The sequence below is a fragment of the Pygocentrus nattereri genome, chromosome 4 (genome assembly GCF_015220715.1).
Source record: "Pygocentrus nattereri isolate fPygNat1 chromosome 4, fPygNat1.pri, whole genome shotgun sequence".
NCBI classification, from domain to species: domain Eukaryota; kingdom Metazoa; phylum Chordata; class Actinopteri; order Characiformes; family Serrasalmidae; genus Pygocentrus; species Pygocentrus nattereri.
The window spans coordinates 34,906,577-34,969,099 of record NC_051214.1 but is presented as its reverse complement, the minus strand read 5'-3'; the positions used below and the strand labels follow the sequence as shown (position 1 = coordinate 34,969,099).

At 39.0% G+C, this 62,523-nt stretch overlaps 6 protein-coding genes and 1 long non-coding RNA gene across 14 annotated transcripts; 4 read left to right on the top strand and 3 right to left on the bottom strand.

The window, feature by feature from the left end:
* Positions 1 to 4,729: 4,729 nt before the first annotated feature.
* Positions 4,730 to 11,459, top strand: LOC108411528 (N-alpha-acetyltransferase 30-like). The gene is made up of 4 exons (XM_017683153.2): positions 4,730 to 5,707; positions 7,489 to 7,612; positions 8,167 to 8,222; positions 8,587 to 11,459. The coding sequence occupies exons 1-4, from the start codon at positions 4,931 to 4,933 to the stop codon at positions 8,722 to 8,724; spliced, it is 1,095 nt and encodes a 364-aa protein (XP_017538642.1). The 5' UTR covers positions 4,730 to 4,930; the 3' UTR covers positions 8,725 to 11,459.
* Positions 11,460 to 12,454: 995 nt separating this feature from the next.
* Positions 12,455 to 22,008, bottom strand: armh4 (armadillo like helical domain containing 4). 3 transcript variants are annotated; one of them, XM_017683166.2, is made up of 9 exons: positions 21,874 to 22,008; positions 21,550 to 21,671; positions 19,754 to 20,852; positions 16,454 to 16,831; positions 15,422 to 15,562; positions 14,837 to 14,995; positions 14,469 to 14,500; positions 14,260 to 14,394; positions 12,455 to 13,913 (listed from the first exon to the last, which is right to left on the bottom strand). In XM_017683166.2, the coding sequence occupies exons 3-9, from the start codon at positions 20,757 to 20,759 to the stop codon at positions 13,842 to 13,844; spliced, it is 1,923 nt and encodes a 640-aa protein (XP_017538655.1). In that variant the 5' UTR covers positions 20,760 to 20,852; positions 21,550 to 21,671; positions 21,874 to 22,008; the 3' UTR covers positions 12,455 to 13,841. The 3 variants fall into 3 exon arrangements, with proteins under 3 accessions (XP_017538655.1, XP_017538665.1, XP_037393329.1); XM_017683176.2 differs by having other exon boundaries at positions 15,422 to 15,508; positions 21,550 to 21,978; XM_037537432.1 differs by having other exon boundaries at positions 21,550 to 21,974.
* Positions 22,009 to 22,293: 285 nt separating this feature from the next.
* Positions 22,294 to 29,314, top strand: actr10 (actin related protein 10). Its single transcript, XM_017683188.2, has 13 exons — positions 22,294 to 22,487; positions 24,593 to 24,665; positions 24,749 to 24,831; positions 24,978 to 25,086; positions 25,199 to 25,306; positions 25,812 to 25,879; positions 26,322 to 26,401; positions 26,934 to 26,969; positions 27,077 to 27,156; positions 27,250 to 27,323; positions 28,073 to 28,154; positions 28,289 to 28,490; positions 28,601 to 29,314. Exons 1-13 carry the CDS (start codon positions 22,411 to 22,413, stop codon positions 28,780 to 28,782), a joined length of 1,254 nt encoding a protein of 417 aa, XP_017538677.1. The 5' UTR covers positions 22,294 to 22,410; the 3' UTR covers positions 28,783 to 29,314.
* LOC119263163 lies at positions 29,187 to 31,647 on the bottom strand. 2 transcript variants are annotated; one of them, XR_005130163.1, is made up of 3 exons: positions 31,600 to 31,647; positions 31,399 to 31,453; positions 29,187 to 31,047 (listed from the first exon to the last, which is right to left on the bottom strand). It is a non-coding gene; the product is annotated as an uncharacterized LOC119263163 (long non-coding RNA). The 2 variants fall into 2 exon arrangements; XR_005130164.1 differs by having other exon boundaries at positions 31,536 to 31,600.
* A 6,977-nt stretch (positions 31,648 to 38,624) lies between these two features.
* LOC108411676 (zona pellucida sperm-binding protein 4-like) lies at positions 38,625 to 40,462 on the bottom strand. Its single transcript, XM_017683369.2, has 8 exons — positions 40,133 to 40,462; positions 39,839 to 40,026; positions 39,665 to 39,762; positions 39,440 to 39,597; positions 39,173 to 39,365; positions 38,951 to 39,098; positions 38,807 to 38,882; positions 38,625 to 38,736 (listed from the first exon to the last, which is right to left on the bottom strand). The coding sequence occupies exons 1-8, from the start codon at positions 40,437 to 40,439 to the stop codon at positions 38,666 to 38,668; spliced, it is 1,239 nt and encodes a 412-aa protein (XP_017538858.1). The 5' UTR covers positions 40,440 to 40,462; the 3' UTR covers positions 38,625 to 38,665.
* An 887-nt stretch (positions 40,463 to 41,349) lies between these two features.
* On the top strand, positions 41,350 to 52,616 carry pgfa (placental growth factor a). Of its 5 annotated transcripts, none has more exons than XM_017683470.2 (8): positions 41,350 to 41,520; positions 46,145 to 46,178; positions 48,150 to 48,332; positions 48,693 to 48,772; positions 48,866 to 48,895; positions 48,989 to 49,060; positions 49,814 to 49,920; positions 52,263 to 52,616. In XM_017683470.2, coding segments are annotated over exons 1-8 (567 nt in total). In that variant the 5' UTR covers positions 41,350 to 41,518; the 3' UTR covers positions 52,322 to 52,616. The 5 variants fall into 5 exon arrangements, with proteins under 5 accessions (XP_017538959.1, XP_037393952.1, XP_037393950.1 ...); XM_037538055.1 differs by having other exon boundaries at positions 48,136 to 48,332; XM_037538052.1 differs by lacking the exon at positions 41,350 to 41,520 and adding an exon at positions 44,371 to 44,457 and having other exon boundaries at positions 48,136 to 48,332.
* A 621-nt stretch (positions 52,617 to 53,237) lies between these two features.
* Positions 53,238 to 61,300, top strand: cipcb (CLOCK-interacting pacemaker b). The gene is made up of 4 exons (XM_017683403.2): positions 53,238 to 53,536; positions 55,273 to 55,419; positions 55,514 to 55,689; positions 56,223 to 61,300. Exons 2-4 carry the CDS (start codon positions 55,311 to 55,313, stop codon positions 57,078 to 57,080), a joined length of 1,143 nt encoding a protein of 380 aa, XP_017538892.1. The 5' UTR covers positions 53,238 to 53,536; positions 55,273 to 55,310; the 3' UTR covers positions 57,081 to 61,300.
* Positions 61,301 to 62,523: the final 1,223 nt, after the last annotated feature.

Here is a 62,523-nt window from a genome sequence, read left to right as displayed (position 1 = left end):
AACAACCAAAAATTGTAAAGGTTCTTTGAGGAACCTTTAAAACCAAAGGTTGCTCTTCTGTGGAACTAAAGAACGCTTTTAGCACTTTTAGTTTGAGTTCTGTATGTAAAAATGTGCAAAATGTATGACAGGATTGCCACAGAGAACAAGACTTACAGTTTTTTTTTTTACAATTTTCACAAAATTCTAACTCATCAGCTTCATTCCAAAGGAGACAGAATGTGTGTTTGAAGTGCAGGAGAGAAGTGTATTGTTTTCTATCCTTCTAAGGCACTTAACAGTGGCTTTCACTCTTTCCCTTTCACTCAGTGGATCACATTTTTAGCATAAAGCTTATAATCACAGTCTCACATTGATCCTTAACTACAGGACTTACACAAACACACCTCATAACAGAGAGATTTCTTTACAGGGCAGTAGAGGCCCAAGTCCATATTTATAGTTTGCCATCTTTGATCATAAGACATTCCAAAAGTGACTGACAATCCAACTTGTTTGAAAAAGTACATTTTCATTGCATTATTTGTTTATTAGTTTAGATGCATTTGTTTACCATAAGATTATTTTGCACTTTATTATATTTTATTTGTTTTATTTTTTTGTAACAGTGTTAAATCTAGGCCATACCCTTTTTCTGAACTCATGTACTTATAGTGTGTTTTGACAGTCCTTGTAAACTCATAAACTCTTGAATTTCCATGTTTACCACAAGGACATTGCATGGAAAGAGCACTATTGGTTAGATAGTTTATGTTACCCAAGTTTATCAGAATTACCTGAGTATTATCAGCCAGTACATCTCCTTTATTGCATTGTTCAGCAGAACAAGCAGACCAACAACCCAGTCTTCCAAGTTGATGGAACAGTTCACTGAAAAGTCAAATTCATACAATTGTTCCCTTAACCAAACACAGACGATCAGCTAAGAAGAGATTTTTAGGTGACAAGTAAGACTTCTGCTACTTGTTAACAACAGTAGCCTTTTAGCCCCAACATGCATGTGTTTGTGTTTTTTTGTTTTTTGTTTATTTGTTGGACAGTGACAATATCATAATGTATATAAATGATTTGTAAATGATTACAACATTAAGCCTATCTGAAGTGAATATGTAGGCACTATCAGTTAGTGACCAATCATACATTATTCATTTACTGATTTCTTTATTTTTGCAGTGAGCAATGTCAGTGACCAGTCCATACACCAATTACAACTGGTAGTCAAGGTCTAGTGGACATGACAATTTTCTGACTGTAAGAGCAGATGAGGGCATCCAAATGCACCAATACTCTGTTATGGACCTCATCTATGGTGGTCCTGGTTAAGTAAAATCATTTTCAAACCATATTATCACACCACCACCGTTTCACCCTGAAAGTGAAAATAAACAAACTAAACAAACCTTTTTGTAGTGGATGTCTTTTTCTAAATATATATCTTGGTATTAAGATATGGAAATCTTAATAGATGACAGATAACATGATGTAACATGATAACATGATGTAACAGTATAAAATGTCTTGTTTCAAGAGTTAAGAGGGAAGGTATGGCTTTAAAAAAATGACTGTGAGAGGGAGGGGGGTTCCCAGACGACCCACTGCCATGGTGGTGCTCTCCTCCATGCCCAGTCACAGCCTGCTAAGTGAGAGAGAAAGTAATTAAGGAAAGGCTGCTCAAATAGATAGGCCTCCAAAGGAGATTAAAAGAGGGGAACTGATTGTGCATGTCTGATTCCAGCTCATCTGAGAGTTCTCAGCCTGAAGGCTTAGCTTTCAAAGGGTGAGTTACACACAACAGTAAGTGTATGAGTGTGTGTGTGTGTGTGTGCACTCACCATCACACACACACATTCAAAAACAGTTACTCTTAAAGCCTTCCCCTTTTTAAATAAACATTACAATACACCGAACACAGTACAGCACCTCTTCAATGTCCCACGTCATAAATCCATCACTGAATAGTCTCTGGACATTAAAAGACAGTTTTTGTTGATTTTCTAAGTAAACATGACTTAATACATCCTTCATAGGGAACAAACTGGAATTTTTCTAAAAATAATAATAAAAAAATAAAATATAAAATGTGCCATAATTTTTTCTTTCCTTGATATTTCCTTGCTAAATTCAGCAAATAAAGTGGATGTGTATTCATTTCCACTAGAAAATCAACAAAATTGGGCATTTGCATATGACTATACAGTTGCACTAGAGTGTTAGCATCATTATTTTAAAAAACACAATGACACCATGTTATGAAGCATCAAACGGTATTTGAGGGCTACTTGACACCCTCTTGTGGAATTTTTAGCCTGCTGAAAGTGAATGAGTGAGTTCACAATTTGCTTCACATCATAAAAATAAATTCACATCTAAAAAAAATACTCACTACAAAATAATGTAACTTTTTTCATTTGCTCATCCAAACAATATATACTGTTATACAGAATTATTTAACAGAAAATTACGTAAAGCATTTGAATTTATTGTTTTTGTGATGTCACCAATAAAAAGAGCTCCTTTACATATATCAGTCATTATCAGTCACAGTAATAAAATAAGCCTGTTCCATCCTAAGTGATAAAAAGAGGATGGAAAATATTAATTTTAAAATGTTTTCTTTTTTATGTATTTGCATCTACATCTACAAAACAGATGCAGCATATGGGCCATTTAAGATATAACATGCTATATGATAACAGCACATACCAAAATGATTTTCATTAATTCTTCCAAAGTCACCCAGAAATGAAAAGGTATACGTGACCCAGAGGAATGTTCTCTTACAGTCTACCTCCACATTCCTAATCTCAGGCCTCATGCTCTGTTTTCCCTAATCTAGTACTAATTACTGAGCCCTTCATGAGAAGAGTCAGGTGATCAGGAGCAGGAAAAAAAACACAAAAATGTGCAGAGCATGGGATCCCCTGCAACAGGCTTGGGAACCACCAGTCTGGATTGCCTCTTATCCAAAAGCTGAGTGTTACAACACTGCCCCCTTCTCTTACTTTAGCGACACTGCAGCCTAGCCCTGGAAACAAAAGTGCTTTCTATTTTCATCAGTAAGCTTTCTTGGCATTATGGCCTAAACAGAGAGACGACAGCACATTATTTGATTATCCAATTATTTTTAAACCACATGTTTTATGTATGGCATATACATTATCTGTGGCAGTTTGCATAAGGGATACTCAAGCAAAAATGCAAAATGTAATCATCACTACATCTTTCGTAAACATGCCTTTTTGCATCCTACTATGGTGCCTCAGAAGTCTCTAGAGCAAAATGTTTCAATGTAAAAGTTAGGAAAGCTCCCTTCTGATGATATTCTTGAAGGTTGGGAGGGGGAACCCCCATGGTTATATGATGTATTTGTGTAATGCATGCTTAGGGACAAATAACATGATGAACAACATGAAATGCTAGTTTTTGGCCAAAATGCCCTTTAAAGTAAAGCAGATTGTGTACTGACTCCTCTACAACATTCATACCTACACCTCTTGCGTCTTGACTCTGCACACTTCAAATAAGTGACTCTCCGTATCTGACAGGCCTGTTATCAACCACAGCTAATCACCTCCTCGTCTGCCCGCTCGTGCTCAGCAGGAAGTGTTAGTCCCCTTTATAAGGTTAAGGAGGGCAGCTGGCACTAGAGTGTGGCTGTCCTGATTGCCAAGTCCTGAGCATAAATGAAAGAATGAAGAAATAAATGAGCCTAACTCATTTAATCTAGCTCACTTCATTTGTTTACTAAGCTCTCGTTTTCATGATGTTCATATTGAAAGCAAATTCTTAGTTGTCTGAAATTGCATTCAATCCTAATGCATACAGCATACCTAAAGGTGACTTAAGGAAAAGTGAAACTATTTTATCAGTATAGTCCATCAAAAACAGTAAAGCAGTCACCCACGATAAGAGAGAGGTGGTCAAATTAATGTTTAATCCACATTTCCTTGCTGAAAATATTGACATTTATTAATAAATTAAATTATTATTATTTATATTGCTAACTCTTTGAGAGAACCTCACTATTTAAGTAATATGTTTCATTTTGCTTTTGACAGTGATGCTTTTGACACATTACTCCGTATTTTTTTATGTAGGGTTCATTTTAGGGAAATATCTAATTGCAATTGTTCTGATCAATATTGAATTTGAAATTTAAATGGAATTGTTTTCTGTAAATAAATTTCCAGGGCTGCTTTTGGCCAAAAAGACCAAAATATCTACTTTTTCTGGGATCACACCTTGAATGCCTAGTGCATCAGACTTTAGTTAGTAGTAACGGTTGTGATGTCACATGTTTCGTGGCTTCTGATTGGTCAAACTCATCCACAAACTGTGGTACTGGGTAAAATTTCCCCCGTTCAAAACTCGATAGGACAACACTGTTGATAAAGCATTCAATAATAAAAACTGCAGCCCTTGCGACTGGGAAAGTTGAAATGGCTGTAAATTGATATAAAACTATGAATCTTTCCGCCCCAGTTTCAGGGCATCAGAGCATGTTCCATGTTCCTTTCTTATGTACTTCCTGACTTCGCAATAACACGATGTTTACTACACAGACAGTTTCATTATGATCCTTTTAACGTTAAAGCGTTTGAAATATTATTACTTATTACTTTTATTATTACTGACCCTAGCTCTAACGCTGGACCAGTGGAGCCAGGTAAACAGACTGTCGTAAAACCTAGCAACTACTTCACAGCAACAATGGCGACTGCATCAACATCGGTTGCCGGCACTGAGGAGCGAGTCGCGCTGCAGTGGAGGAGAGAGCGGCAGCGGCGGCTTGGCCGGAGCCCCAGAATAGTTACTTTTTTAACGTTTGAAATGTGTGCTTTTTACTTAGACAAGACGTGGCTCGGTTCAAGACGCCTCACTTCGTGAATACTGTGTTTCTGAACTGAAATTGTGGTCTGAATGAGGCGGAATGGCCGCGGTGCCGTCAGGGCCTAGCGGCGCGCTGCCCGCATCCCCGGCCGAGATTTGTCTCTTCCCCGGGGACGGGTGCGCTCTGCCTGGGGACAGGGAGGCACTCGAGTGGGAGCTGAAGGACGTGGTTATATCCGACACTGGCCAAGAAGAAGAGGTCACTGGGCGCAAGGTGGAACGAAAGAACAACCAGACCTACAGGTTTTCGGAGGTTCACCCCCACTGCCAGGCTTTAGAGCAGCAGGTTAACGGCTTAAATTGTATCGGACACGCCAGGTTTCCCCACAGCAGCACCGAGCCGGTCAGCCGCGAGGAGCCGAAACCGACCATGGAGCTCCGGGACAGCCGTGTAGGATCTGCGGACAGCTACAGCGACAGGCTGTGCTTTCCTCGCCATGATATGAACACGAACGGGGACAGCAGCATTCACGGAATGCTTACTTTATCCAGAACTGAGACTTGTCAGAGTCGCACGAGTGATGTGTATGGTAAAGAGGTCGGGGTGAGCGCAGCGGATCGGCCCAGGCCTGAGGAAGGGGCCCAGTTGACAGGTCAGACTGTGGGTGATGGACCACTGGAGCAGCTGTCCAGGTTAGACTTGAACCACTCGCCCTCCAGAGAAACGGGGCGAAGTCAGGAAATTAAATATGTACGTTATGAGTCTGAGCTTCAGATGCCAGGCATAATGAGACTCATAACCAAGGACCTGTCCGAGCCTTACTCCATATATACTTACCGGTACTTTATCCACAACTGGCCGCAGCTCTGCTTTCTGGTACGTAGTCGGGTACATCTCTGACCTGGTTGAAAGAACTGTCAGCTTCTGCAGGTTGTAAGCGGGCTGAACTGTAGGATGAAAATGCTGTTGCATCATCAGTCAAACCAAAGAGAGTAACGTTTTAAACCAGCTTGCTCAGTCCTGGTCCTGGAGCTCTAACATACTGGATAGTTCAGATCCAGCAAATATTCAGATGCCCCTTAAGGCCTTCCTACTGGGAACAGGTGTATCAGGTTAGGATAGGAGCTGAACTCTGCAGAGTGGTAGATTGATCTCCAGGTCCAGGATTGGGCACCTCTTTTTTAGACTCTTAGTGACTGGTTGTAGCTGGAACACACTGTAGATCATCCCAAAACCCTAGAAAGATCACACATCATCTTGTTTACCTAATGTTTTATTTGGCAGCAGCCATGTATTGTTGATGCACTGTTGCTGACAGGCTATACAAAAAGGTCTCTGAAGAATTAATAGCCATTCTATCTAAAGCAGCTCCATTCCACCCCCACTGTAAACCCCAACGGCCAGCAACTGAAACCTGAGTTGGTCAGTTCTGTGTTGAGGAGCTTTGCTAACACCAAAGTGGATGCTCTATATAGAATCGGTGTACATTTACGGTTATTGTGGTGCCACACTGCATGTGTGTACACAGAGTGAAGTTAAGGAGCAAGTCCACAGATTTTTAAAAAACCTTTGCATAAAAAATGATTGAAATGTGAACAAAGGTATTCATAATGTTTTTTTTTTTTTTGTAAAATTGTGTTGTAGAGAAACGTACTGACTGAACCAGGGGTGGCAATATCTATAATGCAAATATAACTTTTATTTACTGTCCTAAATATCTTGGACCCACACTTATGTCTTGCAACACCCTACATGTACCTAGTGGCTATGGATGGCTTTACAAAATACATCTTGGCTCAATCTTATCTCAAAACTATCATATCTCAAGCATCAGGCAGTATATCTGTATCTATTTAATGTAATTAAATAGATGTCTGGTTCCTGTCAACACCACTGTGAACATTTCTGACTTGCTAAGTTTCTCTATAATGGAGCATTTCACATCAAACCACTCAACTTGACTTTGTTTACTTTGTTCTAATTATGCAGAACAATCACTGGAATTGACTGGTTATTTCTCTTGAACCCCCCCCCCCAAACCCCCCAAGACATTAACTTATGAATTCTGTGCAATCATGTCATCTTTTTATAATTTGGACCTGAAATTTCTCATTTCTATTCAGTCTACCATTAGTATAGCAGTATGACTAATAAGCATAATATATAGGCTAATAGCCACAATACTGTACAGCAGCTGTGAACTTGGACTAAAATAAACTGTGTGAAATGTACAATTAGTCATTCATTTGAAAACCAGAGCCTTTCTAACCGTGTGGTCTGCTGAAGCTGTGAAGAAATGGTTTCTGATATAGTGCATACATAACCTACAAGCAAAAATATCAATAGTTATTTAAGTTCAGTTGATATTGATGAACAACAGGGGAACATATATTAAAATTACACATGAAAAGTTACTCTTTAGTGTGATCTCCATAATCATTTAACTTTAGTTGTAATGCAAGATGTCAGGAGCATTGTGCACCTTTGAAATATTTGGTGCAAATATGGAGAACTGATTTGGGTGGAATTCTCATTTGAAAATTCAGTGCACTTTAATCCATCTTTTTGTGACCAGACCTGTTTGTACTGATATTGTAGTAAAGCTTGCTGATGTTGGACTGCTGGGCATTAATCTGCGTGGATGTTGTGAATCTCAGGCTATGGTAGAAGAGGAGTGCGTTGGGGCTATTGTGTGTAAGCTAGACATGCACAAGAAGATGTTCCGGCGTGGGTACATCGCCATGCTTGCTGTGGACTCCAAACATCGCCGAAAAAGCATAGGTTAGTGTCACTTTATGTTGGTAACGAAATACTTGTGTGTAAAAGTGTAATCTCAACAGGGTGGGGAGTATGAGGATGTTTATCATTCTTGTGATAACAGGTACGTCACTATTCTTCTTCTTCTTATTATTATTTATTATTATTATTATTGTTATTCTGAGAACATGGTGCATATCATCAGTACTTAAGCAACGCCGAACAACTGCATTTTTTTTAACAAAGAGAACATAATTAGACCTGTTTAACCTGATTTGGTGAAGCGAAGCATTGATCAAAATTGTTATTCATAGTTTTTGATAGTATTTTAAATTTGATGTTACTTTTGTCTGTTATAGCTTGTCCTTAAAAAAAAAGAAAAAAGAAACATCTCACATTGTGAAAATGTCAAGTACTAAGTATTGAATTGAAGGTGTTTTGATATTTTGAGAGGTTGATATAATAATGCACATCACAGAAGCAGTAATTAATTTGCTAAAGTCATCCCACTGGGCCCTCTACAGAACTGTCCTTGGAAAATCGTCTTCCAGACTGACTTTTTTGTTGCCTTATTTTAGGTACGAACCTTGTAAAGAAGGCCATCTATGCTATGGTGGAAGGAGACTGTGATGAGGTTGGTTGTTATTTTTTCTTTCCTGTGATGCATTTTACTTCATTTGATGTATTTCTCAGTTTATTATACTGGGATAAGGGAAAGCCAAATATACAAGGTTTAATTGAAGTGATAGTTTGATGACAGAGAAACAGTGATTTAAATGTGCATTTTGTGTTGTATTAGTATTCATAAGCTTCCATTACTTGTCAGCTACACTAATCTTGTAACATGTAAGAGGAAAATTGTATTAATTAGATTTTTCACCAAACTATGTTGTAATATTGATAGCAAGATGTTATTAAAAGAAAAATATCAATGTTTATCCAGAAATTTCACTCTAATTATTTACTCTTTCTGTTGTTTGTTTCTGTATTTACAAAAGGTGGTGTTGGAAACGGAGATCACGAACAAATCCGCCCTGAAGCTATACGAGAACTTGGGCTTTGTGAGAGACAAAAGGCTCTTCAGATATTATCTCAATGGGGTGGATGCATTGAGGCTCAAACTGTGGTTACGCTAAGCTCTGTCCAGTCTCTTTTACTTCAACATGGTTCAGTCAAACCCAGACTCCACTAATTCTGTAAGCCTTGGTGCAGATACTCAAGGCTACATTCATTTGTCATTGTTGGTCAAGCAAACTGAAGAACTATGTTTTATAGATTTCCTTGAGTCCAGGGACGTTAGTGAAAGGAAAAGATGGTTAAAATAACTTTAATGTAGAGGCTGAAGCCCTCTTGTATGAGTGGAGGAGAGCCAAGGGATCTAAAAATTTAACTGAACAGCAGCTGAATTAAAGAAGTAATGCAAGAAAGGATTGAGTTCTTGACATTTTTGAGGTTTGTGTTTAACATTGAACTGAGGCTTGGAGCAAGACCATTTTGTTTCCTCATGTCTGTGTCTATACAGTGGCTTAGGGATTTGAATGCTGAGTGCAGATTTGTTCTTTATGTAGTCTGGTGTGGGTGCTTGCTTGCTGTGAGAGTTTGCTCTGAGTAATTTAGTGTGTGGGGTAGTGATGTGCATATTGGTGAAGCTGATGTGTGATTTGTGTATGCATAGGTGTGAATGTGTGGCCTGGCAATCAAGCTTTCACTTGGGATTGCTCAGCATGTTCAGTCTGACATTAACACAAATTGAGAGCCATTTCTTAGGCCATTTTTAGCCATTATGTTCTGATGTTATAAGTTACAGGGATAGTTCAGCTCATGCATGAACAATACATGGACTGGAAAGCACAAAGACTAGTTGTCCACCTTGACACAGATAATACTCTTGTGTATAAATAGTTTATAGTTTGAGTGATGCCAGACTGAAAATATGGAAAGGAACAAGTTGAAAGAGCAGCTCCTGTCTGGCCAGGGTGGGTGTAGATTCTGAGAAATTCTGCTTGAATGGAATCCCCACTTTAAACAGTTGCTTTTTATCCCTGCGAGTACGTGTTTGTTTTTTTAGGTCAGAGATGGAAACAGTCTTGTGTAGTCAGGCTTCAACAGAATACAGATAGGCCTCCTAAACATAAACTAATACAATAATTAACCTTTGAGGAACATAAGTGTTTGATTTTTATTTTTCCTCTAAAATCTTTCTCTGTTTTCATAAAACCTAACTAAAGATGATTTCATGTGTAGTGTACATATGACTTTACTGTTTGGACAGCGAAAGCCTTCAAACAGTAAGAAAGAATAGACTCGTAGTTCTTTGACTTCAAGAGGGACTTACTTGATTAATAATAAAAGTAGTCCTTGAGAAACTACTAGGTTTTTTTTTGCAGGCCAGCTGCTTGATAGCTATTTTCTTAGGTCTTACAAATGGTGTCTGTTCTAACTACTAAGTTTTAACAAAAAAATTGCAAAACTTTCTAAGACATGGAATACTGATCAAAGGATTGACTGTTGACTCTTCAGAGTAGGGATGCACCAATTTCATCATGTCTACAGCCAAATTGTCGTTTTCTGTCAGCCTTTTCTTGTAAAACACGAAGCTCACACAGATTAACACAAACACTCTAGCATGTTTCTTGCACTTAGTTAGCCAAAGTTGCAATATAAATAATGTTTTCTTTATCTATTTTCTTTAACCTGCATACTACACTATAAACAATTGTGCACCTTTTTAAAGTAAAAAAAAAAAACAATTAAAAAATTTTGAGTTAATTGAACTTGTATTATTAGCAAAAGAATAATTTGCTTTATGTTGTTTTTTACAGGGTAGCGTTGATGGTGTGAGTGCATTTTTCTGGCTCACATTATTTACATCATGAAATTGCAACACAGATCGGCCAAAATAAAAAGGAAGTTGTGTAATTGCTGATTGTGTGCTTAAAATAGAAATCTGCCAATTCCAAATGTCCACGATTCCAATTGCACATCCCTGCTTCAGAGGATTAACCACGTTTTGACACAAAAAAACAGTCTATCCACATAAGCTGCGGATAGCGTGTAAAAGGCTTTCTTGATCTGACACTGATTACAACTTTCAAATACACCCAATTATGTCATTCACTGGAACTCAGTCAGAAGTATGAGTGGAAGTTAGTTTAGTGGAATTTAAGGTAGTATTCAGTTTAGCATATATTTGTGTCTTATGCCAGTAGTTATTCTAATTGTGCAAGAGTGTCCCTCTCTGACAGCAAGATGAGCTTGTTATGGTCTCACCTTGTTAAGTATTATCTTTTTTTTTTTTTCCTTCACAGGAAAGCCACACTTACAAAATCTTGGGAAGATTCTAAGGTCGTAAATTTAAAGCTGGTTTGATGGCAACTTACTTTGGTACTTACAAAAATGCTATTAGCAGTGCTGCTTTTGACGAAGGGTATAGGGGGACAGAAATTCTGCGAACTTGCTACGTCAAACCCATATTGACAAACCATAATAGTTTAGAACACAATCAAATCTAGAAAATTCTTCCCCAGCCCAGATTCTGTAAGGGAGAGGAAATTGGGGCACAGTATAGTTTTAAAGCATTTAATTGTGGCACGCAAAAGTATGCATTTATTTTTTGTTTTTATTCAAGAGTATATGGTAATGTGTTCTATTGCACTTTGATTCAATGCTGCTGGTGTATGTATCTATGTGCATGTCTGTGTGGTTGTCTATTGGGGTTTGTCTCCTGGATGCTGGGTAACGACACCTCACCATGTGCTTGTGGAAGCAATCAGAGTCCAAACTGCTCTCCAGACTCAAAAATGCAGTGCTACTACTTAAAACATTGGGAGAAGGAGTTAGGGGCCAGTCACTGTGCCATATTGTGAAGAGCATAGAGGGCATGAGAGAGCGGATGGACCTTTCCATATTCTTGAATAGTTCTGCGAGTGTCTGTGTTTGTATGTGGATTAGTTGTCCGGTTATTTTAACTCTTCTCACTGAGGAGGACAAAGAGTGAGTTATGTGAATTTACTTTATGATCATAATTACCATCCTGATGTGAAAGCTTGAGTTCTGCTGTCTGTGTGCTTCAGCCATTTGGACTCCATCCTCAGGTGAATTCAGCCCACAGTGCCCAACCTCAGAGAACATGAAATATTGATGATAGACTGTCTATCAGGACTGTCCATTGTCAGGAAAAGGACATAATTACAGACTGTGAAGCCTTTTGAACAAAAGAAATCACCACAGGGGCCCATACAACATGTAATAGCTCTTTGATTTGTATTTCTGAGTGAGTGTTTTGTCATGGACATACATGCATATTTCTATAATGTTGAGGTCTAAGCCTACAACTTCAAGGCAAATGGGACTTACTTGGATTCCTTGGTGCTCTTGGTCTTTCCTTGGTGAGTGAGAAGATCCTCCCCTCTGTAATTCACCTAACCAGCTCAACAAAGCAGTATTATTCCAGGAGTAAGTGATATCTGACAGTATGCCTGTGTGTTCCACATCTTCAGGCCTGGTAGAATTGGAGTACAAAACTGTGCTACTATATATTCTTAATGCAGATGGTTGTCTATGGATGCAGAACTGTATGGTTTCTCATTGCATTCTGTTTGTGAAGGGTTTAGGGAGAAGTTTTGCATGTCATTTTATTATGCTCCTCCTGCCTCATTTGAATTTCATTTAAAACTAAAAATGTCAAGATCTTTTATTTAATGTGGATAGAAAAAACTCAGAAATAAATTATTTGATTTTTTCAATGATGTAATGTGGATTATTGTTGCTCTAGGGATTCAGGAACATTTCTGTGTTTCTCCTTTGAAGTTCCAATGAAACTGTTTAAGGTACAAATTTAAAGGAAAACTCTCAAGTCAGCAAAACTATTCATTATTAGGTCCTTTAATGTAACAGCAAAAGTATGGTTGTTGATGTACATACGCACAGGCAATGTGTTTCATAAGCACAGAGGCAGAGTTGGGAGATTGTCACAAAATGCAGTAGAACATGACATTCAGTTTAACAATAACAAAATGTTAACAATAATAATACAGCAAAAATGAGCCATACAGTGGTTCATGCTATGCAGCAACGAAGTACAGAGACTACCCGTTTTTATTTTTACTTTCCAGTCAAAATGGGCGTGAGGTACAATTTATTTAGTTATAAAAGTTATCCATTCAGGAGAAATTTCTTGAGATTATACGATAATAAAATTATAAGCAAGAGGAATGTAAGGAGGCGGGGGGCAGGGTTATAAGTTATATAGGAACGATACACTATGGGTCTGAAAGGATGTGTATCTGTCAAGAAGATCTGCAAATTAAGAAGTTGCTGGTATTCTCAGAACAATAGACTGACCTCCCCAGAGCCCAGACCTCAGTTCACTGAATTAGATTGGGATTGCTTGGATCATGACAAGCAAAAAATGCAACCAACTTCTAAGACTGAACTTCGTAGGTGTGGAAAAATATCCCTGCAGATTTTAAAATAAGCTTGAAAAGAATAGAGGCAAAGGGTTTACACACAATACTGAAGGATTGATAACATATTTAGCTGTAAGGGTGGTCTCTGACTTTAGGACAGTACTGTATGTCTTAACTGTAGTCAAGTCCCAGACATTAGAGAGAAGGAATAAGTGTCTTGGTTTTCCATCAGTGTACAGTATCACCTTTGGACATTTATGTGTCTTTAAAAGACAAAAAAGAATGTTTCATGGTAATTCAAAGCTTACATCAGCATGAACTCGGACACAGAAACGTATCGTCACTTATATAAGCAGCTGTATTTAAAGTTGTTTTGACATGAAGAACTTTACACAAAAATGTTGACTTTTTTTAATCTTTTCTAAGTACAATAGGATTTTTACACTAAATTCAACTGTCATTTTTACAAATAGGAAAAATGTAATTACAGAAATCCAAGAATATGACTTATTTATTCTTTATTCACATAGACATTAACCAGTAACATCCTGCCATATTGCAGTGAAGTTCATACGTTAATTATATTAAGTAATGTACATACATATGTCTTTATATACAGCTAAACAGTTAGTGTGACACTAACTTCACATATTGGGGCTTGCTTATTTCAAATATGTGGTGATTGGATCTGGATGAGTGAGAGATGGCCAAGCCCATGTCCAAGAGGAAACTATCTTTGAGACTGAGAGCCTAGAACATGTATCTGACCTCTTTCTGCCACTACCTTCACTTTGTATTTCTGTTTAGGTGGAACATGGGACATGCATGGCTGGTGTTAAGTGGATTCAAAATTCATCCTCTGAGCTGTCAGCCAGTAGCATTGCTTGATCTGGTCCATTTCTCACTTCTTTGGGCTGCTGTAGTGAACAAAACACATCATCAGATGGCACACTGATCCTCAGCAGATTCAACGGCTGAGCGCAGCTGTTGGCTGAAGGCCATGTAGACAAATCCCATATTCAAATAAGCCTTATGGAGGGACTACTTTAAGGTACACTATATGTCCAAAAGTGTTTGGAGAGACCTGCAAATCCAACATCCTTTCAAAATCAAGAGCTTGTTCCCCTTTGCTGCAGTAGCAGCCTCTATTCACTTCCCCACACTATTTGAGCACATAGTGTATGTTTGCATAAAGCTTTTTGTTTTCTCTCTTAAGCGACTTAGATGATATGTGTGTGTATGTGAGTTTTCTCTCTTTCTTACCTTCCGCCTCTGGTGCTTGAAGCTGTTCTTCCTCTTGCGATGGATCATTCTGATGCTATAAAGTGCTCCAACAATAAGAAGAGCACCAGCAATACCGATACCTACAGGTACTAGCATACCTGATACATAGCCAGCCTTAAAGAAAGAGAAGAGCATTACATTTCTGGCTGATCTAAAGCGGTACCACAATACTTTGAGAGGTCACTTACCTTTTCTCGGATAAGTTCAACCCAGCTACGTACTGCAAGAAAACAGAGAGAACCACAATTATTAACAAGAATTATTATTTTCTGATTTCTACTAATATTTGTTTTATGCTTAAATATCTCTAATTAGATGCTTCAAGATTTCAGCAAGTGTACCTTGATGAAACTAGATTATTTGCAAAATAATAAAGCTTTTCAATGTAATGTTTACTAACAATCAAATTATGACATTAAATAACCATATTGGCTAAATTGAAGTGCACAGCAAAATGAAATTCATATTTTATATTCATTTGATTATAGCTGGTCCAGCTCTACTGCAGTTGGAATTCTAGTCATTTTTCTCCAGGTCTCTCTGGTCACTGACTCACTGAGGCCTTGGTTCTGCTGCCCCCAGACCGGTGGAGGAGGGATAAGGCTGTAAGGAGGACGAGTAGGGGTGTGGACAGTGGCTTCAGTCAAGTTTTCCTCACTATCCTCTTCTTCCTCCTCAGATTCATCTACATCCTCATCCTCTTCATCCTCATCCTCTGAAATGTGTAAGTTGCACTTGTAAGAACCAGAACAATCACAATTTCTTCGATTTAACTCAAAATCTTGTTTAAAAAATATTCATTACTACTTAACATACTAATAAATTTGCAATAATTAGCTATCAATTTGCAGGGTAATAAGGCAATTTATAAATACTCAAACTGTTCATTCTTACATTAAGAAACAGAGCCTGATGGACATTGTGCAGTTTTTGCCGTGTAGTGTTTTATATTTATATTTAATCACCATTTCTCCATAAGTGCTGACTCTGGTACTGAATGGCAGGGTCCAGCACCCTTTTGGTAATTTCAGGAAAAACACCAAACTGCTCTGGACACTGGCTCTTCAGGGCCAGAAATGACCACCCCTAGATGACCTGATTACTAATACAATCAATAGCAACAGCCACAGTGAGAACAGACCTTCTGATTCCAGTTCCTGCAGCCCTGACTTCATTTTCAGCACCGTCGAGGGAGTTGGCTCAGTGTCTGTACCCTTCTGAGTGGTGGCTGACACAAGAGAAGGTGATAAGGTTCCTACAGAGGCCGAGATGACATCTATATCTGGAAGAATCAGTCATTTTTTTACATTTTTATCTTCTTTTCTACTTCTCTGTTAATTTGCTCAAGCCTATTCCCAGTAAACAAAGCCTGGTGCCAATGTCGATCACTGAAAACATAGACAACACTCACACATAGCAGCTAATTTGACGGCTGAATTTGTCCCGGATTTTAGTCCATTTTTAAAAGGTAACAGTTCCTGAACCCACAAAACCAAACAAGTTACACAATTCAACATGGCCCCATCATGAGGAGATGGCAAGTTCAATCTCTGGCAAAGGAGAGAGAACATAACTGGCCTTGCTTTTGGTTGAAACCCTTCCTGTCCTCCATCACTCAGTGCATTGAGGGCCTACACAGCCACATAGTTGACATAACAGAATTGGCCATTGGTGTTCTTCAAGCATGTTAAGCTGTCCAATGATGTTGCATTAGTGGTGGTTTGAAAAGATGCTTACAGGATGCTTATGCTAAGTCTTTACACACTCCTAGCCACACAGTATTGAGTGACAGACAGAGACTAACTATAACATGGCTCGCACATGCAGTTTGCACGATACTAACTGGTTGGGTATAAGCTTCCATTCCTTCTTAGTAACAACAGCCTCATAGCAGCACTGGCTACAGACACAAACTTCAGACACTAAACATGTCTTAGCTGACTGACTATATTTCGTGTAAAATTGTGTAAATTTAATTGTTAGACAAACTGTTCTGGAAAGAAAGAGTATATCCTACATGGACGACACTGGGAAATGGCTGTATGTTTTAAACATGATACATTACAAAAATAAAAAGTATGACTCAATTTACAAAATTCTATACACAATCATAGCACTGAATATATACATACAAAACACATACTAGACACCAAAGCATTTTATACACTCTCACTCTGTAGCCTCTCGGTCCTCTCACTGAGCTCCAGGTCTGCTTCAGAGAAAGGTCTGTTGACTGGCATTTGAGACGGTGAGACTGCATCCGAATTCTCAGAACCAGACATCTGCCAAGGCGAGGGCCAATCAGACGGCCCCAGGAGAGAAGCATCAGGAGGAACGTGCTCCGTATCCACGGACACCGTTTGCTCTAGCTCTGCCTCCCCAAGCATCCCTGTTGTTGGCGCCATGGCGACAGACATCTCGGATGCCAATGCTGAGCCACTGGGGGGTGTCACATCATCGAGCGGCTCAAAGATCAGAGGCAGGTCTTCAGAAGACATGGTTGCCTCTGTGCCCACCTCCTGCGATAAGGGCGAGATACTCACTTCCTCCACTGTTTCAACAGAGATAAAAATAAAAGAAAATGGTGACATTATATTTAATACTGATGTCTTAATTTTGGTTAACACCAAGCACCAAGATTACCAAGAGGCAGTATGGACTCTAACCAAATAGAATCCAAAAAATTATATGCTGGTAACATTTAAAACTTACTTATTAGCAAAGAAGTCATTGCAAACTAAATGTTTGAGATAGCATCATACCTCCAGCTGCCCCTCACAAAATGCATTTAGTTGCTGAAAAAAACATGTATATCCACCTTTGTCTAATTTTATTTTTCCACATTATCTGAACATGGCAGTTCACCTTTACATTGTATAAAAATTCATGACAAATGGGCAAATATACTTCAAAAGTGCTCCAAAATTTAGAGAAACATGGAATTAAAGCTTTTAAAATTAGCTTGCATTAAAAGCTAAGCTCCTGCGTCCCTGTAAACATATTATTTAGATGTATATGTTTTAATTCAGCATACCTGACACACAGACAACTTGCATAGAATAGCACTGCCAATGAAATGGGATGCTCTGGAATGCAGCTCCACATGAGCCTATAGATCACTATGCCCAATGGCAAGCATTAGCTAGAGGAGTATAAAGCCCCCCAGCACTAGGCTGTGGAGCAGTAGAGCTGTGTACTCTGGAGTGATGGAGCTCCATTCAATACCTTTGGGATGAGTTGGATTGACGTTTGTGATCCAGATCAGTACCTGACCTCACAAATGCTCTTGTGGCAGAATGCAAATTCTCATTGTAAAGTTCCTACTAGCCTTGAGCCAAAAACTGATATCATGAAATATTGTGATCATTTAAATAGGTGTTGATATTATTCAAATTATCATTCTTGCATTCTCTTTCATGAGAAACATGATTTTTTAAGAATTTCCTTTATACAATCATTCAAATGCATGGTTGGTTAAAAATGTACACAATAGAGAAGGCTTGCATTTGGTAATAGGCAACACAAAAAGATTTTCAGTCTGGCAAAGAATGCAGAGGAACATGCAAATGAAAAAAAGCTCTAGTATGAGATCTACTTTCTGATAGAGATCAAAATGAACAGGCGTGTCCAGGTCCAATACTCCACTACAGACCGCAGCCAGTTTAGCATACTGGGCTGGATGATGTATCCTGAAATTGGTAGTAAGGGTGGTAATGCAACCAATTTGCAAGATATATCATCCGGCTCAATTTGATAAACTGGGTCCGCTCTCTAGCACACTCCTCTGCATTTTTCCCTGATGGAAATATAATTACCGGCTTCTGACAATAGTTAATAAGGTCTTCTTCTTTCGGCTGCTCCCTTTAGGGGTTGCCACAGTGGATCATCTGCCTCCATCTTGCCCTATCCACTGCATACAACATAAACCTTCTCTGAGGTCTGCCTCTTCTCCTTCTACCCGGCAGCTCCATCTCCAACATTCTTTGTTCAATATATCCACTATTCCTCCTCAACACATGTCCAAACCATCTCAACCTGGCCTCTCTGGCTTTATCTCCAAACTGCTCCACCTTCACTGTCCCTCTGATCTGCTCATTTCTAATCTTGTCCATCCTTGTCACTCCCAACGAAAATCTCAGCATCTTCATCTCCGCCACCTCCAGCTCAGCCTCCTGTCTTTTAGACAGAGCCACAATCTCCAAACCATACATCATAGCAGGACGCACTACTGTCTTGTAAACCTTCCCTTTCACTCTTGCTACTATCCTTCTGTCACACATCAGCCTTGACACCCGTCTCCACCCACTCCATCCTGCCTGCACCCTCTTCTTCACCGCTTTTCTACACTGTCCATTGCTCTGGATGGTTGACCCAAGATATTTGAAGTCTTGTACTAACAAATACTAACACAGTAATAAATTAAAATAAGACAAGTTCAAAATTCATTTTGTTAGAAGACTAACTACTGTCAAACCATTGTTTTAAATTATTAGTATGTTATTAAATTATGAAGTAATATTAGAAGCTGGTAATCATGCTAACATCATGAAAGGAAATGCAAGCTATAGAGTCCACATTTGGTTCTCTGTCACTGAACTTAATTACAATGATAGAATTTTTCATTCTGCAAACAACGATCAATTATTGTCTTCATTTACTTTATTATCTATGCTTAGTTCCAAAATGTTTCATAACTTTTTTTATTAAGAACAGGCTATTTTTAAAGATTAAGATTACACCACACATTACCAACATTACACAAACAGTGTGCATTTAAAAGGAAAAAGACATCACACTTTGTGTTCTGGAACTTAAAATGTAAAACACAGTCAAGTTACTCCACATTGCACCTTCAAGTGTTTTTTTTTTTTAAGGAATGCCAAGATTTTCAAATTAAGCCTTGCACTCTGTGCCAAGTCTTCTCCACAACATGGAGTAATCACCTGTCAAGCCTTCTAAAATGTACATAAGCTTTTAGATCTGACAGCAGAGGTGCTCAGAGGACTTACACCAATCCTTATGCACTCCTTCTCAATTATTTCCAGTGTGGACTCAAAAATAGAAAGTAATTAGGCTGCCTCTAGTCTCCCACTGTGGTTCAAAGTGGAGCAAGTAAAATCATCTGCCTTCAGCGCATAATCAAAAGTCTATCTTTGGCACTTGCTGCACCGCTTTCATTTCCTCTCCTTTCATAAGAAAACTTCACAAACATCTTCATAACTTTATGAATTGAGACAAAAGTGAAGTTCAAACGGAGACGTGACACAGGTACTCCAATAAACCTTTGTGGTTGGCTGCTAGTGTGCGAGATAGCAGAAAAACAGAAACAGCTACAAACAGAAATGAATAAAATCCTTGATAAACAAGGGAAATAAATACAAGAAATCAAATCAGACAAATACACTGTGCAGAAATGATATTTCTAGAGGGATATACAGCATCATGCACATAAATAATTATATAACAGGCTCACCTCCTTGCAAATGAAGTGGCTCAGTCCAGGTACCTCCAAGCTCTGGCAGTCTGGAGCTAAGTGTCAGGTCAGGCTGCAGGAGTCCAGGGGCAAGTGCTTTATCCTGAAGCTCTGCAGCTGTAAAGAGGATTTCCTCCTCTGCTACTCTAGAACCTCCAATCTCTCCATCGGAGCTGCTTGAAGTGGTTAGAGATGTCGCCGCAGGGTTGATGATGGTCCAGGGAGACTGACTTGCAGAGTCGTGAGTAATGGATGAGACCATGAATGGGGGTTTGGTTGGATTAAGCTGTGCAGATTGGTTCTTTTTGATTGTCTCTACCTCCCATCCTCCCTCCTGCTCTTGTAGAAGATCTCTTGTCCGAGGTTGTACACTCCCCTTATCTTCCTCTAAATCTGTGTAAAGCAAGCTGCCCGGTCTGATGTACTCACTGCGTCCTAGTACAACTTGTGTCTCTGCTGGTCTATCAGTGCTCAGCCCAAACAGGGACATAGATGGCCCTACTTTCTGCACAGGCTTAATTTGGTCTACAGATGTAATAGATTCCATTTCTACATTTACATTTCCGGCCCCTAATGTACGTCCCACCACAGAAAATGAGCCAGTGGGAGGTGCAGATAAAGTATTGTTCTCAGTGGACTCATTGGAACCTCCCTTGTACCATGCAAAAGCTTCACCTCCTGCCCGAGCCAGCTCAGCCTGTCCACTGATTCCTTTGGTTCCATCTGTCTTTGCAATTTCCCCTTCATCTCTGGTCAAAACCTCTGCATCTCCTGGTTCTCTCCACTCCTGTACATGAGGAGATGATTCTGGCAGTTTCATGGAAGACACTACACACAGCTTGTCATCATGGTGGCCTCCTAGATGTTCAGATGTTTCTCTGGATCCCTGTCCTGTCCTCTCACAGCGCCTTGCCTGCGGTGAGGAGGTGCTCCTTAATGGAGCAGCCCATGCTGAGAGACAAACCCCAACCAGCAAAAAAACACTGAACGTTTCACACTGCAGCATAGCTCAACCAGACTGTCCAGCATGAAGCTTTTAGGGGACTGAAGCTTCAAAGTGTAAAGGGAGTTGATCTGGTCCAAACTACCAGTAAAACACCTTGGGAGACAAAAGTATTCTGTGAGTTTTATAGGTAGACAATGCCTTTCTCTGTGTCCTCAAAACTGAAAAATGGAAAGTAGTACTGATGGAGCAAAAAGCAAGGAAAACTTTGATACATCACTCTGACCAATAGTCTCTTTCTCTCTCTCTCCTGCAGAACCTGACACAGCACACTGCTGCACTCCTTCACTCGCATACACTAAAAATAGCACAATGTTGAATTCTCCAACACAAAAAGCCCTACAATGAAGAAACGGAATTTGCATTCAATAACTGATCAGAATAAAACTGATATTAAGTACTGAACGCTTAAAAAGACAGTTAAGGCTCCGATGGCATTCCTGAAATGTAGTTTCTAGGGATGGAGAAATCACATGACTACCTCGTATTTTAATGCTTTGTCACTGCTGACTGAGGCACTGATCATTGTATGTTAATCGTTCATAATCACATATAAAATCTCAGATGCTGCGAGCAGCAGTGTGGTCCTCCAGTTTATCAGCATTGCGCAGTACGCAAACGGACACATCAAGAGCTGAGAGCGTCTGCGCCAAGAATAACTGAAAACGGCAAATCATTCATGCAGCTGCTCATTTCAGCGGCAAATATTCATAAGCACAAAGCCGCGCAATTTACGTGCTGTTCTCAATTTCTTTCACCTTTTGACAAAATACACAAAATAAATGACCCTTACCTGCCGTGTTGTGCCGAAACTAGCCAGCCGACCTCATTTCTGTTTTACTTCCACACCCTCCTCTCTCAGCGCTGTCAAAGCCGTCTGGTGCTCATACGCGGCCACCGTGCTGTGCGGCGCGGCTGCCAAAAACAAGTTGTAGCGTCAACACTGAGACTGTTATGTTCAGGCTAGCCTTCTATAACTGGCTTTAATTCAATAATAATTATATACATATTTTATGTTTCCAAATATTTAATTCAGTCTAATGTTAGTTGCCATGGACGCAGCAGCAAAAAAACATAGAGTCTTAACAAGACGCCGCTGACAGACTGCTGTATCCACCTTTGGCGCCAGATGAATAAATGTTATTAAGTCATCACTGTGGCACATAAACATCACCATCAAGACGCCTGATTACAGTAAGAGTTTGACCATTTGGCTTTTTTCTCAGATCAGTTTCTCCCAAATCTTCAGAAATCATTAAACAATGTACAGACAAAAAAACTGATCACCAATCAGCACAAACAAACACCGCCGGCCCGCCCCTCTAGTGCTGGCTAACGCATTGCCTGCTCTGATGGCTTCAAATTCGTACAAAATAGATGCTGGCGAAAACGTAAACAAAAAGCAGTAAGATAAAACCAGATGAAAATCATGCACTGAGATGTCAATCAGCAGATCATTCATATGGATTGACTGGATGGATTGAGTTATTTATTTTTGTAACGGGGAAATGCTGGGTTTGCAATGTCTGACCCACCCTGCAAATCTCGCCTCAGACGCTGTTGCTCAGGTTAGCTGTAGGCGTTGTGCAGGCGTCTCTTCTCAGCGCCAGCGACGCTGTTTTTATCACAAGCTGACCAGCGTAATTAATTGAACATGCCATTGTTTGAGGTTCTGGGCAGCGGAGGAGAGAAAACAGCCGTGGTCATTGATTTAGGAGCCGCATATACAAAGTGAGTCAGTCGTTGTGTTCTCAATTTAGCCAGTAAGCTAAATTGCTAACGAGAGTTAGCAGTTAGCCAGCGAGGTAGATTGAGTATTTTTAGCCCATCGACCTCCCAGTGTTGGTCTGTTTCGCTCCTGACACAAATCCATATGTGTGTTACATTTGGGGTTTAGATATTACAGCTGTCTAGCTTAACTAATGAAGGATGACAGCTTAGCTGGTAGCTAACCTAGCTAGCTAGCGTAGCTAAGCTAAATGTCAAATAATAGAAACTTCAGTAGACCAGGGATGCAGATCAGGTCAGATCAGGTCCACAATCAACTAAGAAAATCAGTAACGTCGTTTGCTTGTTGCCTTTAATTTAAAACCCGTTTACGTCCTGATAGGTCTGCCTGGGTGTCTAAAGTTAGATCGATGTTTTTGGCCGAAAATGCACGGACAGTCCACTGCTTCGGTGATCATTCGTGTCCGGTGAGCAGGGCTGCTGTTGTGCTGGATGTATCCCATGATAATCATGAAAATATCCATTTAGTTATATTGATTTATAGGTGTATAGATGCTGCAGCACCAGTCTCTACTCTTCTGGGAAGGCTTTACATTAGCTGTTGGAACATTGCTGTGAAGATCTGCTTACATTTAGCCACAACAGCATTAACGTTAGAGAGGCCGGGTGCTGATGTTGGGTGATAAAGGTATTGGATGGTGCTCCATTCCATGCAATTCCACTGCTCTACAGTTAGGGCTGACCAGTTTGGGAAAAGATCCAATTGAGATTTTGCTGAGTAATGTTGTAATTGTGATTATTGTACATGAAATAAGATCCAAGTCAGTTTTTTTTTTTGCCCAGAAGACCAGTGTAGCCACAAACCAGAAAATGTGGATTTGCATGATTCATGTAGTACTCCACATAACCAGATACTTGTGGCTGTGTTGTCACATACACAGCACATAAGTGTTGGGTTGCTTCTATTGGTCTAATGCCAGGACCAAACTACACAAATTTAGCCTGAGTTTGATATGATTTTGAAATCCCTTATGACGTATTCTTTGACATTAACCAATAGGATGACAGAGTCTTGTCTGGTGAACATGCATAAAGATGGTGAAGAGAAAGGGGGACGCTGTTGCAGCTGTTAGGTGGGACAATGAAACAGTAAAGATACATTGACATGTGGCAACCATAACCATTCATTTTTGATGTTTCCATGAAAGGGTACCCATGGCAGAGTCCAAAAACATAAATATTGGTGAGAAATAGCGCTTATAGCATCTGTTTACATACAGTGAACCTGCTATCTAACTTTATTTAATATTCTTGATGTATTAACACATTTGTTACTGTTAAGTTCTCTTTTAAATGTAGGCAGCCCATACTGTCCTCTTTGAGATACCCAGGAAAGGGTCCACAGCATTTTTCTTTTCTTCTTTTTTTTTTCTTTCAGAAAATCATGCCCTGCAATGCCATTATCAAAAAGAAATACAATGACCAGCAGATTGTCAAATCATCTATGGGAAGTTCACAAGCTCAGTGTTATTAAGTTCAATTTCTACACTTTTAAATATGTCTTTGTTGATATTGTAGCCTGTAATTAAATTTGCAGCTTGTGATTTAAAAATTGTCATTTAAAAATTTTTTTTCCAAGTTGCATTTTCAATTTAAAAATGATTAATATTTCAGCCCTATCTACAGCCCAATGCAGTGTGACTTTTTACCTTTTTCTAATGCTTGGCATTGGGCATGGTGACCCTTAGGCTCATGTGTGAATGCTCCAGAGTGACCCATTCTATTGAAAAAGCTTTTCTGTTTTTGTGATGGCAAATAAACAAGCTGTGTGTGCCCACTTGAATCAGCAATCGGTGCACCTTGAAGGAGCTAAATTCATTTTTTGAGAGGAATGGATATATAGTCCACATACATTCAAGACATATAGTGTATTATGTCACCTTAGGAATATTGTGACGGATTATTTAAGTGTGTGTTGCAAGAACAACAGTGACAAGCTGTTTTCTGTATAGTGTTCTTTTGGCTCACCCCAAGCATGTGTCATGAAGCACAGGTTTCTGTATTGTTTAGCAGTAATTTAATACAAAACAACTGCTTGTAATTCACAGATGTGGCTTTGCTGGTGAGACTGGGCCCAGATTTATCATCCCTAGTGAGATCCAGCGCCCTGGCATACAACAGGTGAGTCACTGTGCTGCAGGGTAAAGTATGAAGCATAATTTATGGTTTCACCAGCTGAATGTGAATGTGAATTATTATTTCAGCCTGTCAAAGTGGTGCAGTTCAACATAAACACAGAGGAGCTGTACACCAACCTGAAGGATTTCATTCACATGTTGTACTTCAGGTAGGAGATGCATGCTCTGTTTTGTGCCTGCTATGTGATGTCTTATATAGCATATGCTGTATGGTTTTTATCTCTTGTTATGTTTCGATTATGGTTATTTCACAACATTGTGCTGAAATAATACTCAGGGTTGTTTGTGTCTGCAGGCATTTGCTTGTAAATCCACGTGACCGCAGAGTTGTGATTATTGAATCCATCCTCTGCCCTTCACACTTCAGAGAAACACTGTCCAAGGTCTTCTTCAAGCACTTCGAGGTGACAAAATTTTGCAGGGATTTAGAATTATTTTGGCTCAAGTGGGTGTTTCTACCTCGCTGACCCAAAATTCAAATTATTGATTGTTGCCTGTTTTAATTTTTTTTATTAGGTTCCTTCAGTCCTCTTTGCTCCCAGCCATCTAATGTCTGTTATGACTTTGGGTATCAACTCAGCACTTGTGATGGATTGTGGATATACAGAAACTTTGGTGTTACCAGTATCCTTTTTTGCATGCTTATTATTTTTGCCAACACAAGTTTCCTATGTGATATTTACAGTCTAGGTCAAGGATAGCCATCTCAGCTTATTATATACCATGGTCTGGTTTTCTGGACAGAGATTAAGCCTAGTCTTGGACTATAATTTCCCATCAATGGAATATCTTTGTCCAGACTCCTGTATAGCCTGGGATTGCATGTCTATAAAGTTGGTGAATTACAAAGTGTATCTGGATATGAGGTGTCTTTGGACATACAGCAGGTTAAAACAAGTACACTCTGACTACAGTCTCCAATGCAACAGTGTTCAAATAAAGTTCTTGCAAGCTTTTTGCCCCTCAAGTAATAACTTAAAAATATACAATATGCTGATTTTCACTACTTTCAATAATTTTAGGATGGCTATTTGCAATATGCTTGACTGGGGCTTTAAGTCAAATGCCTGATAAAGTTATCAGTGTTCCATAGAGTGTTCTGCAGAATATTTTGCCTTAATAGTTTTAGGTTTATGAAGGAATCCCTGTCCTCTCTGCCTGGGAAGCCTTGCCGATGGGTGGAAAAGCCATTCACAAGTAAGTCAGGTGAAATCTCTGTTGAATAGAACTTTTTGTTTTACACTTACAAGCATTTATTCATTAGTTGTTTTCCCCCCCCCAAGATGGCATGAGCAGTGTTACTTATGTGAATAGATTCATTGTTTCATGTTCATTGTGGAACTAGCAACCCTCATTGGCTCCAGTACAGCAGTAATGTTCATCATTTGAACAGTAATGTTCAAAATAAAAAATTGTAGTGGGAGACACTACAAGGCTTCTAGAGGAGGGAGTGGTCTTGAAAGTCTAAAAGGGATGGGGGGAGGTGGGTTTGGATTATCTGTCAGCAAACCCCATCCTTACAAAGTCATGTTTGTAAAAGGTGAATAATACTGAGAGGCAGCCTGGAGTGTGGTGCATGTTTGGAAATCATGTATATTTGTATTCATTTATTAATTTTTTTTTTACCATTTCCTTTTAGGGAATTGGAAAGTCTACTGACAGAGCAATGTACAGTGGATACAGACTCAGGAACTGGTCAAAGTTTACCCACTGTGTTAGGTAAAATTCTCATATGGCGCTATAGCCACTGTGATTCTGTATATTCTAGGTCATGTAGAATCATAATCACACCCAAAACACGTCTTGATGTAGAACCGTGAAACAGTGTTTTGGGTGTGATTGTGTCTGTCTGCCATCTTTTCTATCAACAGTGCTCAGTTAGTTTGCCTGAAATGCAGACTGCAGGCCTGTTTCAAACTGCAGGGATCTGAACCTTCCAAAGCTATGAATTATGAATACTGCTGCTGGCCTACTTTTTCCTTCTTGCTCTCTTTTGAAATAAGTCAGGTTTGTCTAGGTATGCAAGGTAGTTTGATTCATACAGCCTCATTTTAGCCACCCACTGCTTTTTCCATATATAGGAAGAATACAAAGATGTTGCCATCATGGTTGGCTTTGAATGTAGCACTTATGTAACTATTGCAGACAAAACAAAGGCCAGGTTCTACTGGTCATCCATCATGAAGGTCAAGAAAATCTGTAAGCTAAAACAGATCGCCTGCGTGTTTGACATTAGTTTTGTGTGTTTCAGGCCCTGTCCCAGAGGAAGTTGTTGAAGATATCAAAGGTTAGCACCAAAACAGTGGATTATTAAAATAATAAAATTGTAGCTAAACACAAAAGATTTACCAAATATTTTTGTTTGTTTATTTTCCTTTTTTATTATGCAATAAGTTAGAACATGCTTTGTCAGTGACCTGCAGAGAGGCCTGAAAATCCAGGAGGCCAAGTTCAACATGGATGGAACTGCAGAGGTATGTTCAGCGTAAAGTAAAATCTGAATGTTTATACACTTTGGCTATTCATACTGTTGCATTAAAGCAAGACAGTTGTCTTTCTCTCACTAGAGACCTGCTCCTCCACCTGATGTTGATTATCCCTTGGACGGAGAGAAGATTCTGCACATTAAGGGGTCAATTAGGTAAACCTGCCATGATTTTTTTTAAAATTGTTATTTAACATTTATCAAGATTCCTCAATATTTCCCATGTTTTTATTTTCCATGTACCTTAATTCTCCTTGTTTCCATTTTACTGGCATTTGCATTGTACAAACCCTATTCCAAAACGTTAGAACGTTAGAACCGGTCGCCAGTTCAATCCCCAGAGCTGACAGCACATGACTGAGGTGTCCTTGAGCAAGACACCTAACCCCCAACTGCTCCCCGGGAGCTGCGGATTTGGCTGCCCACCGCTCCGGGCAAGTGTGCTCACTGCCCCCTAGTGTGTGTGCGCTCACTAGTGTGTATGTGGTGTTTCACTTCACGGATGGGTTCAGTGCGGAGGTGAAATTTCCCCGTTGTGGGACTAATAAGGGGCACTTAATCACTTAATCTTAATCTAGATGAAAAGCAGAAAACAAGCAGAAAGCATTAATTTGTAAATGGTCTTTTACAGGTATTGATTTCAGCACAAAGACACATTTAACGCTGTGTTACCTACATTGAGACACTTCTGCCTTTGAATACTTTTGTGCGTTACACTTTCAGTTTTTTTTTTGTTTTTTTTTTGGATAGACCAGTAAAGTGTTGCATAGCCCCAGGTTCAGGATTACCTTTGCTAAAAAAGTATAAAAGTGTAAAAGATTATTGAGATTATTTCTTTGTTCTGTTTGTACATACTGCATAGCAGTAATCTTTCTTACCTTTATGACAAAATTTACTTCTTCCAGAGACTCAATCGCTGAGATGCTGTTTGAACAGGACAATGAAGAAAAGTCTATTGCTACTCTAGTGCTTGACACTCTGGTTAAGGTAAAAACTACTACATTTCCACTAAAAACACCACATTGTCTGTGCCCCACTGAAGCTTAAATTAAAACATTACAACAGTTCTAGTAATCTGGTACTTGAAATGTTCTTGTGTTTATGTGCTTATTCTTAATCAGTGCCCCATTGACACACGGAAAGTTCTGTCTGAAAACTTGGTGGTAATTGGTGGGACATCCATGTTACCTGGCTTTCTTCATCGCCTCCTGGCTGAGATCCGTTTGCTGGTGGAGAAGCCCAAATACTGTGATGCTCTAGCTACCAAGAGCTTTCGCATTCACAGCCCTCCAGCCAAGCCTAACTGCACTGCATGGCTAGGAGGTGAGAGATAATGTCCTTTAAGTGTGTGCCTTCAACTTGTGTTTAAGATTTTGGAAATTCAGGATTGTTTCAAATGTACTGGAAATTGTTTTCTCTATCTGCATGTGCAGGGGCTATATTTGGAGCATTGCAAGACATCTTGGGTAGTCGATCAGTGTCCAGAGACTACTACAACCAGACAGGCCGCATTCCTGACTGGTGCTCCCTCAGCAGCCCTCCACCAGAATCACTGTATGACCCTGGAAAGACACCCCCACCACTCATGAAGCGGGCCTTCTCTACAGAGAAATAATCCACAAGTCTCATTTTCTGAGACTGATATTTAGTTGCAGCCTCAAAACCTATGCTTCCTACCTGACCTCTCTGTCTTTTGTCTCTGGTTATGTATGGCCGTTGCATTTAACTTGTGATTTTGAAGTAACCAAAATCACCAACATCAAGAGGAAGAACCACTAGGGGGCAGTCAGTATCACAGTGAACTCTGTGTGAGAGCTAACGGTTATGATTTCACCTCAGCTTTGTGACACAGAAGTTTAAGCAAATTATTAAATAATGAAAGTAAGTAGAAAAGGTCTTCTCTGTGAACACTCTGAGCTTCTTAGCTTATGAACTCCTGCAGTGACTGAAATACGGTAATTTCATAGATACAGTTGAGGATTGTGACAGCATTATTAAGAATATTTTTCATTGCATGTGTATTTTCACTGCTTTAGAAATTGTTACATTGTCTTACTTATGTTTAATTTATTTACATTAAAGACAAAAAATACCAGAGAAGATATTGACTCATGTATATTAACAAAAATAAACATTCCCAAACAATTCTTTTCAGTGTCACCTTGTTTTAAAAATGAAATATTCAGTTTTGATGTGTTACCAAATTTGCTGTAATTGGTAGTTGTGCAGATCTACCAGAGTGGTGTTGTACTTTACATTTTTAAAGATGAGTTGAGGTTACATAATCTTGACAGGGGAAAACTTTAAAGCAGTGTTTACATGTCTATATAGATGACAGCCAGTGTAACCCTTAAGGAAGTACCCTTTTGATCTACACACACCTCAAGTTCCAGTAAGTTTTAGGCCACATGGACTGGCAAGGTTAGCTAGCTAGGTTTTGGAAGCTTGATCAACACCCTGCCACATCCCTTCCAGAAAGGCAACCACTTCCATTACAGGAACAAGTACATTACCAACCCCCCATCCCCACCAAAAGGCACCGTAAAGTGCAAAGACTACATACACCTACTGATGTCCAGTGAGACCAAGAGCTGCAGCCCAAAATTAAAGAGTTGTCCTGGAAGACTCCTGTTGTGCAAGCAAAGCCTAAACAGTGCATTATCATGTCTTCAACCAGTATGTACCACATCGTATCATGCCTTCTAAAATCAGCAGTTCTTAAAGCTCATGTGTTTTCACTTTTATGCATGCATTAATGTCAATGACAACTCTAAAAATCATTTGGAAGCAATTGCTTTAATTGTCTGCAGCACTTGCCTACAACACAGACCAAATGGATGGAATTGTCGGTACATAAAAAATCAGTTACCATATACCAAGAAACAGGTGTTAACACTACAAACTAAACTGGAATATGCAGCACACCACTGTGCTTTGTTATATGTATACACTCATTTGCCACTTTTTTATTTAAAGCTACCTTGTATTCACTCATTTTCCAAAGTAATTGGATCCACTTATATAGTAGCACTATATAGTTTCTACAATTACAGATTGTAATCCAACTGTTTCTCTGTATACTTTAATAGCCCCCTTTTACCCTCTTCTTCAGTAGTCACGTGGTGGTGGTGTGTTAGCGTGTGTTTTGCTGGTCTGAGTGGATCAGATCAGACACAGCAGTGCTGCTGCAGTAAACACCTCAGTGTTTATAATCTATCAATCAAAGCATCCAGCAAAAAGCACCCTGTGACCACTGATGAAGGACTAGTGGATAACTAACAAACTGCATCAATGGATGAGCTATTCTCTTTGCATCTACAAGCACTAGCAAGGTAAGAGTGTCTAGAGTGGACAGCGAGTGGACACTGTTTAAAAACTGTTAACACTGATTTAAGTGTAAGTGGTGTTGCTTGTACCTTTATCCATCACTTGTGCACACCCAAAGATGAAATGTGCAAAATATGTTTTTGCCAGCATTTTTGGTTAATTTCTTGCATTTTTCCCTCATGAACAACAAGCTTTGGCACTTGATAAAAGCTCCTTGTAGTTTCTCAGTTCAAACTATTTAAGCAACGATAAACAACATGAACCATAGGCATCTTGAGAACTTGTGGCAGGTCCTCCCATGAAAATCACTTACTGCCTTCCAGTACGTGCCACAGCAACGCACTGACGTATTGTCATACGCAAGCAGGCTTAACTAGTTTAAGTTAGGTGTTTAAAAAGTGGTCAGTGAGCGTATATGTACAGACATATCTGTATCTGACCGCTACCCAATAATGTTAAATACACTCGGCTCTTAACGGATGTGGGGGGTCTTTGGTCAATTTCATTGTCACCTGCAGCTTGGGATTGTGGATTCTTCAGGGCTGCACCTAGACTGAAGACAAAAGTAAGTAAAATGAGTAACATCCTCACCATATAAATGACAGTTGGACTATGAATGATCCTAGAAGAACAGCAGGCATCATGAGAAATAAATCTATAAAGCAACAAGAAAAAGGGGATGTGTACGAAATAGCAAACAAGAAGGGGGATGTTCCTGTGAACTCAAAATGCTCTTGTCAAACTAAAACAGACTAATTTGTAAAATAAAGAAAAAGAGCAAAGCGGGTGAGCCATGGTTTTAAAATACATAATATTGTGCTAAAATATACAGTAAAACATGTAAAGAAATAAATACTAAGATTATGAAGAGCAACACTGTAATCATTACTATAAATAAAAGTACCTGGGACAAGCTGTAAGTCCTTATCAGTCGAGAACCAGAAGCAGCAGATGGAAGGCTGTAGGAAGAGGACACATTTAGTCAAAGATTAAAATACTAACTTTAATAAATGAAAAAGAGGCATATTTACGTTGACTAACTGCATTTCTATAAGCACACAAGCCTCGCAAATCCAGTAGGCATTGCTTCCAACCTGAGATATACCTGTTTATGCAGACAGGGCTTGTTTCCTAGCCTCTGCTTGTAAACCAGGAGCAGCAGGGTGGACAAAGTTCACAACCTCTGTACTTGAGTGAAAGGGGAAATGCTCTTGGTAAATTATTCCTTGAACAAAAGTAACTGATCGAATTTGTTCTTGCTTTTAAACCACTTGAGTATCAGAAGTAAAAGAACAAAGCTATTAAATAAGTTCTGTAATTTTGATAAATGCTTTGCAGTAAAGAGAGGAACAGTTAACACTAATGCCTGCAGCCACACAGGCCTCCTTAACAGAGAGTATTAAAAACAGAGCTGCAATAATTCTCAGTACTTTTATTTAAGATAATTTGATGAAATACATTTGAAGTCAACCTGACATCAAATCAGAACTTAACCTTTGTTGGTTCATATTTACTTCGGTAACCACCACTGTCATATTAATTCATCACATGACAAAATTCTTATTTTACCATAATCTTACATACAAATGTAATTACTGTTCCACAATTAAACAAAGAAATAAATCACTAATATCTATTCAGTGCATTACGATTTCAGATTTAACTTTTGTACATTAACTCAAATAAAAAGTGTAAATAGTATACATGTATTTTAAGAACTTCTACTTTTACCCAAGTTCAGAAGTTTTGTACTTTGTTCTCTCCTGGTGAGAAGCCTTCTGTAGCTTAAAATGTGATGAGTTAATAGGGAGCATTGAAGTAAAAGAGGCATGTCCGCCACATAATAACAGCCTTTTAATTTACTACCCAAAACCACCCATGAACCTATACTTGATATTTGTGTAATGTAGATGATGGGGCATGTGCTCCTCCACAGCAAATGAATTAAAATGAATTGATTAAAATATAGTACATTAAGTCAAAACTTCATGACAAAACTGCCATAAACAGTAGCCCCGTTTACATGCATCCTAATAATCCGTTAGTAATCCGACTAATAGCTCAATCGGAAAAGAATGCAACCATGTAAACACCTCAATCGGAATAGACTAATCCGATTGAGGCCATTCGGAATACTATTTCTATCCGATTGAACGAGGTGTGTGAACCTCTAAATAATCCGTTAAATTGAAGAATAACAGCCGTGTAAACGCCTGAATCCGATTAAACTCCAATCGGAAGGTATAAATACGTACTGCGCATGCGCGGCGCGTCACAGCGACAGGTTTATAACGTTCAACGTGGCGGAACAGAAGATGGTCTGCAGAGGAGACGAGGTTTATACTCGGAGCTTTAAAAGACGGCGGTGGGACGGACGTCCAGCTTATGTGTCTCAGAACACGACGTCTTCCTCTCGCCACTTCCTTAATAAGTACATGTGAAGGACGTTTTTCTGAGTCTAACATCATTTTAAAGTAATTAAAAACACAAACCCACCAGATGAAAACTCGTCTCTCTGACTGGACCTCACGTGATGTTCTCTGTCATGGTAACGTTTACTCTAAGCGCTGCTCCACGCATGCGCATCATTTTGCATCGGATTACTTGTAGTGAGCATGTAAACGATTAAAGATTATATATGTAAAGATATTCCATCAGATTGTTGAATAGAGTGAGCATATAAACACCTCAGTCAGAATCTGTAATCCGATTGTATTAAATCGGATTGGCAAAAATCTTTGCATGTAAACATAGCTGGTGTCATCACGCAGCAACGATTTTATATAATAACTATGAGAGGGGGCTTTCAGGGGCATTGCATTCTTCAGCCGTACCCACTATCAACTACACTTTGAACATTTCTGAATCATAGGTTTCTTTAGAACAGGGCATTTCACACCCAACCACTCTGAATGACTGTCAACATCGCAACCAGTTAAGTATACAGATTTGGTGGAGTTCCCCTTTTAAGTTTTAACTAACTCAAGCACCAGTCACTCGACGCCTGTCTCTCTAAATCAAGGGTATTTAATTAAAATTCACTAAGGTCCAGTTAGAGAAAATTTCCTCAAGCAAAGGTTTGGAACATCATGTCTAACTTGCATCATGATTCAGTGACATATACTGTATATTGAGGTAGCCTAGAATTTATTTAAACAACATATGCAGTCAACAACTGAATGTCAAATCAAATAAAGTACAATTCAGTAATATTTCAACAATATTTATTGTCGGTTTTCTCTTTTTAGAGCACGCCATGTGAAATAACTTCCCTCTGACTCACTTTCTTCTTTGACTGCTGTTTCTCACCTCATCCTTCCCCTGTGTGTGCATCACTCACTCGAATCTCTGTGCTCATCGTAATACACAGATATTGGCTGAGTAGCGTCTTGTCTGATATTTACAATGCACGTGATTGGTCTGTGAGTTTCCCAGGCTGCTAAAGCCATACTGTAAAGGCTAGAAAAGTTTCACTGATTAAAATAGGACCACCCCAATGAAATTAAATAATTTCCCATAGTTTATCGGTTATAGGGCCAGGTCCACATAGGACAGCGTCTGGGTCTGGACTCGGACCGCAGGCCGCCTATTAGTGATCTCTGCTGTAACCTCTCAAAAAACACAACAGAACACATACACTCATATGCAAAAGTTAGTGCACCCCTGGCCAAGTGAGGTTTTGTCACTTTCCTTTTGAACAAAACTTCTGTACATAAAAAGCATTAAATAACTAGAAAGGAAAAGTTCATGAACGAACTATAAGTTGGCTTGAAAAAGCCAGTTAATTTTGTTAAAATGTTAAAATGGTTGAAAACTGTTGATAGTTGTTAAAAATTTGCCAAAATGTTGTAAAGCAGAAGCTGCAGTATCAGTGATGGATGGTAATTCATTGCTAGGCACCACTGTGAATGAAGTTCCACCTTAAATTCTGTGCCACCTTAAATTTAGTGCCATGCTAATTGCAGTTTCACCTTAAGTTCTGTGCCACCTTAACTTTATTGCAATGTTAATTGAAGTTCCAACTTAAATTCTGTGCCATCATAATTTTAGTACTACTTTAAAGACAGTTCCACCTTAAATTCTGTGCCACCTTAAATTTAGTGATACGTTAATAGCAGTTCCTCCTTAAATTTAATGTTGTGTTAACTGAAGTTCCACCTTGAACTTAGTGATATGTTAATAGCAGTTCCACCTTAAATTTAATGCTATGTTAATTGAAGTTCCAACTCAAATTCCATCATAATTTTAGTGCTACTTTAAAGAGAGTTCCACCTTAAATTCTGTGCCTCTGTGTTAAAGTTAGTGCTATGGTAATAGCGGTCCCACCTTAAATTTAGTGCTATGTTAATTGAAGTTCCACCTTAAATTTAGTGCTATGTTAATTGAAGTTCCCCCTTAAATTTAGTGATATGTTAATAGCAGTTCCACCTTAAATTTAATGCTATGTTTTTTGAAGTTCCACCTTAAATTTATTGATATGTTAATAGCAGTTCCATCTTAAATTTAATGCTATGTTAATGGATGTTGCACCTTAAATTTAGTGGTATATTAATAGCAGTTGCACCTTAAATTTGATGCTATATTCACTAAAATTCCACCTTAAATTTAGCGTTATGTTAATTGAAGTTCCACCTTAAATTTAGTGATATGTTAATATCAGTTCCACCTTAAATGTAATGCTATGTTAATTGAAGTTCCACCTTAAATTTAACGATATGTTAATAGCAGTTCCACCTTAAATTTAGTGCTATGTTAATAGCAGTTCCACCTTAAATTTAGTGCTATGTTAATAGCAGTTCCACCTTGAATTTAGTGATATGTTATTAGCAGTTCTGCGATGGACTGGCGACCTGTCCAGGGTGTATCCTGCCTTCCGCCCGATGACCACTGGGATAGGCACCAGCACCCCACTGCGACCCTGAGGGAGAAACAGTTTGGAAAATGTGTGTGTGTGTGTGTGTGTGTGTGTGTGTGTGTGTGTGTGTGTGTGTGTTATTAGCAGTTCCACCTTAAATTTAATGCTATGTTAATTGAAGCTCCACCTTAAAATTAGTGATATGTTAATAGCAGTTCCACCTTAAATTTAATGCTATGTTAATGGATGTGCCACCTTAAATTTAATGGTATATTAATAGCAGTTCCACCTTAAATTTGATGCTGTATTAACTAAAATTCCACCACACTTGTCATGTCAGAACACTGAAAGCAAAACACATTTTATGACCTCTTTCTCTCTGGACGCTTCTCCCATCTCTCTGGCTTGGTCCAACTGTCAGTCCTTTGTCTTGAGCTCAGCACTGAGTTTCTCCACATGCAACACCACACAGGCTTCCTTGACCACATCGTTCCACCTTTCTAATTCTTTCTGCAGATAGAGATGACCAGCAGTGCAGCTGCTGTAAATCAAACTGTGCATACAGTAACAGCAGAATTCTAGAAACAAATCAAGGTATGAAATTAAAGTTACTTAACTGCTGACTTTTTTCAGTTTTCCTTATGATTTCATGAATCTATTTATGATTTCTCCACCACAGATATGTAGGAGAGCCTTCTTTGTGCTGACCTCTGTGAGTAAGTTTAAAGTGTACTGTCTGTATTGAAGAATTGGATTTGTATATGTGTAGGGGGCTGCATATCTTGGATTTGAATCTGGTTTCTGGTCTAGGATTTTGTAATCACTGGTATGTGAGACAGCAAATAACCAATCAGTTATATTTACAGGGCCCAGTTTCCAAAAAGCATCTTAGTGCTAAGATGATCTTAACTGGTAAAGAACATTCTCTTCATCTATGTGCTAAGATGGTTTTGGGAAATCCAGCCCAGTTCAGTTAAATACAAGAGACTATAAATAAAGGACTGGAAACTGGAAGGTCTGGGTTCAAAGACATCTGCCATACCACTCTTAAAGCTTCTAGCTAATTCATGTAAAATAGCTCACATGCTGCTAAAATGTTCATTCTGAATCAAAGTATTGTAGACAGTGTTGCTAAAACAAGCAGATACTCAGTGTCTGATTCTCACAGTGAAGACCAGGCTGGCACCTTTGGTAAATTCACTATTCTTGAGGCACAATTTAATTCAACCTAAAACAAACTGGTTCGTTCTGAAACCTGAGATGTTTGACTTTGAAATTGATGACCTCTTGTTTGTGTTGTTTTCTTCTTAATAAGACAACTGCTGGCTTGTTTTCATGGAAATGTATGGTAAAAGTTGGGCTGATACGTTAATGTACACTACTCTCAAATTGGCCATCTTGGTGGATGTTGTGTGGTGGCAGAGAGCTCAACAAGAGCCACAGTAGAGCAGAGACCATATGTTAGAGCTGTCCAATCTTATCTTTATCATATCTTATCAGTGTGGCTGTAGGTTTTCATTCCAACAAAGAAAGAGTGCACATGATCAATTGTTTGAAGACTGAGAACAGATTCAACATCATTTGGAAAATTAAGAAACAGTTTGCTGAAGACAAGCAGTCCAAGAACATGGATTACTGGAACCATGTCCTGTGGTCTGATGAGACCAAAATAAACTTTGGCTCAGATGGTGTCCAGCACATGTGGTGGTGTCTAGCATATGTGGTGGGGTCCTGGTGAGAAGTACCAAGACAACTGTCTCTTGCCTACAGTCAAGCATGGTGGTGGTAGCATCATGGTCTGGGGCTGCACGAGTGCTGCTGGCACTGGGGAGCTGCAGTTTATTGAGAGAAACATGAATTCCAACATGTACTGTGACATTCTGAAATAGTTCCCTTTGGAAACTGTGCCGCATGGCAGTTTTCCAATACAATAACGACCCCAAACACACCTCCAAAATGACAATTGCCTTGTTGATGAAGCTGAAGGTAAAGGTGATGGACTGGCAAAATATATCTCCAGACCTAAACCCAATTGAGCACCTGTGGGGCATCCTCAAACAGAAGGTGGAGGAGTGCAAGTTGTCTAACATACACCAGCTCTGTGATGTCATCATGGAGGAGTGGAAGAGGACTCCAGTAGCAACCTGTGCAACTCTGGTGAATTCTATGCCCAAGAGGATTAAGGCAGTGCTAGATAATAATGGTGACCACACAAAATATTAACACTTTGAGAACAATTTGTACATTACACTGTGAGGTGTACTCATTTGTGCTGCCAGCTATTTAGACATTAATGGCAGTGTTGAGTTCTTTTCAGAGGACAATAAATCTATACTGCCATACAAGCTGTACACTGTCTACTTTGTTATATCCAAGTTTCATTTCCATAGTGTTGTCCCATGAAAAGATAAAATATTTGCACTTTTGTGAGATACTGTATATGTGTATTTTCAAAGACTATCATTTTCAGTAAAGTGTTCTGGAATCTGTGCAGTCTGTTAATGTTCACCTATGCCTACTTTTATTGTTTGGCCTTAAATCAATATATCATACAGCCCTAGTTTTGAATAAATATTTTTTCTGACCGTTCTGTTCATGTAAGGTTTCTGTGTTAGGCTATGACATGCTCTTCTGTTAAAGGTCAAGTTTGGAAGCATTTCACTTTTTATTCTAATGGTGTTTCACATTTAGTTTCCCTGCCCTCTGAAAGAGATTTAGAACTTCATATTTAACAATCCTATCCAAAAAAAAATAAATAAAGTTTAACCATTTACAGTCATTTCATACGGATCTGTTGAAGTTTAGCAATCTTTTCAAGTAACTGCAACCAGGAACCTAGTTATTCTTGCATATGGGGAACATGAACATTTGCACTCACTTTTGTCCAAAGTTGTTCATAAGCAGTAGATGCCAAACCGTTTGTGGCATAGGTGTACCTCAACCACAACACGTTTTTGCTATCCAAGCTCAACCACAGGAGGAAACTCCCTTTTGAGTCTCTGTTTCTTTCAAAAGTTTCTCTTGAAGTTTTCCTTGCCACAGTCAATACGGACTTGCTCATGGGGGGCTTAGACATAGATTTTTCTGAAAAGCTGCTTTGTGACCCCAATCGTAAAACCCTCTGTCCAACATCATGGCAGGCCAGTCATGTGGTATGCAAAGTTTAAGATGTGGGCCAGCAACCTGAACCAGCAGAAATGCCATCAAGAAATTGTCTGGTTTCCCAATAACTAGTTCAGATGTGCAGTTTCTTGAACCAGAAACAAACAAGCTTGTAGTGCAGACAAGAGGCAGTTTAGGTTTATTTAAAAACAATTTACACAGAGATTATCAGTTCACCACTAGAGACCACATCATCCAGACTAGTTGATCTGAAGATGTCTCTCCCTGGAAAAAGAGAACATGTTCATCAAATGGTTAGTTCAGACACATTTACCAAGGTAGCTGAAGAACTCACTTTGTCGGTTGCATCTTTGTTCACAGGAGTCTGTTGCTGTTGGATAGCACACTGTTGTACTACAGTGGATGAAAACCTGAAAGAAGAAAGATTATAGCAGGACAGTGGTGTAGATCACTTAATATTGAAACTGCAGCCTCATACCCTTTCCTTCAGTGGGATCAGCGATGCAGGATCCACAAAAGTAAACATTTTCACAATGAAGCGCTTGTAATGGCTGAAGAACTGAAGGCCAGAGTCGTCGTTGACCGGAACCAAGCTAGTCAGGTATCGGTCATCCTGGTAAGGGCACCTACAAACATCGTGAGCTAAATTCAGAACACCAGTGAAGGGGGATTCGAGGCAAGCCAGCTTTAGGCTACATACCCATTAATCAGAAGGTCCCACTGTGGCAGGCTGAGTGGGTTAGGGCTTGATGTTGCCCAGCAGCGGTCCAGAGTCAAGACAACTTTGGGGTCAGCTCTCTCCAAAATGCGCACTTCAACGTATATAGGCTCCTGCAGAGCTTTTGTGACTGGGTAGTTATCCTCACTGTAGTATGAGGAGTATGCCACATCACCTGCAATGAATGACAGGATGACATTTAAAATACAAAACCCTGTATTTTTGTGACAAAGCACACCAATGGCTTACTTTCCACACATCCTTTAGCAGCACACTGTCCACTGCCCAGTCTAAGCTCCACTCTGAGGGGTCCAAGAACAGCCACTGGTAGAGGTGGAGGAACGGTATTGATCTGCACAACCAGTGCCTGAACTGCACTTTTAGAGTACCTACACTGGAAGAGTAGCCTAAAAAGGAAAAGGCAGAGTCAGTAGTAAATTGGTCGTTTGAGAACAAGCAAATGAAGTCACTTACTCAAACTGGCTGTCCCTTGTGATGAAACCTAGGGGTCCAACCCCCACCTCATAAGAAGAGGTCATTGTGTTTTCATAGACTACGTAACCACCTTGTTCCTGTGAACAATAACACAGATGACTTGCACCACTTAAAGACCATGCATCTACACAGACTACCCAAATTAATACTTACAGACACCTTTGTTCCACAAGCTGTTACAGGGAACTGATAAATTATAAAGGCACTAGTGGTTTCAATAGGGCTGCAAAAGGATTCATTTCCACTCAACAGATGGACTGAATCCAAGCTCAACTTGGGCAGAGTAGCATCTTTAGCCACCACCACTACAAACTGGCCATCTCGAATGCACTGGACAGTAACTAGCAACATAAAATGTAAAGAAAGTGTTTCAGTATTAAACCATGCCCATGCAGAATTCTTGGCATTCCCTAAAAGAGTGAAGTTGTTGTACTGCATGATCCTTACCTGCCTTCCCATAGTAGCATTGTTGCCCATCAAAGCAGCAATTTATGTTTGCACACTCAACAGCACTGATGTCAGGTTGCCCACACAGCACTTTGTCAGGCACATTCACAGCACATCTCTTTGAAGCATCTGCTTGGATTACTGGCTGCTGTGACTGAACTGTATCAGGCAACTGTTGAGCATGCCTCTGAGAAGACAAAGTTCTAGGTCTCAGGCCTAGAAATGCCTGTTTTGGAAACACTCCAGGGCACACAGACAAAAGCAAACAAAGTGCCACCAAGCCCAACATATTGCAGCTTTCTACCATTATGCCAAGTGCTTATGTTGAAACCTTTTCATCACTGTTTATACTCTGTTGAGTAATCTTCCATAATGATGACTCCACCCCTCCCTGATGAGTGTTAAATGGAGAAGGTGGGGTTTCATAATTGATGGTGAAAAACATCACATGTAGGACCTGGGGGTATTTCACAGTCAGCTGGATAATTTTGGGCCTAAGTTATCCAGCTAACTGAGAAATCCTGCTTTGTGAAATATTCTATTTTCTAACTCATCAGATAGAAGATGAAAAGGATCTGAGACTGACTTTTTCTCTCTATGAGAGAAAAACATGAGTAGAGAAAATTATTTCAAGAATCTGATTTCTTCTTTAAAAAATACCTGGACACACATGTCAACCATGGAGGGCAGTGGTTCTCACTCCTGGATCTGGAGTACCACTTACCTACACATTCCACTGGATGCACCTAATGAACTAATTAAGAAGCCCTTCCTGAGGTGACCTGGGTATGTTAGAACAGGAAAACAGTACAACATTCAGGGCAGCGGTACCACAGAAGCAGGACTGAGAACCACTGACATGTTAACATTCTACAGTCTGGGAAAAGTTGGAGTTGTAGAAAGAATAGAAAGTTCCTTGCTTTGGTTTGGAGTTTAGTAGCTGAAGTCTCTCCATGACTGCAAATTTACCCAGGGCCTTTAATCTACAAGTTATCTTAAGTAGCGCTTACCCTGCACATTTAAGTGTTTGCATGCGTAAGGCTCCCAACACACCCACGTCAACTCATGAAGAGCTTGATAATGAGCTGATTAGTTGGATCAGGTGTGTTGGGAACAGGGGAATCACCAGGAGCATGTCTTTGACTAAAGTCTTTAACTAAAGGTTCTCCTGTCCTGGAGAACATATTTTAAGGCCAGTTTTCCAGACACAGATTAAACCTATGCTTGTATTATAAAAGAATTTACAATTGTGATCCAGAAATGGCACTACAATTTATTCTAAAACTATAATTAATCCATTTCTAGGAAACCAAACTGTTGTGTTTTTATGCTCAAACACACTGATTCCAACCCAAGGAAAACCAGAAGCAGGGTCAAGAACCATCAATGTAAGCCATGCTGTGCTTATTCATGCAAATGTATCATACTCGATTAGAGTTTTGAATTGAGGACCCACTTCTTCTCACTTGCGTGACCTAAACCAGGGGTGTCCAATCTCATCCACAAAGGGATGGTGTGGGGGAATGAAAATATGCGGCCACATGGGCCCTTTGCAGATAAGACTGGACCCCCTGACCTAAACTGTCACATAAAGTGACTATTTCAATAACGTGGAATAGACTGGTCACAGAGTACACTTGTAGAGTTTGTAAACGTTCATTTATCCTGCCACACAAGTGCTGTGATAGCTTGCATAATGTTGAAAACACAAACTGGGTAAATTCCACAAAGAGATTTCAAAGCTGGGCCCCTTCCTGTCAGACTGACTCACTGTCAGCACCAATGACACAACTGTCTTTCTCCAGTGCTCTACCCTCGGTACATCAACATGTTTGGCCATTCGGAATGCTTCACATAACAGGTACACTCATCAATGGCTTTGAGTGTAACGGTTCTAATTTTCTACATAATTTAGTCCTTGACAAAGTCATACAGAGTGGCTTGATCTGAAATGGTCTACTGAAGAGAACATTACAGACTTGGCTTTTCTTTACAGTGGTGATGACAGAACCTAGGGATCACAATGTCTGTGACACAGATATAGCTATTTTACTTGATAGCCAAAATGACCAGTGAATATATATATATATATATATATATATATATATATATATATATATATATATATCTATCTTCTGGGGTTTTAATGTAATTGATCATTACAAAATAGTGGTAAAATTAAGTTTCATTTGGATACTATTTTGCCCAGTAACCCCCCATGTGTATCTGTCCACCATATATGTGTGTTTTAAATATATTCAAAACTATCGTAAACCATGTTCCAGGTTCCAGGTATCAGGCAGTGTGTTAGTAGCCATTTAGTGTAATAGCTTTTATAGGCTTTAAACACTAAACGTCTACCACTACTGTGAACAACTCTGACTCTGTACGTTGAGAATGACACATCAAAGCACTGTAAATGACTTTGTTTATATCTTAACTGTTTCACTATGCAGACACTGAAAAATTGGAGGAATTCACTTTTAACAAAGATGTTTTTTGAGGGTTCCTTAGCAAAGAAAATGGTTCTATATAGAACCATGAACTCTCAGAGACCCTCTTGCAGTATGAAATGGTTCTTCAGATTGATGGAGAATGTGCTGTATACAGTTCTATATAGAACCTTTTTGAAAGTTTTCTTCTATTGTTACAATGTGAAGCTTGTAATAATAGAAGAACCCTTTTGGGTGCTTTATTTTCAAAAAGGTTCTATACAGAACCATTTACAGCACAGGCTCTGTTAATCTGAAAAATTCCTTCATAAGGCAAAGAATGCTTTAACCATGCAAAAGATATATAGAACCATTTTCTTTGCTAAAGCACCCTTTTCATCATTTATCATTTAGAATCATCATGCATCATCTATAATTGATGATCAGTATTCAGAGTTTAAGGATTAAACATACAGGCTATATGTTTCTGCGTTCAGACATACATGCTTATTCATAGCTTATTTCGGTGAAAGCTACATTTACTTTAAGTTGAAGAGTACACACAGTCTCCTCCTGGTTGTTTACATTCCTAGCATTCTTTATATGTTCCTTGACAAAACCAGGGCCTCCTTATCACCTTGCAGCTCCCCTAAAACATGTCAGTGTGGAATACTCCTTCATTCCAGAGTTCTGAACATCACAAGGAGAATCTGTTTATGTCTGTGGCATCAGATTTTCCTTTCAGTGAAACAAGGGGGCAAAAAGAGTCAATGATTAACACAGCAGCGCAAAGATGTGGATGGCAGGCAATCACCCTCACATACCATCTAAGGAGGTAAATGGAAACAGAGTGCTTTTCAGAAGTAATCCATCACTGGGTAATTCAGAGGAAGGGTGGATTACATAGACTTCATGATTAAGGCCACTGTAAATCTACGGTTTTTGAAGTGAAAATTTGCATGTCAAATGCATAGGCGATTGGCTTAAATTTAGATTTATAATAATTTTATAGTTATTCTCTGGAGCAGATGAGCCTTAATCCTCCATGCCCAAGTGTCGGCTAGAGGGGTATGTATTCTTCATGCCCAACGCCAAGTGTCAGCTAGAGGGGTTTAAGCCCCACAGCACTACTGAGTTCTCTGAAGTGAAAGAGCACCGTCGAACACCTTTGAGATTGTTGGAGAAGAGTTTTTGCAATCCAGTTTTCATCTGTATCTGAACATCTGTGTCTGACCTCAGTAATGATCTTGTGGCCGAATGCAATCAAGTCTTCACCCCAATTTTCCCACATATAATGTAAAGCCTTCCCAGAAGAGCAAAGGCTGTTACTGCAGCAAATGGGGGACAAACTTCCTATGAACACCCCTTCAAGCAGTGGATGGGAGGGTGTCTACAAACCTCTGAACATACATGAATCTCCTTGCTCTCTGATGGAGGAACTGGCAGCTCAGCGTTTCATGTCACTCTCTGAAGGGTGAATTCTCTAACCCTGCAGTGGGCTCGCTCTGGCCTGCGGGGGTGAGGGATGTGGGCTTGGCCGGGTTTCCCCAGGCGGCTCCGGTCCGCAGGGCATTTTACATTAGGAGACGTTAACTTGGGGATAAAGACGTGAGTTAGGTGCGAACGCCTTTAAATCACTCCAGTCACATTCAGGATGCATTCCGCTTTGTTACAGTCCTCCTGAGTGGATTTCGGCAGATTAACAGGGTACAGAGAGCGGAGGGATGGTGTTAAACGCTCTTTAGCATATTCAGTCTGGGACTGACCCGGCATGCTCGCACTTTCGCCCCTTTCACTTTGAGCCTCTGGAGAGCTGCCCTTTGATTCGACATGAACAGTTTCGTCAGTCTGGCACGGATACTCGCCACGCTCGTGCTGTATTTGCATGTTCAGGTACTACAGTTAAAATCATTATTTATTAATGTGTCTGTTTACTTATTAATTCATTAATTCATTAGCCTGTTATTTAATCTGTTAGTGTATTATTTAATTATTTATTCAGTTATTCATTGGATCGATACAACGTTAAGCAACAAAAATTCTAAAACCATACATTTTATTTGTGAAGCCCTTTTTTACAGTAGACTTTTTTTGTATTGTAATAATACAAAAGCGATTTATATATTTGTTTATTTATGTTTTGTCGTTTTTTTGGTTTTTTTTGTTTGTTTTTTTGCTCAAATAAATTCTAAAATATGTGAATTGATAGAGATTGTGTATATGGTTCTAAAAAGATCTGTTTTGAAAAGGGTTCTATTCAGCACCCAAAGGGGTTCTTCTATAGTTGCAATGTCAAGCTTGTAATAATAGAAGAACCCTTTTCAAAAGGTTCTATATATAATTTGCAGCCCTTTTTTATGAGTGTTCGTGATTCTATAAAGAAGCATTTTCTTTGCTGAAGCACCCCTGAAGAACCATCTTTTTAAAGAGAGTACTGGTGAATAAAAGTGATGAAATCTCATTTATAATTCATGAGCAGTGTTCAGAGTTTAAGGATTAAACATACAGACTTCATGTTTCTGCATTCGGAAGAACCGGCTTATTCATAGCTTACAGTAAGAACTACGTTTACTTTTAGTTAAATATTTTTATTGTAACATAACAAGTAAGCAAGTAGCTGAATTAGTTTAAATGTGTTTAGTCTGTCACTTTTTGCACAGGCTGCCCTTAATTTATGAGTCACCATGACTTTTATCACCTAGCACCAGACTATAATTTCATATCTTAATGGAGATTAAATTTATATGGTGTGTTCATGTGCTGTTTAATCTTTATCTATGTCACTATCAAAAAGCTGGGTGTGGCTGTGGTATAAATGGACATAATGCGCTCTTTGCAGTCTGGAACAGGGATCAGCAGAACAACATTTCCAAAAACCCTGCAGTTAAATTCTCCACATAAGATATTTACATTCTGTGAGCGTCTAATGGCTATTAGTTTCTGTACAGTAAACAAGTTGGACCATCATGTGCAATCATCAGTGTCTTATCAGGTCTATAGTCCACCAGTCAGGGATCAATCATGGAGTTAAACATGGAGTTCTACCAGTGTCAATCCGAGCCCCTGTATGTGTTGATGTGTAAATGTGCTGTAGGCCTATTTTGTTTCTTTTGTCTTACAGTACAATCTGCTTTTCAGAGTGTGGCTGGGATTCTCACGTCCTCCAGCTAATATTAGTTCCAACCCCCTGATGCTCCTCACTTATAGCAATTTGAGGGCCCACTTGCCCTAATGAGTTTACACTTTCTACATGTTTGTTCGCAAATTATCCTGACAATGGATTCGAGCCAAGTGTATCCACAGGATACACAGGCCAATACTGGGAACCCTTGAGTCAGACTCGGTTCAGTGCACAAGGACAATCAGCGATGTGACATTGTTCTGGAGGTTTTCCCCTCCCCCTTCTGCAAAATTAATTCTATTATCTCCCACTCAGAGGATGTCGGTGCCCATATACTTTCCACAGAGACACCCCGCCTCCATGAGTCAAAGTGCATGCACACGAAAATAAACATATCTTGTTTGAGATATTGTCCATGAAGCTCCTTTTTATTGCCTTTTTTTGTTGTTTGTTTTGTAGGCCTCAACTTCTCTTGGCACACCACACTCTAAAGGTAAATGTCTTGCTTTTACATGTTCTGGGCACCAACTACCATGCACTGCTTAAAATGATCCCTTCTCTAACACATTTACTGCAGCTCGCTCCAAGCAGAACCAATATTTAGAGGGCTTGTGTCATGGAAAACTAACATTTCCTCACTTTTATTCAAATAAAAGTATGAAACCCAAGAAAACCCAATTTGAATTGATTGTTCTTGTGATGTCACAAAAACCAACACAATTACACATCATCCCTATCTAAAGAAAAACAAAGATCTTCATAACTTTACAGGAAAGGGTAGAATCATTCCTAACCTCTAATCTAAGTTTATGTAAAAAAGATTTAATTCCAAGCATTTCACAAAATGTGAAGACCAGCTGCTCCATTCAAATGATGCAGAAAAATAAAAAAAGGAAAAATTTGCTTTTTAGACAGTGATTCTTTTCAGCTCACAGCAGTTTAGCCTACTTAGATATGTATGTTTTTAAGACATTTGGGAGTTTGAGGGTAACACATAAATAATAAGCTATTAGCTTATATGAACACTGTTAAAGTAATGTATCATTAACCCATCAGTGAACATATAGTCCACAAATGAACAAGCTGCAAAAACAGCCCATTTTGAAAAAAATGTTTCTGTGGTGTCTTGAATAAAATCCATTCACACTGAAATTATAAAGAGTGTGTCAGTCCAGACAATGTTTTGAATTAGGCACAATATAGGGCATCCAATCAGAGCAGAGCTATTTTACATCCGCCTTAAAGGCACAGTAATAAAAAAAGCCTATTTATTTTTATAAATTATAAACAGAGGTCAGAACATGTAAAAATGAATTATGACTGTTTTTAGTGTATAAAGCCATACAAAAAAGTGGACCTCTGGGCAAAAGATACAGTAGTGTATTTTTTACTGTGGGGTAATACAGTGTTCAAGTAGTTTGAGTATCATAGCCTACTTTTAGATACTCACCTGAAGTGCTTCAATTAAAAATAACCCAATAGGAAGTTTAGGAGTTTTTAAAGAAAAAATCTCAGGATCTGTATTAGCTGATGTTCAGTATCAGTTGTACCAGTTTCTACCTGTTCTTAAATAGTTTATTTAAAATTATTGTCCCCCTTTTTAGTCTTTTTAAATCTGACACCACTCATCTGCAGTTCCACTTCATTTACAAACCTCAGAAAAACTAAATATTGTGATATGTATTAAATGTAACAAGTATTGTGATGTGATGTATTTGCTATATCACTGTTATGATGAGCTGGATCAGGTATGCTGGGCCAGGTAGGCCATTCTAGAGAAACTTACCGTGTCAGAATTGTTCACAGTGGTAGTGACAGGGACAAGACTGAAGCCACTAAAAGTTCCCGCTCTTAAATGTACTACATTAAATGTTTATGAAAATGCTGCCTGATGGCTGAAACATTGCTGAAAAACAGTTTTGAGAGAAGTTTTTGGCCCAAAATGTATTTTTGTATTCATTGAGAGGTCCATGCAGGGTGTTCGGAGGTAAAATAATAACCAAAAAAGGTATGTTTTTTTGGATCTACCAGTATTTTACCATTATCAAGATTACATAGAGAAACCCAGCAGACACTTGCAAGTTCGTTGATGGTAAATAAAATTACCATATTCACATTGTAGACATTGCAACCCCTGGTTCTGATCACCATCACTGTACAGAAATCTCAGTCAGCAAGTTTCTCTACAGTGAACCATTTCACATCAAACCATTCTTATTGACTTTGTTTACATCTCAATAATTCAATTATACAGAAATTTTGAAAAATCTGCATAATTCCCTTGTTTAAGGCTAATGCGTCCCTAAGACTGGATTTGAGAACCTTTGCTTGTGTACTTGATATTGTACTTCATTTTTAGTTATATACTTTATGACTGATATCAGTCATATCATGTCAGTGATAAAAGTGGAGAAAACTACAGCTGAAAAATATTTATACTGTTATTGTAGTGTTGCTGTTTCAGGAGGTGTGGAGTCGAAGCCTGTGTCGCTCTCTGGAGAAGATGGTAGCGGTGGAGCAGGAGTACCCAGGTGGTGTGGAGCACATATTCAGTCCTGGCTGTGTGCCTCTACAACGCTGCTCTGGCTGTTGTAATGATGAGAAACTAGAGTGCTTCCCTACTTTTACACACAATATTACAATGCAGGTACAGCTTTTTGACATCTAATAGGATACCTGACAAAATTTAAAAGTACAAACACTGCTTTTCTGCACCATCTTACTGACTGGTGAATGCAAAGCCATATAAGTTATCAAAATCACATAAACAATGTGATGTGTAGTTATACTATGGTCAAATATATGGTACTCACTCTCTATCAGTTTATGATCATGTATTCAAATTGTAAGGCTCACTGGATGGTGCTTTGTCACTGTGTATAACAATAACCCCAACATGTTGCACCCAAGGACTTCAGCCAAAAAGTCGAAAATTAACTGGAACATTTCACTACTGTATCCAAAGATCCAATATAGGTTCATTCTGTGCTTCTCTTTTTTGTTTTAGCTGGTGAAAATAAGCCCATCACAGAGGACCAGGCAGTATGTGGAGCTTTCATTTTTGGAGCACCACTCCTGTGAGTGCAGGTATGGAAACCAAGCAGCTCAATGAGAAAAGCATCTACTGAGATTTACTGTTGTGAATTTTGTCACTGATGTCATGCTCTTTCTTACTTTTAGACCCAAAAGGAATCACAATAGAAATCTGAGGTTTCTTTTTTTTTGCTCTCATCATATATTCCTGATATCTAATCCAACTAAACCACGTTAGTTTAACAACTATGACTATTTTTGCCTTTGCAGAGAGAAGTTAAGCAGCCCACACAGAAGAAGGAAAGGAAAACAGGGAAAGAAGAGAACAGCAAATTGTGGCAAGTAAGCTCTGAACTGCCCTCTGCTGGCCGTTAGAGACATGAATTAGTTGTAAGGGAAATTCTAGTCCTGGCGATATAAACAAAGTCAGTTAGAGTGGGTTGATGTGACATGGTGGCTAATCCACAAAGCGATCTTATAAAAGCCACGATATTTTGAAGTAGCCGTGCTTAATTTAGCCTCCCAGTTCACTCCAGGCACGGTGGGCTTCGCTAACACAATCCAGGTGCAAAACGTTCGCTCTACTTCAAATCGCGATTCAGTAATCGCTCTTTCGCGTGGCCGCGATACTTAAGCAGCCCAGACAGTCGAGTCCAGATACAAGGGCAATTCCACCGACTCCTAAATTGGTTTGCATTGTTTCGTTGTTACAGTGTAAACCAAGTCATTCAGAGCCGCCATGTGTAGGCTACAGCACAAATATAGCCGTTGTATTTACTGTCCAAAACTATCAGTGAACATTCACAGATGTTTAGTTTGTTTTAGGCAATTAACGCCTAATACAAATAATACTTTAATCACTGAACATAACTTGAAATTTATAGTATAATAGATTACAACTTTACAAAATTCTATACACTGTGTGACTCACAGAACTGGACAAATGATTTATTATTTACAGTTAAGGTGGTGGTATTTAATATTAAAATCCTTTTTATTCATTGTTCCATTTAAATGATGCAGTTGGAAACAGCATGTGTAAAACATGTGAACCATGTCAGAGTGAAAATCTAGATAATAATTTTATCATTTCAGAAATATCATGGAGAAATCTTCAGACATTCTCCCCAGGAAAAAAAAATCCAATTATGGGAAATGTCTTGACTGTCCTGTTTCTCCTCAACATAGAGTTTATAAACGCTGTAAGTGTGATTGTGACATTGTGATGACTGTGATGTTCCTGTGAGACCCTGGAATGTTCAGTGGTGCTAATTATCCTCTGGAAATTCAACCAGGACCAGCAAGAGGAAGCAGCTGTTCGGAAGGCTTTAAAAAGTCTGCTAAAAAAGAAATAAAATTGCAACTGAAAACTAAAAAGCTGGAGCTGGAAATTAAGAAAACCTGAGAAGGCTGTAGGTGTAAATTATATGATCATTTTGAACATTGAGGCTTTATTCCTTCCACATGCTGAACAAAAAAAACTAATGAAAAAAAGTTTCCTCTTGTTAATATAATGTACTTCTTTTAAAATGTTTTGCATGTTAATCTTAGGGAGTGAATCAATGTGCCTCACAGCTCTACCACCCATGTGATCTTTAACTGCTTTATTAAAAGATCCTTCCACTGTTCAGTTGACAGAATTATCATCCACATTTTGTAAAATGCATAGGCTGTGTCTCGGCCTCTTTGTTGGGTGATTTGGAAATGCTGCAGGTGGTTAAATCTGGACTGTAAGTGAGTGAGCGCATGTTCTGAACAAGGTGTGTGCAGAAAAACAATGCTCATCACAGTAGGCCAGAAAATATACATACAAGAGTAATCATTACAATTACATTTACACAGGCAATAGTGACTAATATTTTAGGGTTCTGTAAGGTTTTTACCTGGAAAAACCCCAAATAAAAACTCTGTCACCTTTTTGCAGTTAAAGACTTTTTGTATCTTCTCCATATTAGTGTATTGAGACATGCTAATTTATAATTGGCTGTTTAATAGTGTTTTTTTAAGTAAATATATCCATAATGGCAAATCTTATTAAGCCCCACAATAAATTCATAGTCAAATATTAAATATAGCATGCTCTGTACACAGCAGTATATCAGACAGCATTGAGGCGGAACTCAGTTCAAGGGCATTGTTTTAAGCCAGTGAGCCTATGATGTCCTCGGCTTGTCCAACAGAATTGATCAGGCTACATTAAGCCTCACCATTAGCCTTGTTCAGAGCAGGTTTGTCCAAATGTTTTCATGGTGACTGAGTGGGGCTTAAGATTAACTTCTTTCTTGGAACCAAAATTCACACAGATTATTATCAGGGCTTATTGAAAAAAGCCTGGCTTATTTAATTTAGCTCGCTTTGTGGGATACCCTGTGGTTCATTCTAGAGGAAGTTACAGAGTAAAACTTCTTCTACAGTGGTGGTGATAGTGAACAGCATGGCTTTATTTGCATGGTAGACATTGCGACCCCTGGTTCACATCAAAGAAAGAGAACCTACATGTGCCTCTTGAGTTTTATACATAATGCTTAATAGTAAAATAGGGGTAACTCTAAAAAATATCATTTTTCTTTGGGTACTTTTTGCCATTCATCACCAAACATCTCTCTGCCCTCAATAGGTTTTGTACATTTTAAGTCAAAGGATTATTGCAAAACTATTGTAAAGCCATATCTCAGGCATCAGGCAAAAAATTTATAACAATTTCATGTAATAATTTTCTGTAAATGTGTTTTTAGAGATACTAAATTAAGACATCTGGCTCCTATTACCACCATTGTAAACAGTTCTCAAATATAACACAATTATCTGAAAATGTAATAGCATATTAATTAACAAACCAGTTAAAGTTAGTTTTAGATTAAGAGTATCACACCAGACAAAAGCTTAAACCATAATAGCAGGTAACTGAAGGGGTAGTCCATACTGTCTTAATGGCATAAACAGTGATTCACCTCAAGGACCTTATCAATAACAATATTTTGCAATAGATCTGTTGGGAAGTCAAAATCCAATAAAACCTCTTCTCAGACACCAGTTCTGATTAGTTCATTTGACTTTAACCCTCTGTTGCAAAATTGTAATTGTCAGTCTTGATAGTAACAAAATTACCTTGTTTAATTCTGAAGAATAAAGCAGAATCTGAACCACACACAAGATCACCATGCTCAATGCTAAACGTCAGCTAGAGTCTCCAACATCAGTACCTGATCTCACTAATGTTCTTGTGGCTGAGTGCAATCAAATCCTCGCAGCAATGTTCCAACATCTAGTCTAAAGCCTTCCCAGAAGAATAGAGACTGTTATTACAGCAAAGGAGGGACAAATTCCCTATTAATAGTCTTGATTTCAGAAGAAATCTTGGATTAGCAGGAGTCTATAAAAGTTGGAATTGTGTATATTTGACCAGTACATAAGCATAGTCAGATTCTTGCAAAAATCTAAATTAGCTTAATCTGTGATTTTGGTATTGCTATAAAATGAGAAATATTGAGACATGTATGTGATACGGTGAAACTTTTAATTAAGCTTTGTTTGTTTTATGTAGGTGTACTAATAATATCAGCTAACAGGAGAATCTCCAGTCCCTCTCTTTTTCCACCCTAAATACAAAAAACCAAGGACATGAACTCTGGCTTCCTGAAAATGGACAAGAAGCAGGTGCATTTGGGACATAAATGATGATAAGGACCTCATCTGTGTCTGGGATGATGCCCTGCCCTACCCTCCCCTGGCAACGAACACAATCTCTGGGAGGGGTAGAATGACAAACTCAGATTACTGTAATCCTATCTGTTTTGTTATCAGGTTAATACTTTTGTTGTATTGGGAAATGTTGTGGGAGTGAAAAAGACAAATAACTTCATTACAAGTTGAGAGATCATAAAAGTGAATACTGTGATGAGGCTCAGACTTTCATTTGCCCCTTTGTTATCCATGCCTGGTGTTTATTAGTTATCATTGTCACCCTGTGTGCCCTGTGCAGTATTTTCAGCTGCATCATTGGAATGATATCTGAATCCAGCTGTGGTGTACGTACAGTATTATTGGAATAAATATAATGTCTTCGATCTGATTCTGATGGCATGTCTGTGTTCAAATGAATACAATAATGAAACATCTTCATGAAGACGTTCATGAGGCTCAGTTTCATCCCTACTGAAAAGCCTGAAGTCCAAAGAGATTACGTGTAGGCTAGCCAGTGGCCCTGCCTTTACTTAAAGGTTAAATTAAGGCCATGCCTCGGAACTGTTATGTAATACAGTCTTGTACTGTTCCACATCTCACTTTCTTCAGCCCGTCGCTAAATGACGCCACTATGCGGCTGAACACAATGTTCTTGGACTGCCACACAATCGCGGCGCTGTCACGTTTTTTAGCTTCACGTCTCTGGCTCTGGCCAATAGGAGAGCAGGACGAGTTTTTGTGGGTGGGAACAGCCAATCACGGACAGTGACGTATTTTTTCTTTCCCCTCGAACCGTCACCAAGACTGCCCCGCCCATTTATTCCAAAAAAGGTTCGTTTTAAAACAAAGACGCCAAAAAATCGGGCTAGTTTTCGTCTATACATTATGTCTGTAAACGAGAAACACTTAATAAATATTATTATGACTTAATTCACATGGTTGGTGTCACACTAAAGGCGGGGACGGGCGCTCCTGAATTATACTCACTCTCCTCGGCATGTGGGGGGCTGTGTGACAGGGGTGTACCTCAACTACGTTACGCTCGGGTCTCGTGTACAGTATCGTGTATTTTCTCGACGAGGTTTACGTGAGCGACGAGCGATAGACTGGCTGACGGAGACACGCAAAAACAAGGTAGGCATGAGAAGCAGCTAAGTTTCTACTGACATCACTTCTTCGATCTTGCAAGGGTTTTGTTTATTCCAGGCTGCAGGCCAGACCGCGAAGCTTATATTCGCTTCTTGGTCCAGACAGCCGTATGTAACAAAGCTTGCTAGCTAACTGGCTAGCCAACCTAGCTACGTCAACAAGGTCGCTGGCGTTATATTTCCACACTACCACAATAGGTTAGATAACCTGGCTGTATGAGCCAGCGACAAGGTTAACCATTATATGGCGTAAATACAGCTAACCACTGAATCTACATTTAAAGCAGGAGTTCCCACCTCCGGTCCTGGAGGGCCAGTGTCCAGCACAGTTTCGAGCTTTCCCTACTTAAACACACATACTAAACCTGCCAATTCACAGATAAATGCAATCAGATTTGTCTTGGTCGGTAAATCACCGAACTGTGCTGGTCACCGGCCCTCTACGGCCGGAGTTGTGCACCGCTGACCCGAAGTGTTCACAGTCTTGTGGGGACAGAAAGAGTAGCTAGCTAGTAGTCAAACTAGCCAGCAAGCTAACGCCACTATCGATAGTAACTGTAATCCCACACAAGTGGGAGCAAAGTGAGAGACGTATGAGTAATTAATAAACCTCATTTTACTTTCTCCCCAATGTGTGCTCGATCGATCAGTCTTAAAACGACCAAGAACCTTGACGAGCTGCTCCAGTTCACCTAGTAAAAGCCATGTAGCTAGCTAACTTAATCCGCTCGTGGCATTTCAACCCCCACCGAAGTATCGTGCGGTTTATTTAACTCTGCCTATACCCAGTCCGTATTGAGTGGGATTATTTTAACAGTTTGCGTTTTTCGCTGTTTGTATGTTGTAGTGGCCGTATTTTCACCGATTACAATTAGGTCTTATCCTAATTGATAAACATAATCCTAATGAGATGTCTCATAATAAAGTACTTAATCTTTTTTGCAGTGGTTTCATGTAGGAAAGTTTTACTACCGATGTAGATTCTGTAGATTTTGCATTAGTTGTTGTTATTGTTTGTCAAATGTTAGGACATAAGTTTAGTATTTTATCATGCTGAATGCTGAGACACTGGTTTATGGTTAAGGTGCTCAGTACACACCCAGCCAGCAGTCTCTGGTAAATACCAATGTGCCACTAATATAGGAATAATGTGAAAATACCAATGTATTCTTAAATTTAGAAATTTTAAGCCATTTAAAATTTTTAAAGTCATCAATACCCTTGTATATATTTTTATTTTTATATTTTAATTAAAATCACAGAAAAAGCTGTCTCATTATGTAATAGGGTGTTAGTTCTTCACCTTGTTATGTCTATCTGTCAAGATAGTTCAAATGAAAAAGGCATTCGGAGTGGTTTGTTGGTGAAGTTTCTTTACATTAAATAATTTCACAACACTGTGAACAGCACTGTGAACGAATTGTAGATACGCAGAGTTAAAAAAAAGAAGATGGATGTTAATCCTGATGTGGTTTTATAAAAGTATTGTAGCATGATGGCTGTAATTACATTTAAAAGATATTTCCACCTTGGGGTTTTAATGCTTGCATAGTTTAATGCATAGTTACTGACTGCATGTTTTTCCAGGCTGTGTATATCTTTGAAATGATTCAGCCAGTCTGTTCCTTGCTGCCCATTTGTATTTTGAGAAACTATTCTTGGAAAGCTGTGAAGGCAGTTAAAAGTTACTGTATTTCTTTCATTACCTCCCTATTATGGCAGGTGAGAGTGGTGTGACAGGGCCAAAGGGTGGAGTCAGGATGAGCTTGAAGATGAAAGATGATGGTGACATGAGAACTATGGGCAAGTCCAAAATCAAGAGATTGGAGAAGTTAAAACCAGACTCAGAAAGGGATTCTGGTTTCTCAGGTCAGTATTGGGAAATATTTTTCTATCAAAGCTTGAGTTGTTTTGCTACTTTTTTAAGACTTTTTTTTTCTTTTCTTTTTTTTTTTTTTTGTAGATGCTAGTTCTGAGCATCTGAGTACAGTTGACCAGACGGACACAGAAGATGCTGCTCGAACATTAATACCAGGAGTGGGAGGTTCCAGGTCCCAGGCTTCTCAGCTGGCTGTTATGGGGAGATCTTTCCAAAGTCTATCACCAATGATCATCATGAACAATGTTGTTCTCAAACAGGTAAAAGAAAAATCCCTTTGGTTATTTGTAAGGTACAGTGTGCCTTAATCAAAATACTTCATTTGCAGGTATCACTGTATTAAGGGTAAAAACATGGATAATTAAAAAAAGCAACCTCTTTCCATTTGATTTTTTGTAGCAATTTTCTTTTCTGCCAGTTTTGTTCATGAAGGGAACGTTTATGTGTCCATATGGCAGATGTAATTTCTGCTAGATCGTTACTGATTTACAGCGCTAGCAGACCATATTAGAAGCAAATTGCACGTCTAGGAAAATTAAGCACATGTAATGATTTATTTGGAAGAAGGCCATGGCTGAACAGTATAATGTTATTGCAATATTATCCTGTGCAGTACTGATAACAAATGAAAATGCAGTATGTCACCAGGCGGCAAAGTGCAGGCCTACAGCAATAATCTCCCATTAGCACCACATTCTACGTTACTCTAGTTCTATGCAATTTTAACAGTTTAATCAGTTATATATCCGACTGATTATCCACCAAACTTGAATCTAATTTTTGTTTTGGGCAGTCTGGTGATAACACTTCCTCTTTGAAGCCTTGGGGTTTCAGTCCAGCAGTTGAGGTTGTTCAGCAACCCCAAGTAGTCTTCCTCCAACCAGTGGTCTCCCAGAGAGCTTCTGCGGTGCCAAAAGGACCTCCTACCAAACGTCGTAAGCACAAGAAGTACCTCCCCATTTTGAAATCCTATCCCAAAATTGCTCCTCACCCTGGGGACAGTCCACGAAGTAACTGTACCAGCAGTAGCAGCAGCTCCAGCACTACTGCTTCTGTGAAGAGTTGCAGCTCATCTTCCAACAGCCAGGATCAGCCTCATGGGGACAAGCAGCAAGGTTTACAAAGTAGTGCCTCTTCTGGTTCATTAACACCAAACCAACTTCCACCATCCAGGCATCTTTCAGCTTCGCCTCAGCCTCATGCGACACTTACTGATTCCAGCACTGGTACTTGCTCTGGTGTTGAAAGGCCAGCTAGCGGAAGGCTGGAGCTTACCTCGGCACTCACAGACATGCATGCCGAGGCATTAGAGAACCAGCCAGAAGGAGCCTCCAAGGATGGCACCTGCCAAAGCAGTGATTCTGACAACAGCAACAAGAGGAAGCGTTTCTGCAACACCTACAACATTCTCAACAAATCAGGACTGCTGGACATTACGCTGCGCACAAAAGAGTTGATTCGACAGAATCGAAGGACCCAAGCTGAGCTGGATCAGCTTCGCGAACACACAAACCTTTTCATGGAAGCACTACAGACAGGAGACTTTCGTATCTGGAGCAAACTACAGCTAAGTATGCAAGAGGAGAGTGAAAAAGATCAGACTGTAAACAATGAAGCAGAGACACAGAGTGATCAGTTGAAAGACACTTAAAACACAGGCTCAGATTCTTAAAGCTGATATTTACATTGCCTTTACTTGCTTTTGATCTTTTTTTATCAGAGTTACAGTAAATTTAATATATTCAATGTTTGATACCTGCCAACACCTGTAATATTGAAGAAATGCAAGAGGATTTAAAAACTTTTAATGTGAGCAATATTTCTCTTGCTAATAAGACAAAAGTAATGAAGAGAAATGAGAGAACAATTTTGGTTCTCTCAGTCTGATACAATCAGACAGAATCACAGTGGGAATTAGCAGCAGCCTTAATGGATGCACAGTAGATGGAATTAACAGTAATATTATTAGATATATCTGCGTCTGGGAAGATGAGTTTTCTGAAAGTAATTTCTACACATCGTAACTGTAGTGAGTTCATAAAGCATTCATAAGGGCTTATTTTCTTCAATAACATAGCTGTACTCCCAAGCTAACATAATATTAGCAGCGAGATGAATGTAGCATACCCGTGGCAGAATAGCAGTTTTAAAACATCTAATCTTGCTAACAGTTAAATTGGATAGATTAATAAGATAACACATAAACAAACAGTAGAGGTTCCCTCAGGGGAGTTGTGTAAAAGTGAAAGTGGATCTCATCTTAGCACAAAGCCACCGTTTCTTACAAAAATGAGCAATTGTGGCATAGCAATTCATTTTTTTATAAAACCAGCTCAATGCTGAAAAAAAGAACCAGTGGAACTAGCATATGGTGTTATTACCCACGCTGAGTCTGCTCATTCTCAAGAGACGTTTAGAGACATCAGACTTGGCACAAATCCAAATCATAAATCCAAACCATCTACGATTATCCTCTGCTGCAGCTTTAATATTATAATTTTAATTGGTGCATTATTATTTAATTTAATTATTATATCATTATTATGTCCGGCCCAATTTGTACATTTGGGATATTCTGTGGTTTAAGTCAGCTGAGCCAAAGAGGTCACAAACATCAGGTCCAATTTGACCAAATAAATTTTCATTATAGCTTTTTAGACCAGGTTTTGAATTCTCTGAATTGTCACTGGAACTGAAAAGCTAACAAGAATGAAAGCTTGTAGCTGCAGTTAGTTGCCAAACTGAACTACTATATTTCTTCTTTCTAAAATTCTTGCCTTAAACTAGAACAGGGGTGCAAGTCTTATTCTCCAGCTTGTTTGCAATGAAAACACGAATCCATTTTGGCCCATTGCAGATAAGATTAGAGACCACTGGACCAGTAGTTCGTAATCCTGGTCTTGGAAGTTACCTGCTCAGAGCACACCAGATCCTTACTAATCATTTCATTAACAACCCCTTACTGAGTTGAAGTGGGTGTTTTTTAAGCAGGGAAAACATTAAAATATATAGAGTAATGGGCCTCCAGGACCAGGGTGGAGGAACACTGCCTTCATATTGTTGAATTGCGTATAGAGTTGCTGTTGGAGTCTTCGTTGTTTTTGCAACTCATCGTTTTTGGTGTAAAAGTAGAGGAGGCGGTGGAAAGGGCAAGATGGAGGCAGATGATCCGCTGTGGCGACCCTTAAAGGGAGCAGCCGAAAGAAGATCGTTTTAATGCCATTCATTTTTCACATAGCTTCATTTACCCATTACATAGATGGGTACATCTGACATCCTGATGTGGCTTTAGCACAAGCTTAGAAGTCATTGGATACTTTGTTCTTCAGGTAGTACCACAAAACTAGTGTAGCTTGTGTGTTCCCAGTCACCACAGGGTTTGGAAAGGTGAGAACAGTACATGTCTGTTTTGCTGTCCATAAATGTGTCTTGGGTGACTGAGTAAAAGTATAGTAAAAAAAAAAATGTGTGACTCATAAGCTTCTGCCCAATTTTTGATTAAAGCATGGAATATATTTAATGATTTTTAGATAGTAACTCGGTTGCTATTTTTATTTAAATAAATCATTCACTGCTGTCACTGCAGCTTATCTTTCTGAATCTGTTTTTCAGAAGCCGTAGCATCATACACATTTCTTCTGTTGTTTTCTTGTTTGCACAAACTAAATGGGATATATTGAACTTAAAGGCTCAAACTCTCATTTGTAAGACATTTAGCTTGTACTCTCTCCAACTTTGCCTTTCTTGCCTTCACTCTATAGTACTTGAGAGGAATCCGACTTTAAACTCTTTGTGAACTTTTTATTAAAAAAATGCAATACCCTTCTCCAAAGCTATCATATTGTCTGGTTTACCTGCAGCCTATTTACAGAGCATTTGAAAATCTGGTGAAAAACTTACCAAATAACAAGTATATATGACAACACTTACACATAAATGTAAGATTTGTTCTGTCAAAAGCAATTTGCAGGAATTTTATGATTAAATGTTCTTATCATCATGGATATTATTTGGTTGTCCTTAGCATAAATAGCCAGTGAAAAAACTCTGATAGCATCCATGCAAAAAGCGTGAGCATATGATGACCGGCACATTTGATGCCTTTCTTGATAATCAAAAATATCTAAAGTAGTCTTTGTGAATCACAGTGCAGGGAGCAGGTGTTGGCATGTATTCATTAATGCAGGTCAGCTTTTTCCCCCTTGCATTTAGAAGGGAAGAATTTCAGAGCCATTTTCATGTCATTCTTGGCAGAAGTCACTGCCTTCAAGGATCGCTGTGTAGATGGGTTTATCATGTTAGATGTAAGATTAGGTTGTGTGCATTCAGAGACGCATTAATCTTCTTCAGATTCATAGAGGTTGGAATGCACTGGATCGGGTCATAATTCGCAGTGATTTTGTTTGTTTTTATAAACCGTATCCAGTGGTTTGGATATCTGTCATGACACAAGGGATCATTAGGACCTACTGAGGCCTAACTACAGTCATCTTGGCCTTAAAGGTTCATTTGATTTTGTAAATGCTATTCTTTGTTGTGAGCAAGAATAATTGTCAGAAGTGGTAATTAAGCTTTTTTGTGGCAGCTACATGTTAACCACTAGTTTGTGTGACTTTTTGAGTTTTTTTTTTTTATAGAAATATATTTCAGGCATCATTTTCCAAGAGTTATAGACTGTAAATTCTTCCACTTTAAAGGTAGCAGCATTCTTTTGCCATCAGCAATGGTATTTAACATTGCTTTCAATATCATAACCAAGTGTCTCTCATTGTAAGGCTAAGGAAAGGTGAAAGCATTATAATCATTCAAAACTCTATTGTACAGAACAGTAAGAGGACCATTTTGTATGTCAAAAGGTGGCATGAGCAGCCGCTGTGAATGTGCCCATGTTTTGTGTTTTCTGGTACTTTGTCAACGTTTCCTTTAGGCAGGTGAACCCTGCTTCTTGCATCTTCTCTGATGCTTGGATTTAGCTACTCTTTAGCCAGTTTACTCTGGAGAGGTTAAAATAGCATTTACTGTCTGTTCTCCAAAGCCCACTAGCTTCAAAAATTCCTTGGCACATTAGTGTCTCATAACATTAAACAACAAGATTTTTTGTGAATGTGTGGTTCTGCTACCACCTGTTACTTCGTGCTTAAGAGCCATCATAACCTTACAGCAAAGCATGGCTTACTCAGTTAAGACTGAGCAGAGCAGTTCAGAACTGATGAGCCTTTATTGGCACAGTTAGTGCCATAGTGGTATCGTTGCTTGATGGAGCACCATTCTTTTTCTTTTTAAAGCCAAAAGGCCTTCTCTTTGGGATTTAATACATCTTTACAAATGTTCTGGCTTGTAACTTGGCAATATGCAATTTTTTATTGTTGTTGCTGTTCTTTTATAGTTGTCTTTAAAACGTTTGTGTGCAAAGGTTAGGTTCATTACATTGCATAATACGTGGGCAGCTGCATTCTTCTATTTACCTATTTTTGTTTCTTGTTTCTGTTTTTAAACTGATTTATATTTTATGAGGTGTATTTTCCTGTCTAAAAGCTTTTGCATTTATAAAAACTGTAGTGTAAAGACATCCCATGTTTCATGTAAGATGAATACAAATGCTCTCCTCTAGTCTTCCATCTTAGTATGTGTGGGAATGAAAAATACAACCCAAATGATGTTCAGGATTTCAGCACAGTATGTTAACAGTAGGATTCAAATAATTCCAAATTAAAGTCTCCCTTTCTATCGTTTTTTGTTTTCTAGTTTGTGAGATTAGACCTTACTGAAAATTCAATGCTGAAACAAGAGTCTTAAGATGTATCTGTTTACCGTTTTATTTTTTTTCAAGGTGCCCAAAAGCATTTTCATTAAATTCAATATGTGGGAAAATATAAGCATCCCTTGCTGTGAACAACTGAGGTAAAATAAGTTGTTAACACATTTTGTATTTAATACTTACTTTTATGATGCCCTTGGCCTTCACGTTGGATGTCCTGCTACAAATTACAATTGTATGCAAAAGCACCACCGCTCACATTACATCTTGTTGATTTTTCTATGTGAAAAAACACCTCTAAAGGGGACAAAGTTAAATATGCTCTTTATCTGCATTTTAGTCGACAATTTCCATTTATTTCCTGAGTTTAACATTGGATAAAAAAACAAAATGTGCCATAACATTTGAACAGGCCACTATTTAAAAAAAAAAAAGTTTTATTTTTATTTCCAAAATGTTAAATTCTGTGAATAAACACTAATTGTGCATTGAAATGTGCAGAGACTGTGTATATACTTCAACTTTGTTTCAGCAAAATGTAATATGTCTGGTGAACCCAAACTTTAGCATGTAAATGTAATTGACTATTGAGATTAATCTCATGGTGTTATGCAGTGAACAGACTGAGGATGAGGATAACATTTCAGTTCAGAGGATTGGTGTACAAATACGAGCGTGAAATCATTCACAATCTCTTGGTGCTGAAGCATTAAGAATTCCTTTCACTGGAACCATGGGGCCGAGCCCAACTCCTGAAAAACAACCCCATAACATAATCCCCCCTCCACCAAACTTTACACTTGGCACAATGCAGTCAGACAAGTACCGTTCTCCTAGCAACCGCCAAACCCAGATTCATCCATCGGATTGCCAGACAGAGAAGCGTGATTGGTCAATCCAGAGAGCAGTCCAGTGGCAGCGCTTTACACCACTGCATTCCACACTTTGCATTGCGCTTGGTGATGTAAGGCTTGGGTGCAGCTGCTCGGCCATGGAAACCCATTCCATGAAGCTCTCTTTGCTGTTCTTGAGCTAATCTGAAGGCCACATGAAGTTTGGAGGTCTGTAGTGATTGACTCTGCAGAAAGTTGGCGACCTCTGCGCACTATGCGCCTCAGCATCTGCTGAAACTGCTGTGTCATTTTACATGGCTGAGTTGCTGTCGTTCCCAATTGCTTCCACTTTGTTATAATACCAATGACAGTTGACTGTGCAATATTTAGTAGTGAGGAAATTTCAAAACGCACAGGTGGCTTCCTATCACGGTACCATGCTGGAATTCACTTAGCTTAGAAGCAGTCTGCATGACTAGGTGCTTGGTTTTATACACCTGTGG

Excerpts from the sequence above, each read along its gene's own strand:
- LOC108411528 (XM_017683153.2), top strand. The coding sequence starts at position 4,931 with ATGGCCGCGGTGCCGTCAGGGCCTAGCGGCGCGCTGCCCGCATCCCCG. Across the intron at positions 7,613-8,166 it reads ACATCGCCGAAAAAGCATAG|GTACGAACCTTGTAAAGAAG; the intron begins GTTAGTGTCACT and ends GCCTTATTTTAG. Across the intron at positions 8,223-8,586 it reads TGGAAGGAGACTGTGATGAG|GTGGTGTTGGAAACGGAGAT; the intron begins GTTGGTTGTTAT and ends TATTTACAAAAG.
- armh4 (XM_017683166.2), bottom strand. The coding sequence starts at position 20,759 with ATGCTGCAGTGTGAAACGTTCAGTGTTTTTTTGCTGGTTGGGGTTTGT. Across the intron at positions 14,996-15,421 it reads GCAGGAACTGGAATCAGAAG|AGGATGAGGATGAAGAGGAT; the intron begins GTCTGTTCTCAC and ends TACACATTTCAG. Across the intron at positions 14,395-14,468 it reads TTGAACTTATCCGAGAAAAG|GCTGGCTATGTATCAGGTAT; the intron begins GTAAGTGACCTC and ends TCTTTCTTTAAG.
- actr10 (XM_017683188.2), top strand. The coding sequence starts at position 22,411 with ATGCCATTGTTTGAGGTTCTGGGCAGCGGAGGAGAGAAAACAGCCGTG. Across the intron at positions 26,402-26,933 it reads AAGTTTACCCACTGTGTTAG|GCCCTGTCCCAGAGGAAGTT; the intron begins GTAAAATTCTCA and ends TGTGTGTTTCAG. Across the intron at positions 28,491-28,600 it reads CTGCACTGCATGGCTAGGAG|GGGCTATATTTGGAGCATTG; the intron begins GTGAGAGATAAT and ends CTGCATGTGCAG.
- LOC108411676 (XM_017683369.2), bottom strand. The coding sequence starts at position 40,439 with ATGGTAGAAAGCTGCAATATGTTGGGCTTGGTGGCACTTTGTTTGCTT. Across the intron at positions 40,027-40,132 it reads ATGCTACTATGGGAAGGCAG|TTACTGTCCAGTGCATTCGA; the intron begins GTAAGGATCATG and ends TTATGTTGCTAG. Across the intron at positions 39,598-39,664 it reads ACAAGGGACAGCCAGTTTGA|GCTACTCTTCCAGTGTAGGT; the intron begins GTAAGTGACTTC and ends TTTCCTTTTTAG.
- pgfa (XM_037538052.1), top strand. The coding sequence starts at position 44,395 with ATGAACAGTTTCGTCAGTCTGGCACGGATACTCGCCACGCTCGTGCTG. Across the intron at positions 46,179-48,135 it reads TGGCACACCACACTCTAAAG|TGTTGCTGTTTCAGGAGGTG; the intron begins GTAAATGTCTTG and ends CTGTTATTGTAG. Across the intron at positions 48,333-48,692 it reads CACACAATATTACAATGCAG|CTGGTGAAAATAAGCCCATC; the intron begins GTACAGCTTTTT and ends TTTTTGTTTTAG.
- cipcb (XM_017683403.2), top strand. The coding sequence starts at position 55,311 with ATGAGCTTGAAGATGAAAGATGATGGTGACATGAGAACTATGGGCAAG. Across the intron at positions 55,420-55,513 it reads AAGGGATTCTGGTTTCTCAG|ATGCTAGTTCTGAGCATCTG; the intron begins GTCAGTATTGGG and ends TTTTTTTTGTAG. Across the intron at positions 55,690-56,222 it reads ACAATGTTGTTCTCAAACAG|TCTGGTGATAACACTTCCTC; the intron begins GTAAAAGAAAAA and ends TGTTTTGGGCAG.